This window comes from Convolutriloba macropyga, chromosome 3 (assembly GCF_964194025.1).
Source record: "Convolutriloba macropyga chromosome 3, txConMacr16.3, whole genome shotgun sequence".
NCBI lineage: Eukaryota > Metazoa > Xenacoelomorpha > Acoela > Convolutidae > Convolutriloba > Convolutriloba macropyga.
This window is the reverse complement of record NC_134470.1, coordinates 36,255,770-36,327,858: the sequence shown is the minus strand read 5'-3', so window position 1 is coordinate 36,327,858 and position 72,089 is coordinate 36,255,770. Positions and strand designations below refer to the sequence as shown.

The 72,089-nt window shown below is 33.7% G+C and overlaps 2 protein-coding genes across 2 annotated transcripts; one reads left to right on the top strand and one right to left on the bottom strand.

The window, feature by feature from the left end:
- Nucleotides 1-15,459: 15,459 nt before the first annotated feature.
- On the top strand, nt 15,460-18,153 carry LOC142336624 (uncharacterized). The gene is made up of 2 exons (XM_075385534.1): nt 15,460-16,804; nt 17,144-18,153. Exons 1-2 carry the CDS (start codon nt 15,460-15,462, stop codon nt 18,151-18,153), a joined length of 2,355 nt encoding a protein of 784 aa, XP_075241649.1.
- A 4,240-nt stretch (nt 18,154-22,393) lies between these two features.
- LOC142336623 (melatonin receptor type 1C-like) lies at nt 22,394-51,008 on the bottom strand. The gene is made up of 6 exons (XM_075385533.1): nt 50,920-51,008; nt 43,029-43,232; nt 35,281-35,471; nt 34,862-34,980; nt 22,853-23,043; nt 22,394-22,481 (listed from the first exon to the last, which is right to left on the bottom strand). The coding sequence occupies exons 1-6, from the start codon at nt 50,979-50,981 to the stop codon at nt 22,394-22,396; spliced, it is 855 nt and encodes a 284-aa protein (XP_075241648.1). The 5' UTR covers nt 50,982-51,008.
- Between the last annotated feature and the right edge of the window lie 21,081 nt (nt 51,009-72,089).

Below are 72,089 nucleotides of genomic sequence, written 5' to 3'. Positions count from 1 at the left end.
TGAACTGCAGCGTTGAATTGGTGTTTGAAAAAATTCTCGTTTTGAATTTTGTGTTTGGGATTTTATTCAACTGAAACAATGTGATTTCTGCTCTGCTGCTTTTTGTCTTCATTTGCACGCAATTTCTACCTAAATTTTTATATGTTTTCTGTTTGAGCATATATGTCATTTTTCTTACCTAACATGTGGCCGATATCTATTTTTCAACTTTTTTTGTAAATCTTTAAACTTTTTCCTCTGATTGTTTTTATGATACAGTCTCATAATTGGCAAGTCGCCATAATTTTATTGAAGGTGGATTTGCCTAAGGGGACCTATTCATGTTTTCAGTTGGGGGCTTCTGCTTTTTGTGGCTTTGATTTTGCTTTTTGTTCATAAACATTTTGTGTTCCGGATGTAGCGGATGTTCCTCATTACTTATGTGTTCTCATTACAAGGAGGCCTAAAATAATCAACCAAAGAGTGTTAATTGCCATTTAAGTGTCTATATAGGTTTCAAACTCATTAATAACAGATCATATGGGCCCTATGATGTGTCAATTCAGGTGCTTAAACTCAAGTAGTGTTTTCAGTTTATACCTAATAACCAAAATGACTGGATCAAGTGGTTTTTGTTTTTTTTTAATTTTTTTACTTTGATATTTCTTGTTCTTACAAAACTGCAATTAATCGAGGTTCTCTGTAAATGCTGGATTTTTGTCGTCATTGTAAAAAACAACTTTCACTCTGAGAAACAGCAGCTCATATCAGCCTTTCATTGAAGTTGTTTGAAGTCATTAAGCGTTTTCAGTTTTATTAAGTTGATAACTTGACGGTTTTGTTGTTTCATATGCCTTTATATTTTTGCCATTTTTGCGCTGATTGGAATGAAAAGCAACGAATGCGAGGATGTGGTTATGTAGTTTCTTTCGTATGTTGTCATGCTAAAGATTTTTAAAAATTTCTTGAGTTTTGCAGTTGTCTATTTTGCCGGTGTAAAATTGGTTTTGCAATGTCGGTGTATGTTTCCTGCGAACTTATATCAAATATTTTATTAACATGTTTTGATTGTCTTTCGATAACTGTAACACCACTAGTTGTTAAGCAAAAAGCGTATGTAGCGTCTTTTGTTTTGTTGACAATCAAATTCTGCTGATATCTTAAAGGTCCTGGTGTTTTGTGGGTTGGATTGGATACAATTAGAATTCAGAATCCCATTTCTGTTGTTTGATAAAATCAAGTGCTGAATTGATAAAATTGATTTTTTTTCTTGAAAAATTGCATTTGCTTTATTTCATTCCTGCAACCAAATATTTTGCTCAATTCAAATTTTGTCCATGCTAGTGAACTGAAAAATGAAAACTATTCTGCTTTATACAGCAGTAGTATAGTAAGTTGCCTAGTGCTTGTAGGGGGGGGGGGGGGTCCGGACCCCCCCCCTACAAGAAATTTTATCTCTGAAAAAGTGAAATCTTGTAATTTTTTCAGAGTGTAAGGCAAATTACTATACTTTTCAGCTATTTCCATTTCATTTTGAAGGTTCATATAAATTGAAACTTGGGAATTGGGTTTTGGTGGTTTTCAATTCATGTTTTGTGCGCGATTGAGAAAAATTTTCAAAAATTTTTTCGAAAATGTTTCAAAGTTTTTCAAAATCCTAAAATTGTCTGAAATGGATTTTGCGCTATGAAAGAGCACTCAAAAGTGATTTTTTGTTGACTTGACTTTTTTCACCTATGCAGTATGGGGGTCAAAACATATAAAAATTTCGAATTTTTTGAAAAAAATTTTCAAAATTTTTAAAAGTCCTAAAATGGTCTGAAATGGATTTTGCGCTATGAAAGAGCACTCAAAAGTGATTTTTTGTTGACTTGACTTTTTTCACCTAAGTAGTATAGGGGTCGAAACATATAAAAATTTCGAATTTTTTGAAAAAAATTTTCAAAATTTTTTGGAGTCCTAAAATGGTCTGAAATGGATTTTGCGCTATGAAAGGGCACTCAAAAATGGTTTTTTGTTGACTTTTATTTTCTTTGAATTAGTCTACATAAAAATAGAAGTCAAAAACTTTCTAAAAAAAAACAATTTTTTTAAATTGATTTTTTTCTTATATGAAAAAGCAACGAACTTAAGTTCATTATTTCATTTTATCATTTGTAAATCAGCATGACAACAATTGCAACGGTAGATTTGAAAAATATTCATGAAATTTATGATCAAATAAAACTAGACTATCCGGAATACAGTGAGCGGTTTGTATATTTTTTGGCAACATGTCGTTAATTGGGCCCAGACATCAACCTTGAAATTGTTCTCAAGTTGAGACCATATGGTGGTCTTATAGGTATAGACAACTCTTCACTAGACAAATACCTTAAGTCATATAAATTCCTTCGATTACATGCAATACTTCATGACGCCTCGGGTTTTATTGCAGAGCACAGTCAGAAAGGTCCTGGTTATTCTTACGTTTTACCGTGTCCAATCACAAACGCCTACATTGGTCACATGACTGGATTAATTTTTTGCCTCTTCGTGAAAACATTTAAACGAAACCTATTTAGTTTGCTGGAATGTTAAAGCCAGAAGTTGTTGTCTTAGATTTTGAAGGTTTTCGTCATAAGTAATTGGGTTTTATAATTAAGGAGTTATCGATTTGCTCAAACAACTACACAGACACAATCTTGTTCCTTCCACCAGTTTCTTACAACTCACTATCCGCTAGTGAGAGAAAATCTCATCAGTGGGTTAGTAGGTTCTTACACGGTTTGTCGTGGAATAGTGGCAATTATCCTTACTGGTTTATATCTCAAATTTTTATTGCAATTAAACTTCGATTTCCTTCAGGAAAGTTTTATGCTAAAGGGAAAGAGAAAACTGAATCACTGCAAACACTTTTACAGAAAGAATTGATAGATTTGGATACCCTTTCATGCCCTAAAGTTGAGGAAATTAATACCCCAATTAAACATTTTACTTGTGTTCTACACTCTCTTTACTTGCCTGAGAAACAAAAAAAAGACATTGCGCTAAGAAAAAAGCACAGTTGTATTTCTATTGGCTAACATTCCCCGCCAATGAGCCGTCGAGTGGAGAAGGTAGCTCCTTCAGTTCTTCAAGTGAATTTATCTCCAAGTTTGACAGTATGCAGTTGCATAACAAATGATAATCAAATAAATCTATCTTTGGTCAGAGAAGATAAAGTAGAATCACGTGGGCAATCCATTCTGAGGAAACAACAGTTTATTTGCAACTTATCGGAGATTGAGACACTGAAGAAATATCTTTCACTGCTTGAATACTTTCAAATGTACCATGTCTTTACAAGAGAAAATGAAAAGACTGAAACTAACCCGTTTACCTATGCACAAGTCGCCAACCCCAGTTCAAGTGAGCCTGGACGACTAAAGTCTCCCTGATGAAATCAAGCAGGTAGTCAGCAAAGGAAACGTGGAGTCAATTGTCTACTACGCAAAGGATTGTGGCATGCAATCAAACTACAAAGTGACGTACAAGAAAGAAGACAAAGACTCTAGATATACTACATATGAATTTTTTATGGTTGAGAGAGTTACTAACAAAATAATGAGCTAACACAAAAAAACTGATGTTTTAATTCATTTTTGATCAAAACGCCTTTTAAAATGAGTGTTAAAGAAGATCAGATAGATTCCCCTGCTGGAATAGGTTTGAATGATTTAGTTTTCAATGAAGAAAATCAAGAGAGACGCTCATGGAAATTTTGTAATTCTAGACTACCACGATCAGAAGTAGTGTATTTTACTCAAATCGTAATAATACTGTTTCTTATTGGTGTGTCCTTGATCAAACTTGTGTTTTTCCATCTTGATTGTGAAGAGTCAACATTTTGGTTTTCGTTGCTTTCATGCACAGTTGGCTACGCGCTTCCTAATCCGAAGCTATGAACAAGATAATTTCAACAAGCGATAGATTATTCATGGCTGTTTGTGGACCATCATGCTGTGGTAAAACTGAGCTTATATTCCAAATGCTACTGAGAAACACTTTTTACCCAAAATATAAATCTATTTACTACTTCTATCAACATGAGCAACCAAAGTTCAGCTCTATAGAGCGTAACTTGAACATTTTTTTCACAAAGTTTTCTGGATTTGAGTTCATTTCACAGCTGGAAAACTGTCTGCTTGTTTTTGACGATTCTTGCGAGGAAATTTTCAATGACAAAGAGTTTTCTAAACTCGCAACTGCTGGACGTCATAGAAATATTAGCGTCATTTACGTTAAACATAACTTATTCCAACAGAGTAAATGGTCAAGAACAATTGATCTCAACACAACCCATATCATTTTGTTCAAATCACCTAAAGACATACAGCAGATCACCTATATTGGCAAACAGTTAAACAACACAAGTTTTTTAAAAGAAAGCTACGAGTTAGCAACAAAATTACCCTTTGGACACTTACTCATCGACTTGGATCCAAAAACTTCAGACTCCTTGCGTTATTGTTCAAATATTGTACAACCAGGTCCAACCATTTTTTATCTACCTTCCTCCAAAGCGGTCATCACTAATTTAACAGATGAGAGAGAAAGAGTTATGTATGCTAAAGCAAATGCTCGAGCTGTCTGATAGTAATTTCAGAAAGTTCCTCATAGAAGCACCAAATAGTTTTATAAATTTTCTGTGCGAGTGTTTGCTCAATGTAATCAATGGCAATGTTCCAGTCAACAAACAGTTACTAAAAAATCAAGAGGACTCATTTCAGCAGTTATTATCAAAGGAAACAGGTCTGAAGAGAAAGCGATTTATTTTGACCAAAAAATCATAACTTATCAAGGCAATAGCATTCTCGTGCTATCTTTACTTAAAAGTCAAATAATGCATACAGAAGAATTTGTTTTGATCCCCAAGAGGATGTTCATATCAAAAAAACCCACCAAGGAAGAAATTTTTGATAATCCAATATATCAACAAAAAGCCACTCAGTTATCACTACTACAAAGATCTAATGCAAATTTTGAGCAGAGCAGTGGAAAAAAAGATGCTGACACAAGCACTGATAGACGTATCACAAGAACAAGGAGAACCGGTGATGGAACAAGTGATCCAGATGATGTAAAATCAGAATTATTTGTGAGTGATGACAGTGAAATCGAGCTAAAAGTAATGGATGAAAATAAAACAAAAAGAGCTGCTATTATCCTGAAAAAAATTTTTGATTCCAATACTGTTTCTATTAGTGAAGAGAATAATGTTGTCCATATTGAAGATGAACCTCAAGGAGTGAAGGTGATAAATTTCTTGTACAATTTACAACAACCTACCAAAAAAATTGACGTGCAAAAGTATTCCAAAATATTGAGTGAACTTGATATAGCGGCTCACTTGGTTTACAATACACATGCAAAAAAAGTTCTCGATGAGTTTTACAGCGAAGAAGAGGAAGAACAACCGACTCGAAAACAAAAGAAACAGCAACAAAAACAACCAAGAGGAAGATCTGAGACAAAAGAAAAAAGTGCAAAACCAAAAGTCGATGAGAGCAAAAAGAAGACAGACGAAGACACGAGTAGAAAAGACTGGGCTTTCTATAGATGATGTGAAGAAACTTGATAACCTTTATTTAAAAGGACTTGCGTCATTTGGAAACGCAAAACGACTGCAAAATTTGAGTAAACTATCAATGAAAAAAGTAAAAATGTATCTGGAAACGAAACCATCCTTCACCAAATATCGTTCACGTCGCCTCAGATTTCCAAGGCTTAAAGTAATTGTTAACGACCTAAATGAGATCTGGTCCGTAGATCTAGCATTTGTTGATAAACTTGCAAAGTACAACAGTGATGTAAAATACCTTCTTGTTGCAGTTGACTGTCTGTCAAGATATCTCAGAGTTGAACCACTAAAAACAAAATATGCTACAGAAACTGCAGAGGCTTTCAAAAAGATGATCAAACATAAGCAACCTAAAAAAGTTTGGGTCGATGACGGTACAGAGTTCCTCGGTGCTTTTAAAGCCCTCTGCAATAAACGCGGAATTCATTTATACAGTACGTTCAGTGAGAAAAAGTCTGCTTTTTGCTGAAAGAAATATACGTTCCCTCAAAAATATAATATACAGATACTTAGAAGAAAAGTGGACCTATTCATATCTAGATAAACTGGATTCATTTGTTAAAACTATCAATTCTAGAGTTAATCGAACAATCAATCTTGCTCCAAACAAGGTCACGAAAAAAGACGTTCCGCGACTGGTATCGTTGATTGCGAATACAACATATTGTCAAAAACCAAAATTCTTTGTCGGTGATTTTGTACGAGTACTGAAAAAAGAAAAGACGTTTGGAAAGGGCTACAAACAGTCATTTACAGACGAGGTTTTTGAAATTTCGTCTATCCCAACATTGAACCCTCCAACGTATTCTCTTATCGATACCGATAAGGAAATTATTCAGGGAAAATTCTATCAAACCGAACTCCAATTATTGCGAGAGTCGCCTGTGCAAAATGGCAAGTAACCGTTTTGAAGACGAATTTACGTTACATGTAATCTCCTCCGCTTCGATGGAGATCTTCGATCAAAACACATTGGCTTCATTCAGGAATTTCTTCAATGATGAAATACAACTGTCGGGAGACTGGAGAGTAGCTTTGAGTGAAATTATTTTTCCAACAAAAATAGAGCACATCACAAAAATAGAGTCCTAATTTCTTACAGTTTAAGTGGTTTAGAAGATCACCAACGGAATAGCTCTGGAGCTAATGTCATATCACGTCCATACAACGGTGAGCGATTAGTTTTCATGCCAGGAACTTTTGATACTGTGCCACAGTTGCTAGCTACCATTAAAAGAACTGTTGGTTTACCAAATTTTTCTTTCAGAGAAATTAAAAGTTCCGGTAATTTTGAAATTGTCTTTGGAAAATACGAGGGAATTACGTTTCCAAGCGATGAAATTTCTAGCATTATTGGTTTCAAGGGCACTCCTGATGGACGAGGAACACACATTGGTTGTAAAATGGACACAATTGCAAATAAACTGATGAAAAAAGATGATACTAAGGCTTTTATGGGTGACTTTCCAGCTGATCTGTGCGCCGGGAAACATTTGATATTCATTTATACAAACATTATTGAGTATCAATACGTGGGCGATGCGAAAGCACCTTTATTACGAGTCATTGATTCAAAACAACGATTGAAAAACGGTAGCGTCTGCAAGCTTGAACCAACACACAGAATAGTTTTTTCGAATTTGGACTACAAAAAACTTCTTTCAAACACAATTCAGTCAATTTCTATAGAACTACGCACCGAAACAGGTCAATTAGTCCCTTTTTCAGGGACCGGAAAAGTCATTTTGACGTTACAGTTTAAAAAATTTGGTGAGTAAAAGCAATGGATTCATACTACACCAATCAAGCATCTGCATTGCCTTATTTTTCGGGGCACTATAGGCAAAGAGGTAGCGGCTTTGGAGCTTTAGCAAGTGGTATCGGAAGAATCGCTCTACCTATTGCCAGAAAATTTATTTTACCAGCAGCAAAACGAGTTGGAAAAGAACTTCTGTTACAGAGCGTACCAGAGTTAATGGACGTTGTCAGTAACATGAAATCTCCAAAACAAGCGCTGAAAAACACGATATCAAATACAGTCAAAAAGCAAACAGGAGGCTCATTGGCACTGCGAATGAGACAAAGACGAATGAATCGTAGACGATCTAAACGTTCAGGTTCAAAAGCGAGAAAAGGTAGCAAAAAAAAGAAAGGTAGTCATTTCAAAATACAAACAACCAAAGAGAAGTCGGTCGGATTTCTTTGCCAAAGTTAAAGATGATCGGTAATATGTTACCAACAGAGGCAACACATAGTTCCTTGGATTTATTCGAAAAACCAGCGCTTCTTGTAACTTTTGATGGGAGCTTTTGTCAAAAAGTAGGACCAGTTTACAGTCCTAACGGACCCATGCTTGAGTTTGAGGTTGCCGGAGACAGAAATAATTTTATTGATCTGCAAAAAATTTTCCTGGAAACCAAATGCAAGATAGTTCAGGCCTCTGAAGCTGATTTAAAATATGATGCTGGAGCTGCAGCAGATGTAACCAAAACAGACGCTCCTTACTATTGCAATAATGTTTTACATTCACTCTTTTCTGACTGTACAGTATCTGCCAACGGACTAAAAATTTCAAATGCAAATGGAAATTATGCTCACAAAAGTTTCATTGAAACCGAATTTTCTCACAACAAAGACGCAAAGGCTACTTGGCTGGCTTGCCAAGGTTATTTGTATGAGGAAAATCCTGGAGCGATAGCAACAGCTGAAGTTAACAGACGAAAAGCTTTGGTTAGACAATCTGCTGAATGTACTTTTTATGGAAAAGTGGCAGTAGATTTTTTTACATGTGATCGACATCTTTTGAGTGGAGTCACATTGCGAATTTCTTTTCGAAGATCTATAGATGATTTTGTTGTAATATCTGACGATGCTGGAAAATCATACAAAGTGAAAATTATAGAAGCTAGTTTGTATGTGAGAAAAATGACATTGAACGACGACGTCGTTTCTGCCATTGAAAAAACTTTACTAACAAGCCCAGCGTCCTATCCCTACTTGGAAACTATAACAAAAACATTTCTGGCTTCTACTGGTTTGCAAAGTTGGAAACAGGAAGATGTTTTTAGCAGGGAGCCTATTCGACGTCTTGCCATTTGTCTTAACACAAATGAAGCTTTCTTAGGAAGCAAACAACTCAATCCATTTCACTTTCGTAAATTTAATCTGGAGCAGATATGTATTTATCGAAATGGACTCCCCGTTGCAGACAGCCCCATAAATACAGCTGACGTAAAACGCTTGTACTTCAACACAATGTCAGATTTAGCCTATATTGACAATGGACATGGAATAAGTTTGTCTGAATACCCTAACCATTTTATTATGGTGTTTGATCTCACCAGCACTCAGCAGGCGTCGCATGATTTTATTCACCCTGAACTTACCAATTGTTCAATTTCAAGTGAACTTAAGTTTTCAGCCGCGTTGCCCAGTAATATTGAAATTTTCATAATTGGGGAAAAAGCAAGTACAATTTTTATCGACTCTGCACGAAGAGTTTCGAAAAATCATATTCTTACAAATTGATGGATGAAGATGAAATAAACAACCTCGTTCAAGGATGTAAACGTTTGAAGTACAGATTTCATGGTGTGTTTGCAGCTGACAATTTTCCGCTGCACTTATCTCAGAACAGTTTCATTATTGTGAATGTGTCAACTTCTCAATTAATTGGAACACATTGGATACTTATTTGTCGAAGGAACGGAGATTATATTTTTGCGGATCCTTTGGGACAAAATCTAACTTCATATAAACATTTGCACAAAAGACTTGTTTCCTCTGCTGGTAATATACAAACTGTATATGAATTGCTAAGAAACCAGCCAATTCAAAAACCAAACTCAATATTGTGTGGCTTATTTTGTATTTATATTGCTCATTATCTTTTTGGTGGAAAAGAAATTGTAAAAATGAGTGATGTTGAATTGATACGTTTTGCGCTTCATATGATGCTCTAACACTACTAACGAGATTTGATGAAATAAATTTTTTTTTCAAAACTTTATTTTTTCTTCAAAAACTAAGCATACACACAAAACATCATTGTCAATATCTAACTTTCCATAGCCACTCACAAAAATATCCATTTTTTGACAAAAAGCACCAGAATGAGGACCATACAAAATGTTTTCAAATCTCTTTAGAGTTTCAGTTGATATCCGGTCAGTTTGTAATTGCTGATTCAATGTTTTCTCAGCATTATCCAGAGATTTGTAACCAACTATTCCACTTGGGCGGTAATTTTTGCTCAAGGCACTGCTCAAATTTGGTAAGCGCTTCTGAATGCTGGCTGCTTCTCCTTTTGTCGGCGGCGCTGAACCATTGTAAACCACAGCTAGTTGGAGTTTTTCGAAAATCTCTCCAGTTGTCTCCACTGTGGCTCCGTTTAAAAAAAAGTTTTGAAGGTTGTGTACAAGCAAGGAACTGCATAAAGCTTATTTCGATTTAATATTTCCGTAGAAAGGTCAGACACATCAAACAACACATGATAATGGTTAGAGGGTAACAATTCACAATAGCCGTTTTCAAAATGCATGCAAACAGCGTAAATCCGGGCAAACAATGAAGATGGTTTTTCTTCTGAAACGAAAAACCTGAAGTTTTTTGAAATGGTTTAAAGTAAGCAGGTGAGCGCTCGTACATAGCTTCCACCATTTTCTTTACAATTTACTCTTGATCAGATAATTCGTGTTCGTCGTCTTTTTGCTTTAACTTTGGTCGTTTTGCCGGGGTTGGTTTAGTTGTTGAATCAATGTCATTTGAGTTTTGAGCAGCCGCTCGAATTTTTGCAGTTTTCTTTGACAACTTTTCAAACTCTTCCAAAGTCAGGGTTATTCTTTGTTGAAATTCATAGTCATGTTGAATTTTGAATAATTTTAGAATGAATAATTTTTTGAATAATTTTAGAAAGATATCAGTTACTGTTCTTTCATATGTTTTGAGCGTGACTCGAATCAAGCGTTTTTCATTCTTAGAAACGTCAAAATGAGCGTCTCCAAACTCGGCGTCTTTTTCAGCTGTAAATGGCATTCTGATTTTGTTGAAATTTGAAATTTGTTCAACTGTTCTTCTTCAAGAAATAGTGTATAATGTCTCCCCTGGTGAAAGTAAAACTCAACAATTTTTACATGGTGCTAAAAATAGAATGGTTCAACTGATAAGAGTTTTGTAAAGAGCGAATATTAAGGAGAAAAATTGTTTCATGGTACTGATTAGCGTTTTAGAACCACATGTGCTCTTTCACACACATTGTAAGTAGAGCAGTCCGCTTAAGGTCATAAAACAGGGTCAGACGGATTACATGTATGTTCATTTCACCATTCAGCGCTAATGTTTAATGAAAGACACTTGTAACCTTAGGTTTTGAACAGTAAACCATGGAGCAAAACTCTTATTTAATAGCTCTAACTAAAATAATTTCATGTGTTTACTTTATTATCAGTCATAAAACCCATGCCAAGACCACCACGACTAAGACAAATAAAATTTCTGTAGTTTTAAGCTTTTCCAGTTTACCTACTAAGTTAATCACATGAGTACAAACTTCCAACTCTTTAAGTTGTGAACCGAATTCTGGTAACCCACTCATTCACTTTTTTAATTGCGATTGAATAACAGCAAACCAACTGCTCCATTTATTTCTTGAATTCTTTGAACTGATTTTTTCAATTTCTGATTTTGCAAAAAATACAAAATTCACCAAAACTGAAATATCTAGAAATGTCTTATTATATTCTGTGTGAAAGCGAAGGCTCCTGGGAACGGACAATTGCGTATCAAACTTTTTACGAAAATTTTATTGTTCTCATACAACAGAAGAAATTCAATGAGAAGGATGTTTGGAATACCCAACAATATTGCATGATTCCAAAAATCTTTCTAAACTTTCTATCTCAACTTCCTGGTAAACCGTCATCAGATTCGATCGAAGGATCGTACATCACGTCAGGTGGTATTATTCCTCCCTCGAAACTGGAGGATCCTCTTGTGGCTTACGATATAGTTAATTTACCTGCTCCGGTCAAGAAAATTTTGTACAAATACGACTGTGATACAGTTCCATTCTTTGAGAACCAACTAGGTGTTACCCAAGCTTGCGATGATCTTGCTGACTTATGGGGACTACCTCGATCACCTGAGTCGCCCTCAGCACCAAAACCAGCAGTTACTCCAGCGATTGATCCGAGTCCAGCTGTATCCCCAGCAACCAGCCCATCTCTCTTTGAAAATATGAAAAATTGCATTAGCAGCTCTCAAGAAAATTTCAGTGGTCTCTGGAGCAACTTGTCAGGTACTAACTTTGAAACTCCAATAAAAACTCAACACAACCAAGAAAATCAGGATACAGCCAACACTATTGAAATTACACCGGTGAACACAGAGAACCCGGAGACCATCAATGCTCCAAAGAAAAGAAAATCATCGACCCGTGTGAGAGAGCTGTTTGAAAACTCAGACTAACAGAAAACTTTCTTAAAACTGGAACAATTTCAGTTAACACAGTTATCTCCTGCTCTTTGGCAAAAACATTAGAAAGTTATGTACAACACTGTATGCACTACTGGACTTTGTGGGTCAAAAAAATTGATTTTTATACAAAGTGAAAAGCAATAATTCCACATGTGAGCGGGTAATTGTTTTTAATATTGGAAGTATTTCATAAAGAATTTGTCAATATATTGAAACTAAAAGGTTCAGTAGTTTCCAAATCTAATGTGTGTTGTGTTAAAGTTTCCCAAAAACTGATTTACTTGATCTCAGATAAATTTAAATTTCTTGTTTTTGGTTTTATAACCACAGAGTTTTAACCAAATTTGGCTGAATGCAAGAAATCTTCAAAACAGAAAACTTAAACGTACAGGTTATGAAATAAAGTAGAATTGTTTATAACTAGAGTCAATCGGCTCACTGTGAGCTAGGTTCAAACAAACCATTTTAATATAAAAAATTTGAAGAAAGAAGAATGAACAACAATAAATTTTCATTATTTTGGAAAAAAAATATCAAAACCCACAGAAAATATGTAAGTTATTCCATTTTTGAAATACCAATTAATTCTCGCTTAAAGCCTTCTACTAAAACACTTTGATTTCAATCAAATGACTCACAACAGACCAACTAATATTATAATAATTTTTGGGGAAATTTTAGTATTTTCGAACATTTTTTTTCTGAAAAAAAGTCAATTTTTTGTATATTTATGGTAAAATCTCAAAAACTTGATTAACGATTTTGGAAATTTTCTCTGAGCGCTCATGACATTGTGTTGGAAGTCGATTGGAAGCAATTATTTGTTCCTAAGAAAAAATTTTTTCATAACAGATCATCAGCTGAAAATTGTTTTAACTTTTTTTCGTTGTATACAATTCATTGAAGACAAATCAACTTATTTGGAAACTTTGTTGACCATTTCGGTTCCCCCTAATAAGATACGGTTCATATTTTGTTCTTGATCACACCTTCTTTAATACTTGGGCAAATTTTGATAATCTTGTCAAGTAGCGCAGAGTTTTATTCAATATTTGGGATATAAAACATTATCAAATCTGGGAAATAAACAAATTGTTCATTGCAAAGTGGGCGTTGGAGAGGTCAGGCACAATTTCAATTGTATACTTGATCAATAGGAGTGTTCAAAATGTTTGGTAATTATACATAGGTTGAATATTCAATAAAACATGCAGAAATTCAACTTTGGTTAAATGCTTAGGGAAACTAAACTATAAAAATGCTCAAGTTTATCATGTTTTGCGCCAACCCATACTTATAACTGAACCAGATAAGATATATAAGAATCTGATTTCAATGTTTGATACCGAAATGCAATAAAACGAAATTCACTGGTACAATTTTGGGCTAATGTATTAGTAATTTCACTATTATTGACCTTTCAACGGAAGATAATGTTTGACATTTGATCTGTTTAGGCGTTACTGGGAGCAGCGTGTAAATTTGTATTTCTCTAACTTTCACTTTGCTCCGTTGACTGTCTCTAAACGTGTGTGCGAACACTTTCTCAAAATACTTATCAAATTCTTGCAAAATAAACCTCAAACTACGAGTCTTGAATACATTGGATCTTTGACAATTCCTATTGCTTCTGAAACAACCTTTCCCTAAACATTTTCTTTATCAAATTCAAACCAACTTTTATAAAACAATTTTCTATCATTATTTCAACTTTTATAAAGCAGTTTTTAGTTTAATTACCATTTCTTACAATCTTGATCAATTAGCTTTAAAAAACAACATAATCCCAAAATACAATCAATTCTGTCAGAATGCCTCTGCAATGCACAAACTGTCCGGCTCAGTTGTCTGATAGACGAGCACTGAACAAGCATTTGCTAAGGAAGCATGACATTCATCCAAACGTGCCCACGTTCAGCTGTTTCAGTTGTTCAGAACAAGTGAAAAGTTTGCCCTCCCTACGCAAACATTCACAGGTTTCTCATCACCAACCTATTCTGAAAGTGTGTTATGCATGTCGTATGGGCTTTCAGTCAAAGTTTGACTTTGCCCGTCACATAAACAACGAACACGGTCTTCCAGTCTACGAAATGGATCCAGTTGAATCGAGCCCCGCAACGCCAGTTGTCAGCTCAATCAAGGGGGGCATCAACTATTATGAACTTCATCCTACCAGTAACGATCTAGACATCATGGAATATTTGTTCAGAAAACGAAACGAGATTGAAGAAATCATCAGAAAACACACCAATCAGTACCCTCAAAAAATGCAACTGATGGTTGAGATGACCCTTCAAAAACCCGGAGAAGAAGAACCAGAAAAAATCAGCGTCTACTTCAACACGAATACAACAACGGTATACTACACAGGTATAACTGATACCGTTTTTGAGGAAATAGTGGACAACATAGTTTCGAAGCTGGTTTCTTTTTCAAGCTATGGAAGCGGATGGCAGCTGCAGACAATTGACAAAATCACGGTCAAACTGGTGCGTTATTTTCCAGTGAGGGGGAGCAGCATCATACCTTTTCTGGATAACCATCCATTGAGGAGAGACTCCAATCTCCTTAACATACACAACGCAAATGATGACAAGTGCTTTCTGTACTAATTCACTGCTGGGTATCATCTTGTCTACTTGAAAGAGAAGTTGGAACCGCCTAGACCCTGCTTCAGACCCAGGACAAATATTTTGACACATAGCAGCGAGAACCCTTCAGCAAAGCAACCGATTGGTGAATTTGATATGCCGATGAGCCTGTTGGACATTTCGAAGTTCGAGGATTTAAACGAAGTTCAGGTCAACGTTTTCAGGTAACCCCACTTCTTTGCAAAAGTTATCCAAAAATCCACACAAAAAAATTTCTTAAAAAAAGAACCAGCTAATGAAATTAATTGATGTAAAAAACATAAAAAACCGTGTTCACTAACTAAAGCTCTCCAAAAAAATGTTTTTAGGTATGAGTCAGTACAACTGCTGCCTTTGAGACTCTCAGCTGGAAAAAATTATCCGTTCCTTCTTGAATTACTTCTACTCAGCAATGGAGAAACTTACCATTACGTTTTGATAGTAAACTTACACAAACTCATCTCAAAAATTAGTGGAAAAGAATATCGTGAAAGAAGTTATCTGTGTCGAAACTGTTTCCACATTTGTTCTTCTATTGAATACTTCAACACACATCAGCAAAAATGTCTCGAACAAGATTCGCTACAAATAACTATGCCTAGTTTAACGAAAAACAAAGTGACATTCAAAAATTTTGCTGCGAGGTGGTTTTCACCCTTTGTGATTTACTTGGACCTTGAATCATTGATAGTTCCAATAGCAACAGTGAAAAATCATCCAAATGTCTCCAGTACTCGTGCTTTAGAGAAACATCTACCATGCAGTTATTGCTTAATGGTCATAGAGCGAGGAAACCCTGAACCCATACACTTTGACATCTATACAGGTCCTGACTGCATGGAGAGATTTTTGTCCAAGATCGAGAAGCTAGCAAAATTCTTTTATCATCAGAAGAGGAAGTATCCCATCTTCATTGGAAAACCACCTTCAAAAATATTTCAAACATGTTGTTGGATTTGCGATGTTCCCTTTGAAACTGATGATGAAAAAGTTCTGGATCATTGCCACTTTCGGGGACAATTTCTAGGTTATGCTCACAATGAGTGTAACTTGAAGCGCAGAACACTTGATTATACGCCAGTTATTGCTCATAATATGATGAACTATGATCTTCATCACATTGTTAAAACCCTGCACTCCGCAACAGCAAATGTAAAGATTGAAGTGATACCCACGAACGATGAAAAGTTCATTGCTTTGAACTATGGTGTATACATTGAGACTAGAAGGAGAAAACGAGATGAGGTTGCTATCTATGAGTACTTACGATTCATTGATAGTTTCAAATTCATGCCCCGCAGCCTGATTAAATTAGTACAGACTCTGCCACATGACAAATTCACAATCTTGGATAACTTTTATCATGGATATAGTCATGAACAACGTGAGCTGCTAAAACACAAAGGAAACTTTTCCTACTCTTATGTAGATAGTTTTGACAAACTAAACGACCTCGAACTTCCTGGTATACGACACTGGAAAAACAGCCTGAAGGATAACAGCATCGACATAACGTATGCGGAACTTGATCAGCTGAAAAAAGTTTTCAGAGAATTCAATTGTGAGAACCTAAAGCAATTTCTAGAGCTGTACCTCACTGGAGACGTTCTGCAACTGGCATGTTGGTTTGAGGAGTTGAGGTCTGTGTGCTATAAAACATACTCGCTTGACTGCGCGCAATTTTACACCGCCTCAAATCTCTCAGGCAGCGCATGTCTTAAAGTGTGCCAACCACAACTTGAGCTTTTGACTGACCGCGAGCTCCTTGATATGACTGAAAGAATGATCCGTGGAGGGGTGGCACCAGTATTCAGCTCAAGGCTAGAAAGGGCTAACAGTCCTTCACTGCCCAACTATGATCAGTCAAAAGAACTGGCATCGATCATTTATATCGATGCAAATAACCTTTATGGCGGGGTTATGTTCAACTATCCACTACCTGAGAAAGCGTTCGAGTTGGTGACCAAAATAACTCTTGAGGAAATTCTCCGAACCGACGATAATGGAGAGATTGGGTTTGTTGTTGAAGTGGACCTGGAATATCCGGATGCGATTCATGAGAAGCATTCGGATTTCCCAATCATTTGTGACAAACAACCAATTGACCCGTTGGAGCTCAGTGAGTACCAGACCCAAATGAAAAACGCACTGAAGGTTTCAGCAACAAAAAAAACAAATAAACTCAGACAAACATTTCATCCTAAGTCTCATTACGTTACCCATTTCAGAAACCTGAAATTCTTTGTTGAACAAGGAATTATTGTAACAAAGATTCATAAAGCTATCAAGTTCCAACAATCAAATTGGTTATCAAAATATGTTGAATTAAATACCCAAAGGCGACAAGAAGCAACATCAAAACTTGACCAAGATTTCTTCAAGCTAATGACGAATTCGACATTTGGTAACCTTTGTGAAAGTTTAAGGAATCGAGTTACTGTAACTTTTGTCCGCACAGAAGACGAACTTTTAAAAATTACATCTGAAGGTGTCATTAGCACTATAAAAGTTATTGACGCAAATCTGTCGCTCATTACCAAAAAGAAACAGAACATAATGTGGAACAATCCAACCATAGTGGGCGCATGTATTTTGGAACTGTCCAAACTTTTCATGATGGACTTCCATTATAATGTGATGAAAAAAGAAACTTCATGCCATCTTTTATACTCTGACACGGACAGTTTTATCTACAAAGTACAAACGGGTAACTTTTACGATGATCTATCAAAAAACCCAAACCTAATTGCACACTTTGATCTCTCTAATCTCCCAAAAAACCACCCCCTATATGATCAGTCTAATGAAAAAGTGGTGCTAAAGTTTAAAGATGAATTAGCTGGAGCACCAATTGAAGAGTTCTGCGCACTCAAACCAAAACTTTATTCTTTAATTGCTGGCGGTTTCGAAAAAATGTCTGCTAAAGGCACCAAGAAATTTGCCCAGTCAAAACTCCACCATGAGCTGTTCAAAAAAACCCTCGAAACCGGTGAACTTGTCGGACTCGAAAATGTAAAGATTGCTTCGACAAAACATCAACTAGAAACTGTATGTGTGAACAAAATTGCCTTGAGTGCGTACGACGATAAGAGAAACATAAAGGCTGACCGGAAAACAACGTTGCCTTTTGGACATTTCTCTTTTCGAGATGAGTACATTTCAATGAAGATATGTGATGAGCCCGATTGGGGAATCGAATCAGAAGAAGATATTAACGTCTTCAATTTACCCGAGGGTGGGGAAGCGTCTGGATGGGGAACCCCTGATCCCGGTTTCAATCAGCGCACTTATTCAAAAGAGGAACTTGAAGACGTTGTTGACTTAACTAACCTCTCTGAAATGAGCGATGAGTCTGACCATGAGACTCCCCATAACCCCTTTATTTTGACAGAAGCTGAAGAAAGCGAGAGAGCTGACACCAGTCCCTCTACCAGCGATGATTACACGCCTTTGTCAGTAATCAAATAGAGAAAAAAGAAAATCAAAAGAAGAGAGGAGAGCAAAAAAAATTTACCCAGCACTAGTCGACCACAAATAATTGAGGAGGAAGAAGTTCAAAGTAATACAGACTCCCCAGTTATTTCTACTAAACGCCAACGTATTGTTATTTATGATTCTGACTCAGATTGAATAATACTGCTGCTTTGTATAGTTTAATTAGTACATCTTTAAAAGAAAGGAAAGTTAAAAATATGCAAAGTAAAGTGTTAAGAAACTGTTTTCTTCAATTCAAAAGTTAAAAAAGGAAACGTACTTTAGAATCTCTGTCCCGTTTTCCTCCTGAAGAGGCTTCGTACCTTGTCACCCAAGCTCTTGTTCTTTAAATGGTGCTCTTCCAATTCAAGTTTATAATAAAAGACCTCCTTACAAAAGGGACAAGTTTGATCGGGAGCTTTTCCAGTTGCAAGAGAACGATAGTCGTATAAAGGGTTGGGCTGGAGGTATGACTTGTGTTTTAAATGGGCTTTCAGTTCTGGGAGGAAAAAAACAGATTTGCAACATAAAGTACAAAATTTTATGTATATATCAGGGTGATGATGGGAAAAATGGGCGTTTTTTTCTTGATTTTTGTCAAAATAAATGTCACAAATTTTGCAAATATGCATTTCATTGAAGCATTGAGCAAATTGTATAGATTGAGCTCGTAGCGCTTTAAGTAGAGACTTTAAAATTGAGATTGAATATTTATAACTTCCAATCTTCAAGTTTCAAACCCTCATTTCTTTACTGTAGGCAAATAGGAATAGTTCCAGACATTCCATAACAAAATATTCCATACCACACTGACTCAGACAAGTTAATTCGGTCCCCAAATAGCCCCCTTGAAGTCTTCCATTCACCGACACAATTTGTCTTTAATCGTAATTAGAACATTTTCCCTCACTACCGCAATATAATTTCAAAGCCCCTAAAAACATTCAGATTTGATTTTGTTTAACCATTAAATTAAATTTCCACAAATTTAATTCCCTTTGATTCCGTTCCTCGTAAATTCCACACCGTAAACAAATCTTTGACAAGTCCAAACATTTCCCCGCTCTCCAAACTAAATAAAATCCCAATTAAAAGTTTTACCCTCAATCGCGCACAAAACATGAATTCAAAACCACCAAAACCCAATTCCCAAGTTTCAATTTACATGAACCTTCAAAATGAAATGGAAATAGCTGAAAAGTATAGTAATTTGCCTTACACTCTGAAAAAATTACAAGATTTCACTTTTTCAGAGATAAAATTTCTTGTAGGGGGGGGGGGGGGGGGGTCCGGACCCCGCCCCCCCCTACAAGCACTAGGCAACTTACTATACTACTTACAGCAGTCCATATTTAAGTGTCAAGTAATATTGAAAATCCATTGCTCCACTATTTTATGCTGAAAGTATCCTAACTCTACTCTTTGTGCAGCCAATTAAGCCAAAAATCTGCATTGGTGAGCTCGGAACTTTATGTGCGAACAAGCCTCCTTGTTTACGATATTCTACTATGTCTATTCAACTCATATAAGCACTATTGGTAAGAAGCATTATGTTGCCTAAGATTAGTGCAAAAAGTAGCGTCTCAGAGTTTGAAGCGCAGGTTGAGAAATCTCGCCCTGTTGGGACATTATATGCTTCTGTTATTGTATGAAATTTTAGATACAATATGAAAGACCATTAATGGCATCTTGGGTACTATGGTAGAGTCAGACAAGAAAATCACGCCTTATGTGGAGTGAATCGGTCGAGTGTTTTATTCTCAAAATATATACCACGGCCTCCAAAAACTGTAAACACAGTAAACACAGCAAACAGCAAAAATATTTTTAACATTTTAACCGATTTTACGATTAGGAATTGCATTCAGTTATTTTTGTCTTGCACTTGAAATGTCAAAAATTTATAGCCAATAAATTTTAAGACAATGCGTGACCATTTAACAGTTTTGATATTCTCAAATAGAAGAACATTCTTTTATCAAAATTTTAACAAACTTTTATCAATATATGAAAAGCTGAATTGAATGTGCAGGTTAACAACCATTTCTTACAGTATTGGCGTTTTGTAAATTACGATGGGTATAATAGATCAGAGTGCAAATTTTTGCTCTTAACACAGCCGGTAGGTTAACGGAAAATAGTCGCAATTGGGATTGAAACAGTAGGAAAAATAAAGAGAAAAATTGACGATAGCATAACATTTTTTTTTTCAAAAAGTGTCATAAAGTGTAGTAGCATTACATTTGATAAATTTCGTAATTTGAGTCTCAAAGTTATAGACCAATAAACTGAATACGAATGCCAATTAGAAGTTCAATCTAGGAAGCTTTGAACACAACCCGGACTTCAGTCTCAGAGCATTTCAGCGCTGAACCAGCACATTTCAAGTATAAAAACTTAATTCAGTTCTGAAACATTGCATCTCCACAATATTTCAAGTTTCTTTATGTGCAGTTCTTCTTCATTATGATTATATCGAGGTCATGGAGTTATCCAAGGTTAAACTTATCCTGTACAGTCTGAAAATTACTCATATACCAAAATTAGGTCTGAGCAGAGTAATGTCATACTTTTGTAGCTTATAACTGGTTATTACTAGAGTAGTATACACCTTATTTTTATATAAGCTAGTTTTTAGGCAAGTAAAACCAAGCCAATTTGGCTTAGTGGTTACAACTTGCTACGCAAATTAATTGTTACAAGAACCCACGCGGAAGTTCGAATCGCATATAAGTCAAACCTTGTTGGCGGGAGTAAAGCTGTGCATATTATTTTTCATGCAGTAAATTTTACTCAAAAATCAAGACTAGCCCGTGTAAATTGGGACATGAACAGAGTACTGGACATCCTAAAAAACAGAATGGCTCCATACTGATTCAGCGTTGATTTACTCTGCCACCAACCTCCGGGAACGCACTAGATCTTTAAGCATCAAATTTTGGTGCCCGGTATTTATTCGTTTGTCCCGTTTCTTTATTCTGCTTTCTGACCTATAATATTTCAGAGCGAATTTGCTGAGAACTCTAAATTCTATACGCCTGAAACAATGGGTGGTGTGACTCAGAAGCCAAATGTGAAAATTGTTTTCTATATAAAACGAAAAACGCGATCCACAGAAAAAAACGTACGAAAATACAGCAAGACAGTCAATTCCTGACCCATAATTCACAGGAGTTTCTTTAACTAAACAGAACGAGATTTCTCACTCAAGTTAAACATAAACGTATGTCTTTGATTCTTTGAAGAGTAAAAAAAATATTCCCGAGCAGCTATCGGGTTGAGAACTATTAGCTTTTGTTTTAGAGTTCGGAAGTTTAATTCGGTTAAAAACTGCTACAATTTGATTTCAATTTGTAAAACTACCAATACTCATTCACATTGTAGTGCTCCCATTAAAAAGTATTCAATGCAATCAAGCCACATGTAATAATTTATTTAAACCAGGCTTCATTTTGTTGATTTTACAGCTTCTATATTAGAAAAGCGGCAAGACTGCGTTTTCAATTCAAGTGAAATAGATTTAAATAAATATAGTACCTTAAACGATAACTGTGTAATTTGCTGGTTTATTTTAGTTTTTTGAACTGTTTGTCTAGAAAACTGTTTTCATCCTTTCAGTGGGAAGAACATTTTCTACGTCTGTTAAGTCTTGTGCTAATTATTAAAAACTTAGGAGCAACTTTAGCGGGAAAGTTTAAAAAGCCAGGAATAATGTTAAAAAGCCAGGTTAATAAATGTTAAGCAGCCCCTTTACATTTATTTCAGTGCCGAACTTTTCACGGATTTTACTCAACTCTGGTCGTCATAGATTCAAGAAAAAGCAAAACTGCAACAAATTTGGATGACGTAAAACAGGCTACTAATTGCCACCCAATTCATTTTTTGGGCCGGTTAGCTGTATGATTGACTAAAACGAGCAAAACACTGCCGATGTGACTAGACAAAGTGCAATGTATGCCAAAAACAATGAGGTATAAGAGATTATTTGCTGTCAATTGTAATAGCCTAAACGCTATGATATGTCAGCGACTAGGGGTAAAAAAATTCAGATTTTTGTTTTCACTGCAGTTACCAAATTCACAATATTAAAAATAACTTCGCTGTATTCAACACCAGCCTTAAGTTATTCTGCAACATTTTATGGTCAAGACAACTGCCCAAGACTCAAAAGAGACATTTGAGTAGAGCAAATAGTAAAGTTGAGACGTTATAAGGATCTGATTGCGCGGATGCGTTATTCAGACCCTATTCGGACACCCGAATGCGTGTTTGTGTGGGTCAGAAATTCATTCATCTCGGAAAGCAGAAATGAGGAGTATCTTCTAAAACAAATTCTAAATCGAACCTTTACCCATCAAAGAACTATGACTACAAAATGGCTCGTTAAATAAACTGTTTATGGTTGATTTTTGGTCTGATTTTTGAATAATGGACTCAAAAAAGCTATGAAAAGCTAAGGATTTTTAGATCTATTCTGTTTCGCCCCCCCCCCCCCGCAGTGTTTTTTATGACCCCCCAGTCACAAATTATATGTTGTTATATAGCACAAACTACTATGTAAGAAAATAGCACGTGCACCTAGGGGTCATAAAAAATTTATGCTCACTAAGCTGGGGAGGGGGGGGGGACAGAATAGATTCCATTTTTTTGCAGTTAATAGTAGTAAAAGCCGGATAGCCTTATCAAAAAGTACATAAAAGGCTGCATTATTAGGAAACAGATCCCTGTGACGTAGTACAGCTCGTGTGGAGCTGTGTCGTGGAAATCGAAAGTGACCAATAGGAACCAGGGGAAATTGGCCACTAGGAAGGAAATGAACATGATGATTAGAGTCTTCAACAGCTGAATGTCACGCTGGGTGAAGGTCTCTTTGTCATCGCCCTTCTAAACAAAACAAAACGAGGATATTGGTAACTTCAAGCTGGACTATATTTCAACTGTTCGCACCATGAGAGCATCTCCCTGTCGACGTGTCAGCTCTACAAATGGCTAGAATGTAAGAATTGTGGTGATTGGTTGTAAGAATTGCGAGTTTTAGCTTTGAATGTTGCGAAAGCGGTGAAAACAAAAATTTTAACATTTTCACCACTTAAAACTGCAAATCTTTGTAAGCTCTGCGGTTTTAGCTGTAACATTTTTTTATCAACGCTAAAAACCTCAAGGAAGTGCTATCGAAGAATTATTGCCTTTCTGGAAAACCTCAAACCGGGCATCACGTTATTATTGGGTATTTGGTTTCCAGAGACAACCTTACACACACGCGCGCACGCAAGCACGCACACACACACGCACAAACACACACACAAACACACGCATAAAAACACACGCACACACACCCTCACGCACACCACAACACACACCCACAGACACACACATATTTATATATATATATATATATATATATATATATATATATATATATATATACGCGCTCACGATACAAATTATATGCTGTTATATAATATATATATATATATATATATATATATATATATGTATATATATATATATATATATATATATATATATATACGCGCTCACGCATACACACACGCACACAAACACATTCGCACACATACACGCAAACAGTAGTTAGTCCCATCAACTTACAACCCAAGCGAAAGGACAAAAAGTGGAGGCAGGCAAGTGCACATCAAAATGCTGGCAAGTGCTGGTTCGAATTTGACTTTTGAAACGACAGTTAGCATTACAACTTTTTGGACCAACTTTTGCAATGGCTGCTCTCTTACCAATGTCACTGAAAGCTTTACAAAGCCCAGTTCGCACCAGTTGCTTGAAATCATTCCGAATGTTACATTTCTGTAGGTAACTTTTGTCAACTACATTATCTCCCATATAGATAATGCAGTACTATTTTTAGTGTCCCATTACCTGGTACTCAATTAGTTCTGAAAGGTAAACAAACAGCTGGCTGTTTAACAAAATTTGCTTTCAATATTCATTTTTTTAATATATATATATATATATATATATATATATATATATATATATATATATATATATAGTTGTTAAAGCGGAGTATTGGAGATAAACAAACGCGTTCAGGAGCCTATTAGAAATTTAGACATATATGTAGACACGACACACACACACAACACACACGCACACACACACACACACACACACACACACACACACACAGAGAGAGAGAGAGAGAGAGAGATAGAGAGAGAGAAACAAATAACTTAATAATGAAGGCAGCGTACAAAGGACACACTAAACACAACCACATACACACAACACACAAGCACAAAACTCCATAAAACATACACAACACAAAGTTCCACATACGCAAAACAGTTACGCAAAAATTGCACACAAGCAGACTACGAAAGACGCCGAACAAAATGACAAATCACATACAAGTAACACTCATAACATACACAAGCTCATCTGAAACGCAAGCAAACCACATGTTGGAAACGTTCAACGTCATCGCAACACAAAACAATTGACAAACTGGACTTAGCGATCCCTCAATACACAGAGACGGTTTGCACTGCTCATACACACATACCAAATACACAAACACACGAACTTTTCAAAACTGACTGAGTTTAAAAAGGTGTTAATTTTTAAACAAACATCTCATGTACTTTCATCGATGATACTATTTTTTAATTCTAAGTTTTGGTCCGACTTAAAAAGCCATTGGTGAATAGTTTCACAAAAGGCATAAGATTGTGTGATTTTTTTTACCCTTATTTTTTTTCCAAACATGTAAATTAATAATATAACCGAAAATTAAAGTTTACATGCCTTCAGAATAATCACCAATATTTATTGAAATAATCAAAGTTATACATCAAACTTCTGGTTATTAATTGATGTTACCCATTAAGCTGTTCGTTCTACTATATAAAAAATAAGACACGAATGATCTTAACTGTCTATCTATTGGAAAATTTTCATGCTGACGTTGCAAAAACTCTGGTATATTTCTTTTGAAAAGAATTGTGTTCTCCGTCGCTCTTACGTTAGATGGTAACTTATTCTATTTTCGTGTGCTCTTCAAAATCAAAGATCTTTTACACTGCTTAGTATAATTTTGCGTCCTTATTATCAGCTGTTTTGTCCGTTTATTCTGTTTTAACTGTAGGTGGTTTGCATATTTTTTAAATGTTTCTGATACTATCCTCTGATTCAAGTCTGCGTGGAGTTTCAATATACTAAACTTTGAAATAATTTATTCAGCTGGTAGGACATGCAATTTGAAAAGGATATCACGACAATGATCAAATTTACGACGCATATAACACACTTTTATGCCTCAAATAATCTGTCGATTTATACGCTGTATACTTTCTGCTGACAATATTTGTAAATAAATTTCACTTAATGACAAATGAGACAGGACTGAAGATTTGAAAACTTGCAACCTTACTTCCAAAGGTATATGGTTTCTTACTAGATATAGTGAGCGAATGGCGGCCGCCATTTTTTTCAAAACTACATTTAGATGTGCTTCAAAAGTCAATTTTAAGTCAAGGTGTATTCCTAGATAACGACAACTCTCAGCAGATTTTTATTAAATTTCCGTTGAAAGTGACTTTTGGTTCTAATTCGTCCCTGGTAGAAAAATGAAGTAGTTCTGTTTTATCAGCATTCAAAGTGAGTTGATTTTCCTTCAAGCAACTGTCCGTCTTCAGTAAAATATTTTCAATTTTTGTTGCGATTTTTTCTACTGGTTCATATCGACATAAAATACAATTATCGTCTGCAAATTGAACAAACTCAAATTCACCTTTGATTTTTTCTGAAAAATCGTTAACTAATAAAAAAAATTAGGGGTCCTAATACTGTGCCTTGCGGTACTCCGTGATTAACGAAAATGTGTTCTGAGACCTCGGTGCCTAATTTGACGCATTGTGATTTTTCTTCGAGAACAGATCTCAATAAATTAACTGCAGGCTCAGAGAATTTGAAGCACTCTGCTTTTTTAGGAAATAGTTTGTGCGAATTTGAATTGAATGCTTTTGCAAGGTCCAAGAAAATTGTTGTAGTGTTTTGCCCATTTTCATGGTTTTCTATTACTGTCTCAGTGAAAAACAATACTGCATCTGTTGAAGGTTTTTTGTTTTTGAATCCAAATTGCTCTTTATTCAATAGATTGTTTTTATTAATGTGGTCCATCATTTGGAAAAGGAGAAGCTTCTCAAAAAACTAAGCACAAGTTTTTGTGACCAAAATTGTTCGATAGTTGCACACTTGTCTTGTTGATCCTTTTTTGTGAATTGGTGTGACATATGCATGTTTTAGAACAGTTGAAAAGACACCGTTTTGAATACATTAATTGAAAATAAATTGCAGATGAGTACCATTTGCGTACTTCGCCGCCTTTAAAGCCTGGACAAATCCTGGACCCGTTGATATACTGTTTTCTAAACTATCAAGGGTTTTGTAGATTTCTTTTAAAGTCAATACTCTAAAATTGAGTTTTTCAGAACAGTGGTCCAACTTATGGATATTTAGAGGAACGAAATCACCAGAATATTTGCGCATTTCCGCAAAAACTTATTATATTCATTGCAGATTGTTTTTTTGTCAACGGTCTTGGCTCCGTCAAGTTCAATTTCAGACACAATAATATCTTGTTTGTGGTTTCCTAAACTTTTATTGATGAAATTCCATTTCTGCCTCGATGGTTCTCATTGCTTAAAAAGCTAACAGAATATTTGTGATATGCATCTCGTAGTTTTCGGTTCACTAGGTTGCGGCATTTTTTGAACTCGTCGAAAACATCATAGTTTTCAGAGAAATTTTATTGATTGTAGAAATGATGTTTTTCTGCTATTAATTTTTTGAGTTCCTTGGATATTCATGGTTTGTCACTTTTTTGTTTTGTTTTATTGAAGAATCACAGATCTGTATAGGTGTACGTTGATCAAGTATACTTTGAAAAATTTCATTAAATTTTGTAAACAATTCAACACAATTTTCTTCATGATACATAAGTCGCCAGTCCGCGAAAGTCAAGTCCCTGTTGAATTTCTCCATCGAGAAAAATTTCATGTTCCTTCTAAAAAAAATTGTATCGTCGTTTCTCCCTATAATTTCTCAATTACTCTGATAAAATTTGATATTGTGGTCAACCCCAATGGGCGGCAAACAAAATTTCCATTCTACAATTTGATTTTTTGTCATGAGGCAGGGGATCGATAAGGGATTGACTAGTTTTGCTGATGCAAGTGGGAATGTCCACATTTGTTGGGTTAGGTGCAGACCAGATGTAAAGTTATCAAGTATTTCTTTCTCTTTTTTTATTGAATTGATCAATGTTGTAGTCGCCAAATAGAAGAAGATTTTCTGTTAAGGAATATGCATTAGATACTTCAGCACTCAACTCGTTCAAGAAAAAATGGGAAAGATTTTTATTTCGGATTGTACGAAATGTTCACCAAACAATTTTCTTTCAAAGGTTCATTAATTTCGAGCCACATTGATTCAAAAAAATTTGCATTAGCTATCTCAAATTCTTTCTTACGTTTAATATTGAAGTGTCTGGGGATTCAAACTCCAACACCCCCACGTCGCTGGACTCCCGTTTGTTTTGATCGAGCTTTTTGCAAGAAAAGATGTTCATTACTAATAGTGAAATTAGTGTCCTGTTGCTCGGAAATCCATGTTTTGGTTACTATAAGTATAGTGTGCGAATCTAGTTGTTCATGCAAATTCGAAAGGCCTTCATACTTATTTTGTATGCTACGCGCATTTATGAAAAAAAATTTCTAAACACTTTGGGATGGATCTAGCATTTTATCAAACGTCAACAAATTCGATGTATTAAAGGGTCCAGGATTTTTTTCAACATCTCCACAAAGGAGTAATGTTTTTTTCAAAACCAAATTACAAAGAAAACGAACAGTTTTGAGGCGAAATTTTTTTTCAATCCAGCTGACCATCAATATGTACACAATGTTGTATAACGAATGTTTTGCTTGAGGTAAACTGCTCCTACTGACTATGAAGTGATTTTTGTGCAAATTTGTCAGAAAAAAAAGTACTACTAATATTAAAAAACAAATTTTCAAATCTTTCACATTATTCAACTCAAGCAATATTGCAATAATTTGGAATTTTTTGAGGTTGGATCACATTCTCTGCTGCAGGTAGAATGTTCTAAACATTATAGTGACGAATATTATTCAAAAGGTTTTTGATTCCATTTATTTTTGGGTGAAACCCGTCATAAGAAAAATCATTATCTGTCAGAGCATTGTCAAGACATTCAACTTTTGACCACGGATACAGACCATCAAGTTTCAGACATATCATTTCAAGTTGTTCATTAAACTTTGTAATTGCCTCATTTTTACTATTTCGACTATAACAGCCGTCCTTGAGAGGTGAAATTTTGCACACAGCTACACGGTGTGGTTTCAACTTTTTCATGCACTTATCAACTGTATCTTTCATTTGCATTGCAGCATCTTGCCCAGATAAACCTTTATCAATTGTATTATGTCCAGCATGTAGTACTAAAGTTTCCGTCTATCCCCAGTAAAAATATGTTTCAACAACATTTCCAATATCTTTAATTCTTGCTGAAGAATATGAATGTATTGCCGTTTGCTGCAAGATGACTTGTTGATTGATTTTGCGGTATGTGCTCTCTGATATTAAAAGCTGCTTTGTAAAACGCGGTATCACTTTCGGGTAATATTTTTTATCTGGCGTTTCAATATTTTTTAGTAAACGCGAATTATCCTGCTTTTCTAGCAAATTATCAATGACTTTGGATGTTTGTTCTTTAAAGTATTCAACATCTTTCTCGAGACGATTTATTGTTCCTTTCTGGAATGTTACTGTCTGTTTCTGTAATTCATACTGTGCCAAATTGTTTTCTAGAGATTTTATGATTCTATCCTTCTCATTTAATTTTTCACTGGTTTCCACAAGTTTCGCAATTAATTCCTCTTTGTTACATTTTTCAAGGATTTTTTAAGAAAATATGATGATCTTGTATTGCTTTTAGTTGAATAATAAACAAAATTACAGCATCATGTTTTTAAAAAAGTTGGGGAAAAATTGTACCTGAAATAGAATTGGAGATTATGTAATGTAAATGGTTTGGTCTCACCCGGTGACGAGATGGAATACAGCCCAATTTATGTGTATAGAATAACTAAATTCAGATAAATTGGCATTCAAAAAAATTGCGATTAAGGGATTAAAAAAAAACAAAACTGTCTCGGGAGATCGTAACGGTGACACCAGTAGTTGGATAGAGACAGCACCCATACACTGATAACTAGAATACCCATTAGTAATATACCGTAGCTTGAAAAAAAATGAATGAAAAGAAGTTCTTCACTCCACATCTTTAATGTTGAGTACGGCTTGTCGTTCAGTATTTTTTAGTGTTCAGAAGGGAGTAGACAAAATTTATCAATTCAGTATCAAAGTTTACACGCAGCTGACTTCTGACTTTTCTGACTTTTTATTGACTGTTGTCTACCTCATTGTTTCCCCAAATTCCTTTTAGTCAAAAACTCGATAATTCAGAACAGACATATATCTATCTGCATTGTCTTGACCAATTTAAAGCCTTATTTTTTGTCTTTTGGAGTTCCCAAGATTCGAATCTCTTCTGTTTGGTACTTTTTTCGAGCATACCTTTCATGCATGCAGATATACTATTTCGTTGAAAATTATACTAACGTTCAATTATATTGGTGCTTTGAGCATTTGATCTTAACGGATATGTGTTAAATTCTTAGCATATAATACGAGCAAACTAGTAACAGGCTACATTTTATTTTTTGCCCTCATCTTTGATACAAATAGATATATTTTGTTTTCTCCGACATCTAAAAACAAGAGTGCATTAACCTATCCCTAAACTGGGCGAATTAAAATACTTACTTACCTAAGTAAATTACAATTAGCAACAAAAGTGACGTTTTTGGGTGGCTGGTGGGAGACAGATTAGTAATCGAGGACGCGGAAATAAACAAAAAATGTGATATTTACATTTATGCGGGAGACAGTCAGTTAATCCATTAGCTCATGTCCTTTTGCAAGTTTACAATTGTCTTTCAATTTAAAAAATCAAATTTTCAAAATCATGTCAAATGGCGACAGTTTAATGAATTCTTATTACATGCAAAATTCAGTCCATTTATTGTTGACTTAGTTTGCATTTCCGTCTCTTTTCAATCGAATGATATATCAATATATACGAAACAAGGCGGCTCGTTAATGTGCGTTCGCACATGATGTTCCAAACCGAGCTCATCTACATTTTTGACTAAAATGTCAACCAAATCAAGAGATAACAAAAATAGATGTTTGAGTTTAAAACAATCGTTACACATTCTATCTACTAATTGAATTACTAATGCCATGCTTCATTACAGCACCAACGTGACCTGACATTGAAGAGACTAGAAAAAAAATAGCACCAACAAAATTTTGGCGGCAAAAAATGAATATCTAAATTTAAAAGCACCTGGTAACAACGTCAAAATGCAGTCAGATAAAACCTTAACTACACAAGTTTACCTTTTACTAACTATACAGCAGATGAAAAGTTTTCTTAACGAGACTAGGTAACAAGCCGACAAAAAGAACGAACAGTGAGGCGAAACTTAAAAATTAATCAACATTTTTTGCACCAAGAAAATTCAAAAATCTTAAACATTGGTTTTTAATAAAAAAAATCCTTGATAAATTAATAAAAAGTCATTACAAAACCAAAAGCACCCGTCTGTGGTCAGACTATGCCATAGAAACAAACTAAAGAGAAACTCAAAAAATTACAAACGATTTGCGAAAACACAAACCTTTGCTACCATTAAAATCAATAGCTATCATCTGAATATGTATTTTTAATTCAGTTGTTATTTCTGCTATTTCAGTTGAAGGATTTATACTGAAAGATTAAATAAGTTTACTTGGGCCACATTTAAAAACCATTGGGATCTGTTATTACGCGATTGTTCTGAAGGAAGAGAAAAAGAAACGCAAAAAATGGCCATTCAATAAACGTTCAGAAAAACGAAACAACAGTGGCACATAATATCAATATATATGTTATTTCTTGAAATACACGAAATTCGATGGGACATCTGATTGATGAATAGAAGTTAAATTTGACGAAAGGAACCTATTCGCTATATACTGAATGTTTCGAGCAACATCATTCATTCAGTCCTCAATTACAAGCCTATGAGATCTGTGAGCAATTTACGGCTACCTAAAGAACAAAAACAGCGAATTCAGGAAAAAAAATTGAGCGACAAAAGGGTCGAAGGCATTAAAAAATTGAACTTTTCACTAAACACTCTTCAATTTTAAATTAATTTTTCAGGAGCAATGGGAAAACCTTTTTTATCAATATAATTTCAAAAAATCAACAAATATAAACAAATACATTAGACGCACGAAAATTGCGGGAAAACACGTATTATCAACGCCATTAAATTCATTAGCCTTCAACGGAAGCCAGTATATACAATGAATGATGCCTCGAGGGGACAATAAGTTTTTTTGCCAATCGTATTTCATCAATAAGACCTTACAACAAGTTAATGACTATGAAAACAACAACAGAGAGAGGCAAAAACCACAAATTCAGTAGAAAAGTGCCTGAAGAAAATGTCGAAGCAACTCAAATCAAAGCTCTTCCCTGAAAACTTTATTTATGATCCGTTGAACTTCTTCCCTAAACCAATAGGGACTCTCAGCAGTAAGATGATGTGATAAGATTTCAAAAGGATCGAAAAACAAAATAAAGTACCCAAAAAAAATATGAAATCTCGTGGCATTGATGTTTTAAAACTAATAGGTAGAAGATAAAACCGCTAACCAGATTAATTTTGGCTATAGTAGAACGGAAATGGATTCTGTTAGAACCAACAATGACCAAGAGTATTCACGAAAAAAAATTAGGAATGGTTGAATTTCAAAAAAGTTTCGAAAAAATATTTTTAAACCCTTAACAGCCAGTAAACTCAATCTTTCATCGGAGCTCAATGACGATGCTCAGATATAACCCATAGGGAGGAAAATGATGTCTGTCATGCATAGATAGTTAAAAAGACATCACAATAAGTCTTATGACAGAAAACAATAACAAAAACAGCAAAAACTAAAATTCAGTAGAAAAATGCGAGAAGAAAGTGTCGAAGACAATTAAACCATTAGCTATTCTCTGAAAACTTTCTCTGTGATCCACTGAACGTCCTCTCTAAGCCAATTGGATTACAATAATCTTTGGATAATGAGATAAATAGTTCAAAAGTGACCAATAATTCAAAAAATCCAAAAAAAAATTTAAAAAAATTGAAATCTTTGTCATTGAAGTCATATAACCAATAGCTAGAAGATAAAACAGCTAAACAGAATATTTTTAGTCGCAGTAAAAAGCAATTGGGTCCAGTCAATACTGAAACTCACTAACAGTTCAAGAAAAATTTAGGAATTGTTATTGTTCAAATAAAATTTTCGAAAAATGATTTTTATTTTAACAGACATTAAATTCAATAGCTTTCAACGGAAGTCAATAAAAACGCTCAAAGATGCCCCGGTGGCAGTACATTTTTGTTTGTCATGCATAGGTATTCATTATGAGATCACAGTAAGTATAATGACTATTAAAACAACAAAAAAAAACAGGAGAAAACCAAAAAATCAGTAGAAAAGTGCAAGAAGAACGTGTCGAAGCCATTTAAACCATAAATTTTTGTTTAAAATTTTTATTGGTCATCCACAGAACATCGTTTTTAAGCTAATGGGAACTGTCAATATTTGGATAATGTGATAAGATTTCAAAAGTAACCAATAATACGTAAAAATCCAAAAAAAATTTTAAAAAATTGAAATTTTTTGTCATTGAAGTCATATAACCAATAGATAGAAGATAAAACCGCTAACCAGTTTAATTTTGGTTGCAGTAGGAAGGAAGAGGGTGCTCTCACCCCTGGACTGACTTACAATTCACTATAATAAGATTATGATTCTTTAATATTCAAAAAAAAATTCGAAAAATTATTTTTTAAGTCTTAACAGCCATTAGCCGCCCCCTCAATGAAATAGACATGTTCACTTAATGCTCATTATGGAACATATTGCACTGTTAGTCAATGAATCCCTACCATAGGACTCCAAAAAAAAATAGTAAAACTTCAAAAAGAAATTCAAAATTTCATTCAAAATTACGAAAACTCAGAATCGAAGCCAAAAAAAAACATGAGCAATTCCTTGAAAACGACGTTTTTTGTTCATTGCGCTTCATTCGACTATAAAGGAGCTTTGTCATTAATAGAACGTCGATATAAAATGTGACTTGTCTCTAGGTGACTTAAAAAAGCAAAAAAGAGAAAAGTTTTATTAAAAAAAGGGCTCTCAATTAGAGTTCGATTTTTTTTTGATAGTGAACTTCCCTATGAGACCAGAACTAGTCTTTCTATCGCCTTGCATTCAACTTTTACGAACTCAAAATTTATTCTTTTTATAGAAATTTGAATTAATGTTTTCGTAAAAAAGATCTTAGTTTGAAGAAAATTGTACTAAAAGTGAACAATCATGCTAAAGATCCCATTGTTCACACAAAACTTCAATCCTCGATAACTCCTCGAAAAAAACGAAATTCAAAAAAATCTTTTTACTTTTGAATTCTACGCTGGACCAGCTTTTTAATGATACCACTCACATTTCTCTACGACGAATATATCGATCGGCCAAAATTCACTGAACAAAAAAAAAACCCATTTGAGTATATAGTTCCTTCCCCCACAAGTGGGGTCGGAACAATAAAGTTTTATTTCATGTTTTATTTAGAGACATTGAAAATCTCGTAGGTTCTCAAAGAAACCAATTTTCTTGAATACCTAACATATTATACAATCCTGATACCGCATAGCAAATTTGCTAACACTGCTTTGATTTGACAACAAATCTTTTTAAATTGCGTGGTTTTATTTTAATCAACATCACGAACTGATTAATGGCTGTTGCATTTACTAACCAAATGCGAGTATTGGTTTTTTCTATGTCTTAAATCGATATTTAGTTTTTACAAATTAACTTTTAATCAATTCTACCTAAAAGAGAAAAACTAAGACGGTCAAGGAAACAGTTCTTCTTTTGGAGTAAGTTAGAAAACTTTGTTTATCTAGTTTAAACACTTATAATTTCAGAGGTTTTGCAGAAACGCGTAGCAAAAGTTTTTTCTGAAGTCTGTTTGGGTAAATGTTACTTTGAATGTCCTGATTTAAGAAAACAAATCGTTTCGGTGGCATAATTATTTATGAAATTGTTTCACACGGATGTATGTGATTACATTTTTGTGAGAACGGATCTCTGCCTGCAGTTTTTCATATTTTTTCTATCAAGTCTTTATTTGACCGCTTGAGCATGCTTCAAAGACTTATAACATCAACTTTTGATTGACAACTGATAATTTTTTCTTCTTTTAATTGACTTAATTCACTAAAAAAATAACCCATTTCAGCAAGAAAGTATAAACTTTTCTTAAGTTTCATTCAATATCTTGTCACGGCAGCAAAGATGACGACAAAACGTATGCCTGACCTTGCCCAGAAGACAGAACAAAAAACTTAAAAAAGGAAAGATACAAAAATTTTCGAATAATATTTTGAATTTTTGGTTTTAAACAAAAGAAAGCGTCACAATGTTTGGTTTTTGAAACTTAAGAAATGCGCAGTGGGTTTCCAACCTGTAGGTTTTTGCTGCTTTGCCTCACTCGAGTGAAGATTCGTGTGTAAGTGAAGGTCATGATTGCCAGAGAGGTCGGGATTAGCAAAGCCAGTTCCCACCATTGCACCCAGTCATAGCCTGGACAGAATATATCAAATTCAAGGTACGAGTAAGAAACACCCCAAGATAGAGACCAAATCTAGTAAGAGTGTAATAAATATGACCTTGAGCTAGCCCCCCCCCCCCCCCCCCCCCCCACTACAACAACCCAAGCAACTTAATCATATAAGCAGGTTAAAGAAGAAGGTACTTGTGAGTCAAGAACAAGAATAAGACATAGATTGAATTTGTTTTTGTAAAAAACTGGAAAACAGCTCATCAGTTAGAAGTCTAGCAAGCTGACAACTGAGCTATTTGACCCATCTTACGCAAACTCACCTGTTTCGGTGACATTTGAACGTGCACAGAACAGCTGTCGTCTGTCCCATCTGTGGTCAACATCTCTGAATCCAATGAACACTGGTCCAGTGATCACAATTCCAGCTATCCAGGTGCTGGCCAGGTGGAGAATGACTGTCTTCGCATTGTAGATTGTAGAGTACACTGAGTTATGACATATCGCCACGTATCTGAACGGAGCCATGCAAGCACAGACCAAAAATTTCTATTGTTGGATCAGTTTAATTCTGCATATTAGCAAAATATTGGCGGACACAAACCTGTGTCAAAACCAGTCAAACTGCGGAAAAAGATTGTTGATTGTTTCTAACCCGTATTTTTGGATGTGGCGAGAAGTGTGGTTTTTGTTTTATGTGCAGTTGAAGATTTGAGCAATCTACCAAAAATGGATATGGGTATTCAGTTCTTACTGTTGGTATTGAGAACTTTTTTACGGACTCGGAAACAATTGCGAAAGTTTTGAAAAGAACAGAGCTGCAGACAATAAGAATTTCCAGCCTGTGAGAGTCTTGGTAGCCTTCAACAAGCTAGCTCAAATGGTGTCAATTTATTAGATGTGTGGCTCAGCGACATTGATAATAATTCTTCGACAGATTATAGGAACTGAATATAAAACTTGCGTGAAGCCAAAAAGAGCACTTGCCCAAAGATAGGGTTGCTCCACTATTTTTGTTGTTTGTCGCCCAACAAGAGTGGACAGATATCAGCAATAATTAATCTACTCACCCAATGCGTGTTGAGCTAAACAACGTTGATTATGAACGACAATGTATAATAGGTCATGTCTTTTTTAATCTCACAAATGAGAGGTGAGTACGATCAAATTTTATTTCTGAGTGACGTACCAAAAGAAAGAAATAGATCCAAGCACTACTAATTTTGGTATCTGGCCGAGGATTGGCACTTTCCTTTAAGAACATTTTTACTCAACCATTATTGCAACAAAATAGGTTTTGTTCAATTTAATCATCATAAATTTAACAAAACTAAGTGATTTCTCAACGTCTCTGATCAGGATTGGTAGCTTCAGAAAAGTTGTACTGACCATTTTTATGATATGAAAGTATGCTTATGCCAACAATTAATCATATGATGTTTTTCATTAAGTTCAGAAAATGAAACAAAAGTGTCAAACTAAGAACAACACTCCTTAACTTTGATTGAATATTTGTGGTTCCTTGCTACTCTACTTTTCCATAAAACACAGTATTTCTCTTCGAATCTATTAAAAAACTATAGAACAAACTACAACAAGCTAAAGATTTAGAAATGTACACGATGAACAACAAAGATAAATCGAAAGTACAAGCTGATGAGTTTAACCAAAATCCTCCCTTGTTCAACTCTATCCTTAGAATATGAACATTTTTGTGCGTCTATAATGTCAATGAGCTATGGAAGAAGAATATGGATTTTTTTGAGATTTAAATTATTTTAAGGTGCTGAAATGATCCTCAATGTCTCATTCTTTGGCTCCATATATTATTCCAAATTTCAGATCTCTTTTTGTTCCGATCCCTCTTGAGGGGTCGGAACAATATACTCAACTGGTTTTTTTGTTCAGTCAATTTTGACCGATAGATATATACATAGTAGAAAGTTGTGAGTGGTATCATTAAAAAAACCCGTCCGGCGTAGAATATGGAATTAAAAAGGTTTTTTTGAATTTCATCTTCTAGAGTGAGTTATCGTGGTTTAAGTTTTTGTGAATATTAGACCAATTTCCGCTATTTTTATTCAAATTTCCCAAAAATTTTGACTTAAAATTGTTATAATACTACTCTAAATATTTCAAAATTTAGCCTTTTTAAAAGAAAATAGCACGAAATAAGCTTCTTTGGTCCACTTTGATTAAATTTGCCAGAAGTACACACCCAAAAACCACTAACACAATCTTTGTAAACTACAAACCACAAAAGAAGTTGGTCCTACTTCCACTTCCACTGAGAGTAGTCTTAAAATAAATGTTTGCCGTTTTTAGCTAACTTTACTCCATGATTATCTAAAACGCATTTATTTTCGATCTATTAACAAACAAATCATCGAGATCTATAGATTTCAGAATTCGAAACAATTGAGTGTTCTTAATAGACAAACAGCAATAGCATTTTTTGAACCTGTATAAATCAATGAGCCTGTATTCTGATTTGAGTAGACAGCAGATGGCTTTGATGACTTCAAAAACAATGTTTTTTTTTAAAAAAAAACAGTTACTTTCGCATCTTTGTTCTTTTTGTCTATTTGTTATCTAGTTTCGTTAAGTTCCTTTCCAAAATTATATTTTTGTCGTCGAGGGAAGGTGCAAGTGTACAAACTCTAATGTTTTCAAGGAATTGGTTATGAATTTAATGGCTCCGACAAAAAATGTAAGCAATTTTTGATTTTTGTCTGTATTTGAAGTTCTTTTTGAAGACGAAAGACATGTTCTGAACAATTACAGATCTCAAGTAACCGCAAAAAAAATTGAAGAAAGACAGGTCTTAATGCTTTCCTGTTGAGACGTATGTGATCTTAAACATGTTGGATGTTTTCAATTGCTATCTAATGGTATTCATTACTTTGAAATTCATTGTTTTTAAAAATATAAGCCAATTTTTTAAACTGGTTGACCTATGGCCAAAAATGTGGCCTAGCGGGGTAGAGAATTTATGTGCGAACGCACATTACCGAGCCTCCTTGTTTAGTTCTCACATGAAAATTTTTATAAAAAATTGTTTGCCGTCGTTGTTCATTAACGTAATATTGCTGCAAATACCTCTCGATGCCATAAACCTTAGGAATATACTACTATGTTTAGAAAAGCCTCATTTTCATCAGTTAGTGAAATAGAGCAGACATGAAACCAGTTATCGCACTTGAGACATTGAATAGGGTATTCGGTACAATTTCCGAAGCTTCGGTCACAAGGGACATTTCAGGTCACTTTTTCTCAATAGGAGCAATTCGGAGTGTACTTGCGATTTAGAAGATTGAGCAAGTTGTGAAAAACAAAATAAAATATGTTTACTTAGTGGGGATTCCAAACAGGCAAAGTAGCTTAAAGAGTCTTTTATGGCAGAAAGCGTTATGGAGAAAATGAGAGAACTATTGGAAACTATAGGAAAACTATGGGAAAATGAACATTACAGAGCTGAGAGACGCTAACATCAGCTGACCTCAAACGTTATCAGTTGCTTTTCATTTTGGAATATCTATAATCTTGGTGCTTTCCTGTTATTTTACTAATTATTAAATTGGAACAAAAAATCTGAAGCTTTGAAACAACGTGTTTTTTTTTTAAATTAATTTATTCAACTTAATATTTTTAATTATATGAAGTCCCGATCAGCAGTTCTACACATAGAACATAGATAGAACATAGATAATTGCATTTGGTCTTAGTGTTACCACCTCTATGCCAAAGAATTGATCAGAGCTTAAAATCATGAATTCTAGATGAAGTTATTTGAAAAGTTAAACTTAGATGAATATCAGAAGTTATTTGAAAAGATTTTTCCACCTACTACAGTTCGAGTTTGACAGCCACAAAAGGCAGAATATTGAACCTAATACATTCTTGAAAATCTTTTTGACTTTTTTTCGTTCTCCAAGTATCAGGGGTTTCTACCTGACATTCAGTATTTAGTCAGTCTGATGTTTTTATCGGAGCAACTCCATATAGTTGACCTATCTAAAATAGCCAACAAAAAAAATCACAATCACAGCCCCACAGTGTCATCAAGCGTTTCAATTTGTTGAACAATTTTCTTAAGGATAGACTATCAAAAAAACGCAGCATCTAACTTAGAAGGTATTACCCTCGATACCTAAACCTCAAATTTATAAAATGACAGCCTCAAAGCGTCAAGCTGAAAATTAAAGCCTCAAGGTTTTATAATTTTTTCCAATGAAGACAACAGATTTTGTTAGAGCAGACACCTACAAAGAAATCAGCTTGTGAATTAGAGGGTGTTGGCTTTAATTGTATAACAATTTCTCTGCTAAACTTTTGCAACTTTACGCAATATGATTCGCAAGTTTAAAGTTTACGAATCCTCTATCTTAAACTTGGTTTTTTGACCTTGTCCGTTTTCGCTGTTGCGTGAAAAGATTCAATTGATTTTACAATTCATTCAATAGAAGCAGTGAATGAAATGATGTAAAAGTCAAGCTTAAAAATGGTGAATTTCGTAAACAGGCAACATGAACAAAATGTATCACAAATAACAAAAACGAAGCAGGTTGTTCCTCAATTACAACTTAAAAAATCAAAGCAATGATTTTAATTAGATGGAAAAAATTTGGTAGTTAACGAAGTTTATAAACAATAAATACACAAAAATAGAACAAAAGACCGAAATCAAAAGTTCTAACAAACACTTGTCAAAGTACAGCGATACAAATTTTTAAGACAAAAAAAGAACTATTGGAAAACGCAATCGATGAAAAGGCAAAAAAGGCTTCGCTTATTTCTTTACAAAAAACTTTTTTAAAATCAATGAAAAACATAACCATAGTATTATCAATTTAACAACTGCACTCAACTATTTTCCATAGGAACGAACCTAACGAGCAATTCGGAGTGTACTTGAGATTTAGAAGACTGTGCAAGTTGTGAAAAACAAAAAAAAATGTTTACTTTGTGGGGATTCTAAACAGGCAAAGTAGCGTAAAGAGTCTTTTATGGCAGAAAGCGTTATGGAGAAAATGAGAGAACTGTTGGAAACTATAGGAAAACTATGGGAAAATGAACATTACAGAGCTGAGAGACGCTAACTTTGCATCAGCTGACCTCAAACGTTACCAGTTGCTTTTCATTTTGGAATATCTATAATCTTGGTGCTTTCCTGTTATTTTACTAGTTATCAAATTGGAACAAAGAATCAAGCTTTTAAATAACGTTTTTTTTAAAATAATTTATTCAACTTAATATTTTTAAAGATATGAAGTCCGAATCAGCAGTTCTACACATAGAACATAGATAGAACGTAGATAATTGAATTTGTTCTTAGTGTTACCAGCTCTCGTATGCCAAAGAATTGATCAGAGCTTAAAATCATGAATTCTAGATGCAATTATTTGAAAAGTTAAATTTAGATGAATATCAGAAGTTAATTGAAAAGGTTTTTCCACCTACTACAGTTCGAGTTTGACAGCCACAAAAGGCAGAATATTGAACCTAATACATTCTTGAAAATCTTTTTGACTTTTTTTCGTTCTCCAAGTATCAGGGGTTTCTACCTGACATTCAGTATTTAGTCAGTCTGATGTTTTTATCGAAACAACTCCATATAGTTGACTTATCTAAAATAGCTGACAAAAATCAAATCACAGCCCCACAGTGTCATCAAGCGTTTCAATGTGTTGAACAATTTTCTTAAGGATAGACTATCAAAAAAACGCAGCATCTAAATTAGAAGGTATCACCCTCGATACAAAAACCTCAAATTTATAAAATGACAGCCTCAAAGCATCAAGCTGAAAATAAAAGCCTCAAGGTTTTTTTTTAATTTTTTCCAATGTGGACAACAGATTTTGTTAGAGCAGACAACTACACCAAAATCAGTTTGTAAATTAGAGGGTGTTAGTTTTAATTATATAGCGTATTCCCTGATAAACTCTTGTAACTTTACGAAATACGATTCACAAGTTTAAAATTTATGAATCTTCTTTCTTAAACTTGCTTTTTGACGTTGTCCGTTTTTGCTATATTGCGTGAAAATGTTCAATTAATTTTAAATTTCTTTCAATTGAAGCAGTGAATGAAAAGATATACAAGTAAAGCTTAAAAATGGTGAATTTTGTAAACAGGCAACATGAACGAAATGTAGTACAAATAACAAAAACAAAGCAGGTTGTTCCTCAATTACAACTTAAAAATTCAACGCAATGAATTTTATTAGATGGAAGAAATTTGGTAGGGAACGAAGTGTAAAAACAGTAAATACACAAAAATAGAACAAAACACAGAAATCACAAGTACTAATAAACACTTGTCAAAGTACAGCGATACAAATTTTCAAGAGAAAAACACCACTATTGGAAAAAGCAATCGAGGAAAAGACCGAAAATCTTCGCTCATTTCTTTACAATAAACCTTTTTGAAATCAACGAAAAACATAACCATAGTATTATCAAATCATCAACTGCACACACCTATTTTCCAGAGGAACGAACATAACAAATAATGCATTAACATTAAAAAACAAAGTGGAAAGGAACAACAAATACAGGCAAAGTTTGAAACGTCAAATTGAATTTTTGATTGAAAACGAGGTTACAATTGTAGCAACCTTTCACTTTCAATTGATACCTTTAAGCAAATTTATATGTCAACCAGATAGATAATGAGAATTGTCATTATTGAGACTACGCGACAAGGAAAATGAACAAAAAAACAGGGCACTAAACAAAAAATTTTACTGGGAGATATTTGTCAATTTCAAATTAGTATTTAGCAGTAAAATGAAGTGGTCAATAGAATTAAATCTGTCTGTCGTTACTGAGGCTAAAAGAAAAAACTATAAAAGGAAAAGATATAGGGCTAATCTTACAAGTTTCAAAATTAAGGAATCTAATTACCCTTAGTAATCAAATGGAGTTTTATTTGACTCATTAGGTAGCCGATGAGATCTCTCAAAAATAAAACCAAATAGCAAGACAGTGGAAACAACAACATTAATGCAAAACAAAAAAATTCAAACAATTCTTAGAAAAAACTACCATTTTTAAAATACCCTTGCTGCCATTGAACGACTCAAACCGCTGCGTAGCAAAAATCAAGAAAAATATTTTAAACCGAAAGTAAATAGCCGCATCAAATTCTCTGATTTAAAGATTATTTCAAAAAATTGCACATCCTAAAACTACTATCTTTCTGTTTTTTCTCAACATCGTTACGACTGCAATTGCGATTCGACTTAAATTTCCAATTGTCATATAAATTGAATAATTGTTTAAACAAATTTCAACAATAAGGCAGTGCGAACATACGATCCAAATGCTTTGAATGAATAAAACTGAAATCGGCAGAAATACTTTTTTAGTTGCTGAAAGGTGCACTGCTGATGACTGAAGAGAACACAATTTTCAGAGACTTTATGTATTGCGCATTTGAAACATGATAAGTGGGAAAGTAAAAATTTTAAAAGTGATCATATCCTCGAGAAATCAAAAAGTTTGAAAATTCTTCGCAAAAATTGATTCATGTTTTAAAGCTTTTCAAAGTTACCAAATTTATATCTCTCCAAAAAAGATACCCATCGGCCAGAATTAGCTTGTACAATGTTCCTAACAACAAGTGCTCTTAATTAGCTTTGTTTTTTCTTTTAAAAAAATTGCTAATTTAATGTATTTGTTTTCCTATCGAAGCTACCTGTTCAAAAAATACTTCTATTCTATACTCTTCTATACAGAGGATTTGGTAATTCTTGCGTTTCTTACCATTTGCTATTGTGTATCATCAAGAAATTAAACTCTGAGTTGTGGATGTGTGTTCAATTTTCGTATTTGTGTTTTGCTTGCTGGGCTTTTTTCATTGTAATTTGGTTTTAAAAATTCCAAAATGTAGAACAATTTGAACACAGGGGCTTCTTGTTGAATCACATATAATCACTATATGGGGTTGAGTTATGTTGAATAAGTAAAATTGAGTTTTTTAAGTCTCCGAATCTTTCCTCTTTTTCTTTTCTTTGTCTTTCCTTTTGAAAATATAAGCTCAATTTCAAATTCTAATTGTTACAATTGACCTGTTGATTGCGATGTTGCAAATGGACGCCATGGAGCATACACAGCCCAGTCCACATATGTTGGATGTGAGGATACAGAGACCTCTGTTGTCCAGGAGAACCCGTCTGTCGTAGAGGATGGTGAGCCAGGTGGTGGCCACGTTGGCAGATGCCACGAAGGTATCCGACATTGCCAGGTTGGTGGCCAGTGCCATTGGGATTGTGCTGCATTGGAAAAAAAACAATGTTATGTATGTGCAAGAAATAATAATGCAACATCAAAAGATTTTCATGTCAACGTAATTGCTGAGAATTTTTTTAATTGAACGAGTTTTTAAATTAATAATGTCTTGTTTAACTTAGCCTTACTCACTAATTAAATCAATCACATGGATAGTTCAGTTCAACGACAGAGATAATCATTATGATCTCCCTCGTTGCTGAGAAAACAGCATTAAGCGTATTAAAACTGTTTTTAACAGGCCTTCTACAAAAATTGTTCGAAAAAGTCAATTATTACGGCACGAATGTTTTACCAAACTGCGTTTTAGCGTTTTATTTCTAAGCGTAAGGTTTTCTAAGTGCAAGGACTTTTTTGCGAACGGTTATTATTAATATTCTTGCAAAACAAATGGTTATCTTGAAAGATGTTGCAAGATTCTGGCAGAAATTCTTGCAAGGCGATTTATCGTCTTGCAAGATCCTGCCAGATTCTTGCAAGATCTTGCAAGATAACCATTTGTTTCCGCCATGGTTTCTGCTTTCCTTACTTCCTCACCCCACCAGGAATACTACAACACACCACAGTACCTACAACGCATTGTGATCGCAACCCAATGATGACTTTACTGGATCTCCGAATATAAAACAGTTATTGTTGCTCACAATACTCGATAATTACTCTTGTTTTCTTCTTAATCATCTTCTGCTTTCTCTGCATCGTTTTCTTTCTCTACTTTTTACTGTTAATCTTCTTCTTCATCCTATTCTTCTTTTTCTTCTTTTTTTCCCTCTTTTTCTTCTTCTTAGCTGATGTTCTTGCAACTAAGTCTTGATTACCGAGACAAGTTCTATTAAACATCCTGATTTTTGGATCTCATCGAAGTAGAGCATCAATTGAATCAGTATATACAACAAGACGTTCACGCCTGTTAAGGAAATGACCGTAAATGAAAAGCTATTATCACATAATCACGCCATTAGTTTACAAATTGTGGTTGAAAACGGGAAAACTGTAACTATAAATAAATTTTAATAAATCAATTATTACGTGAATTTAGTTGACGGAATTTGCTATACTTCTTCAGGTGGTTGAAAATGAAATATAGAGGAACTTGATTCCTTTACATTCTTCTTCTTCTTCTTCTTCTATTTTTTTTTCTTTTTTGTCGTCTTTTTCTTCTTCTTCCACTACTACTCCTACTACTGGTACTTCTTCATCTATTTTTCGCCGTCGTCTTGTTCTGCTTCTTCTTCTTCTTCTTCTTCTTCTTCTTCTTCTTCTTCTTCTTTTCTTAATCTTCTTCTTCTTACATAACTGGAACAATAAGCATTCAAAATGAGGGACGGATCGGGGTGATAAAAAAGCAGAACTGTAGATTTTAATATCTTCGTAATAGTTGAAGACACCTTTTCATAGATTAGGTTTGGTTGACACTGTCATAATATTGTAGGTTAAAAATTTAGTCGTAATCAAATGTTAGTAAGATTAAATTAGTATTAATTCTTATACTCACGCTTATTAAAAAACAAACTTACGCGATCTCCTCTAATTCGCGATCAGAGTCAGCATATTTCACACACAAAAAACTCACAAAATAACATACCTCTGGAGTTATTTCTGTTACGAATTTCAGAACCCGAGTCGAGGCTTCGCCAGGGAAAAAAGAAATGTGTAAAATGTATTGAAAAAAGTTGAAAATGTCGGTTAATGGGAACGCAGAGACAAATCTTGTAATCGAATAGTTAAATTAGAAATAATGGTTGACAACTGTGGCGATTAACACGAAATTCAGTCCATATTTATTACCCCAAATTACCGCACTTTTACATTCATGGTGATCACCTTTAATTTATAACTTCCTTGACTTCTTATGACATCCGATCTTAACTAGCTATTTACTCTGATAATTTACTTCTCTAAAAGATCAAGGGTCATCATATCACACATAACAATACGAAAAGTTGGGGACAAATCTAGTATAAATAGCACGTGTTAGCTCCTTGTTGCATTCACTCATTTCATAAATAACCAAGATGTAAATCAGCACGTGGATGAGGTACGTATATCTTTCCATACTTTAAACAATTAACATTATACTTTCAACACTCCTCCTATCATGTTAAGTGTTTGTTCCGAGAAGGACATCACGAAAAAGTGATACTTTGGTCCTCCCCAATGCTTTTGTAAGTGTGTCTGCCGGCATGCGATCGGTAGGTAAGTAGTTTAGCTCTAATAGTCGACTTTGGACTAAATTCCGAACGAAGTGCACTTTTAATGAAAAGTGCTTTGTCTTTCCGTGATTCATCGAGTTTTTACTTAGAGCAATACAAGCTTGGTTGTCTACAAAGACGTTTACTGGCTGCTGGATTTCTAAATCTAATTCTCGTAATAGGTTAACTAAATGTACTGCTTCTTTACTGGCCTCTACTACGGCGTTAAGCTCAGCCTCAGCTGTTGAAGTAGAGACACACTTTTGTAACTTGCTAGCCCAACTGATTGCACCTGAACTATTATTAAGCTTAAAACAAAAACCACTTGTACTTTTTCTATTGTCTATGTTGCCTGCCCAATCTGAGTCTGAAAATCCTGTTAACTCCAGTTTCTCACTTTTTCTAAAAACCATCTTCTCTGATTTTGTACCTTTTAGGTAACGTAAACACCCTTTTGCCGCATTCCAATGTCGTCTTCCAGGATTTTCAACAAACGAACTCAATAAATTGGCTGCGTGCGCAATATCTGGTCTACTTGTTAATGCCAAATAGTTCAAACATCCCACTATACCCCTATAATCACATGATTGCATTTCTCTATACTCATTGCTGCCTATTTCTGGTGAATCTAATTTTGATAGTTTCAGGCTAACATCTAAAGGTGTTTCCAGTGTCTTTGATTCGCTCATGTTAAACTTCTCTAGTAATTTTTCTACATATGCTTCTTGGCTTAGCATAATTTCGTTTTGTGGTCGCTCAATTTTTATATTTAAGAACCAGCTAAGATCTCCATAACTGCTAATTTGAAATTGCTCACTAACTTTATTTTTAAAGTTTTCACAAAAGTCTTCCTGCAATCCTAATATCACCATATCATCTACCCAAAGACACACTAATCCCTCTATACCATTTTCTCCTTTCTTTATGAAAAGACACTCATCTTGAATAGCCGGCGTGAAACCTAATTGGTTGAGAAAAGTTTTGATTGTTAAGTACCAATTTCTACTTGACTGTTTCAATCCATATAAACTTTTCCTCAGCTTACAAATTAATGGATTTCCTTGCTTGTCAAACTTTTCAAACCCTTCGGGCTGTTGCATAAAGATTTCTTCTTCGATGTCAGCGTTTAAGTATGATGTTTTGATATCCATTTGTTTTAACTCGGTGTTTTTATATACTGCGTAGCTTATCAGTACTCGAATTGTTGAGAGGCGTGTTGTTGGTGAGTAGGTTTCGTTGTAATCCCGACCTGGAACTTGGCTAAATCCTTTTGCTACGAATCTTGCCTTATACCTTGTTATCTCCCCACTAGGACCAAACTTAAGAGCAAAGTGCCAGCGGCTACCAATGGGTTTATTTCCTTTGTTCTCTACCAGTTCCCAAACTTTATTTTCCACTAATGAGTTGTATTCCAACTTCATTGCCTCGTACCAGTTTTTATCCCTAATTGCTTCATCAATAGACTTAGGTAGCAATTCATTGTTAACAATTTCACCAAGGAAAGCTACCGGGTTTAAATCTCTATCATCATCTGATTGATGCTTGTTGACTGTCTCCTCTTTCTTTTCTTTGACTTCAATAAACATTTCGTTTTCGTTGAAAGTTACATTGCGAGATTTTCTAACCTTAAAGACGCCTTTGTCATTTGGAATACCTACCAGATAAGTCTTACTATTGTCTGAAGACCCTAAGAATATTCCTTTTTGAGAAGTTCTATCAATCTTACCACGAAAATTTTTTTTCAACATGAACGAAAGCTGAACAACCAAACACTTTGATTGATTCTAAGTTAGGTTTCTTCTTGTACATTGCCTCAAAAGGTGTCTTCTGAATACTTGAATGGAAACAGAAATTTTTAATCTCACTTGCCATGTTAAGTGCATATGGCCACTACTCTTTTTCTAAACCTGACTGCTCTAAAAGACATCTAGCCATTGGGGTGATTGTCCCCCAATTCCTCTCAACCTTTCCGTTTTCTTGTGGTGTATACGGTGCCGAGAACTCAAGCCTAACGCCTTTTCGTCTACATAATTGTTTTATGTCATTTGACACATATTCCCCTGCACCGTCACAAACTAAGGTTCCTGGTTGTCCTATGTCTGCAAAGAACTGTTCAACTTTTTCAAAGGCCTCGTCCCTTGTCCTCAAAAAATATAGTTTCTGATATCTGCTAAAACTATCCACGAACCCTATTGCATACCTATGACCATCAACCGCTTCCGGTTGGATGGGCCCTAATATGTCGGTATGAACAATTTCTAAGACTTCACTTGCTCTTGTTCCTGAGTCTCTTGGTACTGGAAGTTTCTTTGATTTATTTAGCTGACATATTTCACAGTTTGCTAAATCATGCTCGTTTACTTTTAGCCCCACTGCGTGATCTTTTAATTTGTATATGTCCTCAACATTGTTATGACCCAAACGCTTATGCCACAAACTAAGGGGATCTCCATTTGCTAAGTTGCACTGCTCGCCGTAATCAATGTTGTGCCAGATAAATAAACTATCTCTTTCCTCGAAAGGGAAAACTGTTCCGTTCTTAGTTCGTATTTCTAAAGTCCCACCAAAGACGACCTCATTGCCTGCTGCTCTAAGTTTTGACACTGATATCAGATTCCTTGTGTTGTTGGGAACAAGCAACGCATTATTTAATCTTATTTTTCGCGTTAAACCATTGGAATCCAAAACTCTAATTTCAACTGTTCCTTTCCCACTAATTGAACTTTTACTGCTGTTTGCATTAGTGATGGTACCAGAATACTCCTTGTCTATATCTATGAATAAACTTTCATCTCTAATCATATGACTGGTAGCACCTGAGTCTAAAACTAGCTCATTTGCAAGGTTGTTTTCCGACGTTTGAAAGAAGGAATAGAATTCTTCTTCTAAATTCTGCTCCTCAACTAAATTTTGCGAGCCTCTCTGATTGGTTCTCCTGCTTTGACTTACAAACTTTTTCTCAGGTTTCTGTTGCTTTCTACAAAATTTAGCTATATGTCTGTGCTCACCACACTTAAAACATTTCATTTGAGAAGCTTTGGTTTGTTCAGGAATCGTTTTCTTAAACCTACATTCTTTTGCGATATGTCCCATTTTCAGGCAGTTGAAACATTTCCGTTCCTTATTAAAGAATACGCTCTCTGTTTTGGTTTTTACATTTTCATTATCGAAGTTTATCAGGTCTCGTTCAATTTCCTCTAGAGTTTTCTCATCTTTGCTGTATTTCACAAGTGTTGCGAAATTTTCATATTCCTTCGGGAGCCCTTTTAGAATTATTGAGACAAACATTTTTTCACTAATTCCTTCATTCACTAGTGTTAAGTTGTATTGCATATCATCTGCTCTGGTGAGATAATCTACTATACTCTCACTTGAAGTCTTCCTAAGGCTAGTTAATTGCGCTATCAATTTGTGTAGCTGGGGTCTCTCAAAACTTTTGAAGCGTTTACACAGTACATCCCAAGCTCTAGTGCCATCACTCTTATGTGGTCTAAGAAAAAGAACTGATGTTTTGTCTAAAGCCTGAACTAACTCGTACCACAATGTCTTCTTTTTCTCTTCTAATTCTTCCCTCCCTTTTTCTATAGCTTGCCTACGTTGCTCCTCCGAAGAATTATTTCTAACAGCTGGCACATAATCTAGATAGGTGGCTTCTCCACTAAGAACTTTACCAAGTTTTAAAGAGTGCATACGAGCCTCAAATTGTTCAGCAAAATACAAGAAATCATCCTCACGCCCGCTGAATACCAATCTTTCTAATTTTGAGCTCATTGTTAGGCCTGTCTTACTTTCGTTTAATTTCCGTTCGTCTCAAATGAACTCTTTAGCTTTAATTGTTCCCTACTGAACCAAAGACTTATGATGCCCCAACTATGTTCTTTGTTTTTCTAAGCTAGTACTGCTCTAGGTAAATATTCTTTTGTAAAAAGGGTCGGGCTCTTAAAAAAAATCTTGTTCGGACTTAGATCAAAACTGCTTTCCTTTCTACGCGTGTTTGAATCTGTTGCCTGTTGGTGGCTGTGTTATAGGGCGACGAAGCGGTGAGTCGTAATGTTTGTGTATCCAAAAAATGATTTTTGGCACCAGGTTAGCACTTGTTGTAATATGGTAGCACTTGTTAGAAAAAAAACACTAAGCAAAAAGAGTTTGGTCGACTAAATTAATCTAGAAGTTGGTGTTCTGTTCGAGTTCTGTAGTATCCTTGACAAAATCGAAAGCAGGACATTGACATTGAGCCAGGGTTTTTCTGCCGCGATTAAGCACGATGAGGATACCAAAACCCTCCGAGGATAATGTACTCGAACCCTAATCCTAGTCCTAATTAAGAATTGTTTTACCACCAACTTTTGTGTCTTTCGACCAAACTTGTATCTTACAGAAGCACAGCACAAACAATTGAAAATGAAACAGTTGTTTAAGCTGAGCTGTTCTCAGCTATACTAAGCAATCCTGGTTCCCCGACAGCTCTGTTATACAATTGAACCTCCGCGCTTCTTTTTGATCCCCCACAACAGCTCCACTCACTCTTGACTTCACAAGCAGAATCCACTGCTTAGCTACACACACTTAGCACTCCACGATTGAAGTCCCCCGACCAGGTACACAAGCTCTCGACTCAACAGATGAAGTCCCCCAACCAGCTTCACAAACTGCTCACTTCTCAAGTGAAGTCCCCCAACCACTTACAAAAGCTTTCAACTCCACAATTGAAGTCCCCCAACCAGTCACACAAGCTTTCAACTCCACAACTGAAGTCCCTCAACCAGTTACACAAGCTTCTTACTCTTGCTTCTTCTGGTCTCACTTGGCCACTTCTTGACTACAAGGCTTGTCTCTCCTTGTCTTCTCTGTCTTCCTCCCCCAGTGATTTCAGCGATCATCTTATGTAGCAAAGAGGCGCAGCAACAACGTTTTTCTATTTACGATGGGGGTTGATTACTTAACTTAGAAAAGCTCTGGGCCCATAACCTGTCGGTTAATGGGAACGCAGAGACAAATCTTGTAATCGAATAGTTAAATTAGAAATAATGGTTGACAACTGTGGCGATTAACACGAAATTCAGTCCATATTTATTACCCCAAATTACCGCACTTTTACATTCATGGTGATCACCTTTAATTTATAACTTCCTTGACTTCTTATGACATCCGATCTTAACTAGCTATTTACTCTGATAATTTACTTCTCTAAAAGATCAAGGGTCATCATATCACACATAACAATACGAAAAGTTGGGGACAAATCTAGTATAAATAGCACGTGTTAGCTCCTTGTTGCATTCACTCATTTCATAAATAACCAAGATGTAAATCAGCACGTGGATGAGGTACGTATATCTTTCCATACTTTAAACAATTAACATTATACTTTCAACAGAAAAATCTTGCGTTTCTGGGCTGTGATTGCTTTGAATATGTTAAATTTTCTTAAGAGACGGGCTAAATTTTTCTAATATACGTTTTTTATTGATGCACTTACTGCATATCTTTGAAGATGATGCATGACACGATGACCATCAGGTTGCCAGGCACTCCAATCATCAGCCAAAGCCCTGCTATGGCCGCGTAGGCGTAGTCCCACGCCTCATTCAAGTCATTGAACACTATCTCTTTGTCCTCCTCCATCACAACTATCTCCTCGGATGAGTTCAGAATGTTGACACCATCCATTATTCCAGATCTACTATGCCAATTAATAATTGTACTTTAGAAAGTTAAGGTGTGATTTATTTTCTTGTACAATTAGGAAGTAGGCAAATTAGGAAGCTCTGATCGCGGGCCGAATCACTGCTTCAATATTCTTCCCAAGCCATTCGCCCTTAAATTTTTTTTTATTTTTCAAAAATAAATTGTAAATGATTGTATAGATTGTTTTGGCATTTGGACTGGCCGGCCGTGTGTTTCCTGGTGAATCGTAAGCCCTAGCATTTGTTTTAAAAAGTTTTTGAAATAAATAAACGTGGTTAGAGTTGGAACAAAAACTTGTTAGCTAGCCTGGCGTTTAGCTTAAAAATGGTGCACAATAAAGAAGCAAACAGAATTTTCAGAGAGCTTATTTGGTCAAATCTTGCAGTGATGTTCATAGACTTCATCTAGTATTTCAGAAAATAATCAACAATATTCAATGCGAACAGGTCGAGCGTGTTGCTGCAAAACACAGACCGACTTTAAATACCAGTTTTTTTAAGAATTGCCAGCACCTCCGAAGAAAACCTTCGGGTCGTGAAAGCCACCTATTCTAATTAAAAATATCTTTGCAAAAATGGTTTGTTAGTTACATAGAAAAAGTCTGGGAACGACCTGTTTTTTTTCGATGCCTAAAAAACTATAATATAGTTCACGTAGCCCGTGAGATAGATCTTCGTTTGAATGTCAGAAAAAAATACAATTCTTGGATAAGACGGTCAAAATGGAGGTCAAGCAGGCATGACATTGCTCTATGCTGTAACTGTCAAACAACATTGTATCGAGACCTCGGGATTCTTATAGCATAGCCTTAGTCAGCATTCCGCTATCAGAGGTTTAAAAATGAATCAAATGTGAATACCTATTGTGAAAAATGTTTAACCTCCATCCTCAATTTTGATAGGCCTATTAAGGTTTCAGTTCTCTCGTGCATACAAAATTGGCTATATGTGACTCGTGGCACAGGCATGTTTTTGGATTTTGTTACACTCATATTTTTCATCATTAATAGTTGAAAATTTGATTGATGAATCTATTTTATTCATTGCCATTTTAACTGCAGAGATTGTTCTTATATGTCTTCAAAATGGATATTTTTGACTCTTATTTTGACTCCGAATAGTTTTGACTCCTAATAAATCAGAGTAAAACTTCTGCGGTGAGCGCGCCCAGATTATATGTGAGACAATATGAGTTAATTTTTCCGTATTGATAGCATTTGTACGAGCTGTGCGTATACAAATTCATATAGTTTTTTATGTATGGCTGCAACACGCAAAAAGAGAAAATGCAGCGTTTTGACAATCAGGAAAAAAATTGATATTTGATCTAACTCCTGAATACTGCTCCCAATTTTGAAATATTTTTGTCGATAAAAATTGTTAGTGATCCCATTATAACACAGGACCAAATGTTTCGGTTATTGGGTTTTGAAAACAGGGGCAAATAGTTATCAATTCATTCTTTGATGGCTTTGGCTGGAAAAGGTAACAAAGAGGATCAGTAATGTGCGCTTGAAGATAATGTTTCGGACCCGCCCATTCATATTCTTCACTATCAAGCAGAGATATCAAAAAGTCAAAATAATAAGGTTATATCGCGTTTTGCCGTATTCTTAAAGAAGGATACACACACACACACACACACACACACACACACACACACACACACACACATAGATATATATGTATATATATATATATATATATATATCATTGAAGTTACTACCAGTCTAGCTACTATTCCTTCCATTGGAACGAACAAAAAATGAACTGAGTAACATGTTTCACTTTAAATTGAAACAAATCAACCTTAACAGGATTTGTTGAGCACAAAGTACTCAACAAATCCTGTTGAGACCAAAAACTCATATTGAAGAGCGCTGTGAATGACCACAGGGCCGCAAATTGAGCAGCAGATTGTTAGAGCTCAGCAAAGAATTGTTCTTTTAATTCCTAAGGCTTGATCCTGTGGTCAGAACTGTAACTGAGGAACACATTAATTAGAAAAAGACATGTTTTTAATTGAAGAACCAGAAAAATGACCCATTCATCAACATGTTTACTGTAATTTCAGCTATTTATGGTAAGCAAAATAAGTGATCTTGACAGTGGAATTTTCCATCTTAAAAAAATTAATAATGTGGAACGTCTCCAGACAGATCGAGTCATGGTGAAGAAATTCACACTGTTTTTTTAACCAAAATTGAACTTCTGCGCAAAACAAGCAAGCAAAATCATGAAAAAGACAAAATCGGCTATTTTTTGAGAAAAGCCAACTTTTTTTTACTAAAAAAGCCTTTAAAATTGATTGCATCAATGTTGAAGAACAATTACATTCGAAATAAAACCATTAACATCAATTTAAGATAAAAACCACGCCGTTTTTTCCCTAATTAACGCTAGCGACAAATTGGCAAAAAATAACAACAAATAAAAGCAAGGTTCAAAGAATATATTTATTTTTTAAGTAAGTGGGTGTTTTCCCAGTCTGTATTTTGAGCTAAAAATTGACAGGAGTTAGTCCAAAATACTTCATTTGAACTTGATGCAATCTCGTATTTACAAAAATAATAGAAAATACAACAATAAACTATTTATTTAAACAAACATTTAAGTCAAAAATTTTCGATATTTAAATCAACAAATGGAATTGCTTGTTTTTTTAACAGAGAACATTTAGGAACTATCATTAATCTTTAATGAGGCTTGTCTACCATCGAACGTAAAGTATAAAAATTCAAAATTCAATTAACATTTTTGCAAACAAAGAAGTCAATGAATCTTTGGGCCCAATCATCAAGAAATTCCTTGATGACCTTTATGAATTCCAATTGTAAGTTTTATTAAAAAAATTTGATGACCAGAAAACTAAAAGGACAATAACCATCGGCAAAATTCAAAAAATTCAAAGTTTTAAGAAAACACATAAAGCGAAAGCCACAGAAACCATAAACTGATGAAGAAAAAGCTATGAAAATTCACTTTAACATCTTTAGAGAACCCACTTGTCCTATTTCAATAATCAGCTTGAGTGGCCAGGCCTCTAAAAAGAATGAAAAAAGGCAGATCTCAAAATGTACAACATTATTTCCGAGACCCTTTTCTTAAAATCACAAAAAAAAACAATTCAACTCATAAAAAACATAAAAGGGTTCATTTATGACTATCACACAATCAATGGGTTTTCTTTCAGGTGATGCAAACAGGTGGCATGAAAACAAAAAATTACGAATAAGATATTACAACTATTTTATGAAAGCCGAAAATATTTTATGTAAACATATATGAGTCAAAGACATAAAAAAATTAATCGCTGTCCAGATATCAATTGAATTATTAGCATCTACGTACCATTAGAAAATATGTATCATTTTTCAAAGCAATTATAGAAAATCAAAAGAAATGATATCAGTGAAATTGTAAATCGTAAAAGAAGCTATTCCTAAAGGAGAAAAAAATTACTCAAAACTGCCAAACGTTCGCAAAAAGTTTAAACCTAAATAACTACTCTAAGACGCCGAAAATTTAAGTTGTTTTCAATTTACAATTCTTGACTCGATGGGCTTTTTAATGATAGCACTCATGTCTTTCTAACTCAAATAGAATGATCATACAAACCCGAAAAATTTACCGACGAAATTAAGCCCAGTTGAACATATAGTTCCACCCCCTTCAAGTTGCCCGAGACAGTATTTTAAGTAGACTTCATTTTTTCCGAGTGTCATCCTAATGAAACGGTTTTTGGCATCTTTGACAGGAGAGTTGAGAAAACATTGGCCCTATTGCCAAGATTTTGACTTGTCATAAGAGCAAGAAATTGTTGTGATAAGTACAAATTTTCAAAATCTTGCAATGGTGTCAAGAAACGTGAAACTGACAAGAAACCCAAGAAAATTCAAGAATGGCTTTTCAAGACATACCACCTTCCAAAGTTTTATGTAGCTTTTTTAAACAATATGTAGCCCAGTATTACAATATGAAACAAAACCTCTAATAGATGGCTATATATTGTTCAATAGAGCAATTAAAAATATACAACTTGGTTTTTTTTACAAAAGGGTTTATAGAATAAGCGATAATTATCAAGAACCTGGTAAAATTCAAGTTCCCATTTGTTTTTTAAGCAGTAATTGATCGAGCCAATCATATCCAGAGAAAAAAATACCATTTAAATAGAGGCATGCTCAGGATTTTTGACTATCAAGATCTTGGTAAAGTATTTCAAAGTTTGCAAACATTATCAAAATCGGGTTCAATATGGCAAGATGTATCAGTTTTCAATTGTATCAATTTTTTTATGATGAGACTATCGAAGTGCGGTTATTTTACACAATTTGTACGTTATTACCTCACAATTTTGATTTTTTTTCCAAGAAGGTTTTTTGGTACTTACCTTTTCAGGTATTCCTTACAGTGAAAATATTCTTTTTACAACATGAACTGCTTTCGAGAATTATCAGCGAAAAATGTGATAATATAATCATCTAGAATTGAAAATATATTTGCAGAAGTAAAATAAACAATTTCAAAATGACCATCTTTATTTAGAATTGAAGCAACTGAACCTGAAATGTTTGAACTTTCAAATTAAATTTGAACAAGCCAACTCATTCAATACATTGTGAAACAAAAAATAAATTACAAAAACACATGTTTCACAATTTAACATAGCAATTCAATTTTGATCTAAGCTATTTAACATGAAATGAGACAGAGATTATCGCCTATTAAAACCTTTTACAAAAATGACAATTTAAAGGTGTTTCATTATTCAGATTGGATTCCCTTTCCGCTTTTGAGTTCAATGCTGAAATGGAGAGAAATCAGTAAATGGAAGAGCTATTTAAAAGGATAAGCTATGAATGTAATTACTTTACCTTGATAATGATTTATGAGGTCAGAAATTTTAATTATCTTAACAGCAGATAAGGTTCGGTGTATTTTTTTAAGATGAAAAAAGGTGAATTATCTTCAGTTTTCTCACAATCTGATGGTGATAATTTATTGAGATGGAAAGCATTTAAAATATTCTAATGATTTTTATATAAAATTCTCAGCAACAGATTGAAGTGGTGAACTATCTGTTGAAGAGCAAGACTTGAGACTTCTGAGAGATAATTCGGCTGATTCGAATTTTTGTCACATTTTTTTTTGTCGAAACTACGACTGGCGTCAGGACAAAATACCCGATGTGACAAATTCCCAAACACTATGCAACAATTTACCTTATTGTTAAAAACACCAGAAAGAATAATTATAATAATAATACCATGTGATCTAATTTATACTGTAATAAGGTCTATTTAACAAGTTTTCAAAAACGGAAGCGGCCATAAAATTGGTAACTGCAAAAAAGTTAATTTGTGGATACACTTTCTCCTGTGTTTCGGTACAATATCTTAAAACAGTGTCCGCTCCCAATGAAAAAAACTTTTGATGTCAAAAAAATGTGCGCATAAAAGAGATTTGTATTTTTATATTTATAATAGTTTATGAAGCCTAATAAGATGTATGGACATGCCCATTACAATCTGATGGGAAAAGAGAACAAATCCCTTCTTGTTAAAAAAATTCACGTGGGTCTAAGATATATAAGAAAATGTGTAACTGGGTCGACCGTGAACGGGTGCCAGCAAAAAAATGTTTTTAGGCGCTACATCTGCTCAATAAAAGTATTCAGCGCTCGTCAACGCATTTCTAACAGAAAATTAACACATTTTAAAAAGCGCGTCGCGTCGAATTTCAAATCCAAAAGATTTTTTTTTGAAATTCGATTTCTCCAAGGAGTTACGGGGGTTTAAATTGTTGTGAACGTTAGCCTAACTTCGGTTGTTTAGTTCTGATCTTTCAAAATGTTTGACAACTTTGATAAATTCCTTCTGAAAAATAGGATTGAATTGTTAACGATCGTCTCATTGGATTCACATTTAATGATAAAAGAGAGTTGCGGAACTGCTGCAACCAACTGTTTCCTTTACTGTTGGTTAAAGTTTTGGAAATTTGGCATTTTTTTCTTTCTCATGAAAAACGGCATTCCATTCTCTCTTTGGTCGATTTATCCAGTTTCACATGTGGAGCAAACATAAAAACTGCTGACGCAATCACCATTTATTCAAATAAAGGCCGTTTTCAACTCACGCATGAAAATGATTGGGAATTTTAGCGGTCTTTCGTTAATTAAGATTGATATTTAAAGGAGTTGCATCATTTATTTTTGATATATTAAGATTTCGTTTGCTAATTGAACTATGACGCATTTATTCGGAAAATTTCTATTTTAGCAGCCACGCAGTGACATCAAGGACAATTTTGGTCTGATGGTTGAGTTTTGCGATAAAAAGGGATTCGGATTTGAAATTGGATGTCCTTTTTAAAATATTTCTTGCAATTGTTTTATCCGGATAGGAAGTTCCATTTGTGTTCAACTATGCGTTAAACATAGATATTATATTTTTTGGGTAGTTACTTGAACTGAATGGCTCCCGCAAATTGTTTTGTAAATTTTCAAATGTTTCTTGAGTTTTGCCAGCATTTGATGTTGTTTTTGCAGTCATATGGCTGAGTGTAACTAATCTATAGTCCAACTTAATATCGCAGGATTGATTATAGAAAAGATCTAATGCATTCAGTGGATGCAAAAGTGTTTTCCGCTAACATAAATCAATAAATAACAAAAATTCATCTTTCATTTTTGATACTTTAACTTTGGGCAAAAAAATTTTCAGTTGTTACATTTGCGGCGTTTTTTTGTTTGAATACAGAAGCAGCGAGAGCCAGAGCAGTAGCGGAAAGAGCAGCTTTTTATGTTAATTACAGATTAAAATCATTTCAAAGCAGACCTCAATTACTGATGAGCCAAAATCAATTGCAAACGAAGAACAATGAGCATACATGATAGTTTCAGCAGGAAAAGCATGCGGTTTCTCGGCTTCCCTAACGCTGGCGTAAATTGTTTTTAGAATTTTGAGCTCAATTTGTGTTCGCTGCTAATTTGTAGTCTCTTAACTCAGTCACACTCACGACATTCCATATTTATTTCCTAAGCATTAATCAGTTAATCTATTTACCGTTTTGTGTCTGAAAACTTACGGTTGTCCTAAAGTATTAAAAATTTGTTTTTTTAAAAAAAATAATGTTCATTTAAGGTTTGCCACTTTTAATCTTATATCGACCACAATTTAGCCTATTGTCAGCAAAAAAAAGAGATTACATATATTCTAAAGTGAGTAACAATGTAGTCTTCATTGCTGATTTAATATTTAAATAATGGTTAATTGAAATCACCAGTTTTACCATTTTTTTGAAATATTGAGGTTTCGAGGTTTTTGCTGTTTTGTCCGATGGTCACCTTGACGGCACACTGGCGCGCTTGTTGTTGTCACTTTAATGGTGTTGAAAAAAGCAAAATTGATTATTTTCAGTACTTTTAGTGTATAAGTTGTGATTTTTTTCGCATATTGGAGCTTGGTTGTTTTTGGTGTTTGTTTTTTTTTGTGGCACATTATGGAAAATGGCAGATCTAACTGTTTTTGAATTGAGGATTATATAGTGCTATTAATTGATTTCATTTGATAACTAATGGCAGTCATGACTTTGATCTCAATTGTTTTCAAAAATGTAGACGTATTTTGTAAGTTTTTTATTTTTGTTTTCTGTCTGTTTAACAACTTTTCTAATTAAAGACAGTTCCCCTTTCTTTTCTGGTGATATTTTCATTAATTCTCTTTTTTAAAGTAATTGCTTTCATCTGATTTTCCTGTTGTCTTGTCTCTTACTCGCCTGAAAGGCAAGAATCATCGGCCTTCAAATGTGTTATTGTGTAATTTGTATAGTGGTTTAGTTTAAAGCGATATTTTTAAAATGGATATATTAATTATTTTTGAACAAATCAGTAATTTTTAAAAGTTTTCTGTCTCTACCTCGTTTGGCGGACAATTAATTCAAAAAATCGGTTGAGCGGAGTTGGAACAAGATGAGCCTTCTTTTTGTCCACTTCAATTAGCTAATCTGCGTCATTTAGTTAATCTTATAAAAGTCTATATCTGTTTGTTGTTATATACTGTCACTGTCAGAATGTTGCAAAAAAATTTATTGATATGAAATTGAGAACTCGTATATAGGCATACCCATGTTTGTAATTTTCTTTTTTCAGAAAATCAATTCAATTCAAAATCAATTCAATCAAGTCAAAAGTTACAGAAATTTTTCACAGAACTAGCGAATCAGTTTAAGACCGATTGCAGGTCAAAAACCAGTTGAAGTAATGAGGTTAAGAAGCGAAACAATTCATAAGATGGGCGCATCAATAATTCATAAAGTGACCAAACACCTTTTTCAACAATGAACAAACATGTACTATCTACGGAACGGCCCGGGGGAGGATTTTCCCCGAAAATATCGGGGAAAAGAGTTTAAAGAGAGTAAAAATAAAAAAATTACCCCCTATTTCTCCGCCTAATTAGCGATGTAAGAGTGTAGTTTTAAGGTGTAATTTTAAATTATTAGAGTGTAAACTTAAATGATAATTCCACTTTTAATTTTCTTTTAAACTCTTTATATTACATCTTTAAATTATTTTTACACTCTTCATAATCCACCTTTAAATTATTTTTACATTCTTCCACTCTTAATTATAAAATTACACGTTTCATAATTACACTTTTACACCGCTAATTAAGCGGAGAAATAGGGGTGTATTTTTTTTTATTTTTACACTCTTTACACTCTTATCCCCGGTTATTATAAATGGAATAAAAATTTATTTTTTTTTATTTTTACAGTCTTCCACTCTCAATTTTACAATTACACTCTTCATAATTACACTCTTACACCACTAAGTATGCGGAGAAATAGGGATGTAAATTTTTTATATTTACACTCTTTACACTCTTTTCCCCGGTTCCAAAAAACGGAAAAAAGTGGACTTATTTTATTTTTACAGCTTCTACACACTTTCTACACCTGAAAATTAACCTACATAGTAAACGTATGCCGGAAAATTATCTCAAGTCGAGTAAAAAAACTGACTTATTTGAGATGTTTCCAGTATGTTCTGGATGTGTTTCCCTCCTCCGCTGGGGACCGGCTATGGCGGAGTTACAAACAACTATAAGAGATTTTGAGCAGATCACAATTTAAAAAACCGGGCTCAAACTCTATATCCAAATGAAACTAAACAAAACTAAACAAAGCACAGCAAAAATATGTATAAAATGGCAATATAATTGTCGGAAGTTTTCAATTTGAACTAAGGAACAACTTTTTGATATTTTCTGGTATTTTTTGGTGGTGTTTACCTCCTCTTTCTCTCAACCGGGCTGGGTATTCGCTACGGCAGAATTAAAAACAAACAACTATAGGAGATTTTGAGCAGAGCACAAGTTAAATTCAGAAGCTCAAACTCTATCTCCAAAAATTAATAATATTAAAAAGAATAATAATAATAATAATAATAATAATAATAATAATAATAATAATAATAATAATAATACTAATAATAATAATAATAATAATAATAATAAAAATAATAATAATAATAATAATAATAATAATAACAATAATAATAATAGTAATAATAATAAACTAATAATAATAATAATAATAATAATAATAATAATAATAATAATAATAAAAACAATAATAATAATAATAATATTAAATATAATAATAATAATAATAATAATAATAATAATAACAATAATATTAATAAGCGAAAAAGTTCAAATTTCCGTGTGAAATATCTACATTTTTGGTAGGGCAGTTAGGCGAACCATTCCTTTTGCACTACAATTTACATACTAGTGATAGTCTGGGATATCAATTTGGTTCACTTTCAACAACTCTAAGATCCGATAAAATTTAACTATTTTTTAAAATATAATAAGCGAAAAAGTCGAAATTTCCGTGTGAAAAATCAATTTTTGTAGGACAGCTAGGAAAACCATTCTTTTCTACAAACCAACACACTACTGCTGGTCTGGGATATCAATTTGAATCACTTTCAACAACTCTAAGATCCGATAAAATTTAACTATTTTTTAAAATATATTAAGTAAAAAAGCCGAAATTTCAATCTGGAATATCTACTTTTTTGTAGGACAATTAGGCGAACCATTCTTTTTGCACTACAATCTACATATTATTGGTAGTCTGGGATACCATTTTGGTTCACTTTCAACAACTCTAAGATCCGATAAAATTTAACTATTTTTTAAAATATAATAAGCGAAAAAGTCGAAATTTCCGTGTGAAAAATCAATTTTTGTAGGACAGCTAGGAAAACCATTCTTTTCTACAAACCAACACACTACTGCTGGTCTGGGATATCAATTTGAATCACTTTCAACAACTCTAAGATCCGATAAAACTTAACTATTTTTTAAAATATATTAAGTAAAAAAGCCGAAATTTCAATCTGCAATATCTACTTTTTTTTAGGACAATTAGGCGAACCATTCTTTTTGCACTACAATCTACATATTATTGGTAGTCTGGGATATCAGTTTGGTTCACTTTCAACAACTCTAAGATCCGATAAAATTTTACTATTTTTTAAAATATAATAAGCGAAGAAGTCGAAATTTCCGTGTGAAAAATCAATTTTTGTAGGACAGTTAGAAAAACCATTCTTTTCTACAACCAACACACTACTGCTGGTCTGGGATATCAATTTGAATCACTTTCAACATCTCTAAGATCCGATAAAGTTTAACTTTTTTTTAAAATATATTAAATAAAAAAGCCGAAATTTCAATCTGCAATATCTACTTTTTGTAGGACAATTAGGCGAACCATTCTTTTTGCACTACAATCTATATACTATTGGTAGTCTGGGATATCAATTTGGTTCACTTTCAACAACTCTAAGGTCCGATAAAATTTAACTATTTTTTAAAATATAATAAGCGAAAAAGTCGAAATTTCCGTGTGAAAAATCAATTTTTGTAGGACAGCTAGGAAAACCATTCTTTTCTACAAACCAACACACTACTGCTGGTCTGGGATATCAATTTGAATCACTTTCAACAACTCTAAGATCCAATAAAATTTAACTATTTTTTAAAATATATTAAGTAAAAAAGCCGAAATTTCAATCTGCAATATCTACTTTTTTTAGGACAATTAGGCAAACCATTCTTTTTGCACTACAATCTACATATTATTGGTAGTCTGGGATATCAGTTTGGTTCACTTTCAACAACTCTAAGATCCGATAAAATTTAACTATTTTTTAAAATATAATAAGCGAAAAAGCCGAAATTTCCATCTGAAATATCTACTTTTTTGTGGGACAATAAGGCGAACCATTCTTTTTGCACTACAATCTACATACTATTGGTAGTCTGGGATATCAATTTGGTTCACTTTCAACAACTCTAAGATCCGATAAAATTTAACTATTTTTCAAAATATAATAAGCGAAAAAGTCGAAATTTCCGTGTGGAAAATCAATTTATGTAGGACAGTTAGAAAACCAATCCTTTTCTACAACCAACACACTACTGCTGATCTGGGATATCAACTTGAATCACTTTCAACAAATCTAAAATCCGATAAAATTTAACTATTTTTTAAAATATAATAAGCGAAAAAGCCGAAATTTCCATCTGAAATATCTACTTTTTTGTGGGACAATAAGGCGAACCATTCTTTTTGCACTACAATCTACATACTATTGGTAGTCTGGGATATGAATTTGGTTCACTTTCAACAACTCTAAGATCCGATAAAATTTAACTATTTTTTAAAATATAATAAGAAAAAAAGTCGAAATTTCCATCTGAAACATCTACTTTTTTGTAGGACAACAAGGCGAACCATTCTTTTTGCACTACAATCTACATACTATTGGTAGTCTGGGATATCAATTTGGTTCACTTTCAACAACTCTAAGATCCGATAAAATTTAACTATTTTTTAAAATATAATAAGCGAAAAAGCCGAAAATTCCATCTGAATTATCTACTTTTTTTAGGACAATTAGGCGAACCATTCTTTTTGCACTACAATCTACCTATTCTTGGTAGTCTGGGATATCAATTTGGTTCACTTTCAACAACTCTAAGATCCGATAAAATTTAACTATTTTTTAAAATATAATAAGCGAAAAAGCCGAAATTTCCATCTGAAATATTTACTTTTTTGTAGGACAATAAGGCGAACCATTATTTTTGCACTACAATCTACATACTATTGTTAGTCTGGGATATCAATTTGGTTCACTTTCAACTATTCTAAGATCCGATAAAATTTAACTATTTTTTAAAATATATTAAGTAAAAAAGCCGAAATTTCAATCTGCAATATCTACTTATTTGTAGGACAATTAGGCGAACCATTCTTTTTGCACTACAATCTACATACTATTGGTAGTCTGGGATATCAATTTGGTTCACTTTCAACAACTCTAAGATCCGATAAAATTTAACTATTTTTTAAAATATAATAAGCGAAAAAGCCGAAAATTCCATCTGAAATATCTACTTTTTTGTGGGACAATTAGGCGAACCATTCTTTTTGCACTACAATCTACATATTATTGGTAGTCTGGGATACCAATTTGGTTCACTTTCAACAACTCTAAGATCCGATAAAATTTAACTATTTTTTAAAATATAATAAGCAAAAAAGTCGAAATTTCCGTTATGAAAAATCAATTTTTGTAGGACAGTTAGGAAACCCATTCTTTTCTACAACCAACACACTACTGCTGGTCTGGGATATCAACTTGAATCACTTTCAACAACTCTAAAATCCGATAAAATTTAACTATTTTTTAAAATATAATAAGCGAAAAAGCCGAAATTTCCATCTGAAATATCTACTTTTTTGTGGGACAATAAGGCGAACCACTCTTTTTGCACTACAATCTACATACTATTGGTAGTCTGGGATATCAATTTGGTTCATTTTCAACAATTCTAAGATCCGATAAAATTTAACTATTTTTCAAAATATAGTAGGCGAATAAGTCGAAATTTCCGTGTGGAAAATCAATTTTTGTAGGACAGTTAGGAAAACCATTCTTTTCTACAAACCAACACACTACTGCTGGTCTGGGATATCAATTTGGTTCACTTTCAACAACTCTAAGATCCGATAAAATTTAACTATTTTTTAAAATATATTAAGTAAAAAAGCCGAAATTTCAATCTGCAATATCTACTTTTTTGTAGGACAATTAGGCGAACCATTCTTTTTGCACTGTAATCTACATATTATCGGTAGTCTGGGATATGAATTTGGTTCACTTTCAACAACTCTAAGATCCGATAAAATTTAACTATTTTTTAAAATTTAATAAGCGAAAAAGTCGAAATTTCCATCTGAAACATCTACTTTTTTGTAGGACAACAAGGCGAACCATTCTTTTTGCACTACAATCTACATACTATTGGTAGTCTGGGATATCAATTTGGTTCACTTTCGACAACTCTAAGATCCGATAAAATTTAACTATTTTTTAAAATATAATAAGCGAAAAAGCCGAAATTTCCATCTGAAATATCCACTTTTTTGAAGGACAATAAGGCTAACCATTCTTTTTGCACTACAATTAACATACTATTGGTAGTCTGGGATATCAATTTGATTCACTTTCAACAACTCTAAGATCCGATAAAATTTAACTATTTTTTAAAATATAATCAGCAAAAAAGTCGAAACTTCCGTGTGAAAAATCAATTTTTGTAGGACAGTTAGGAAAACCATTCTTTTCTACAAACCAACACACTACTGCTGGTCTGGGATATCAATTTGGTTCATTTTCAACAACTCTAAGATCCGATAAAATTTAACTATTTTTTAAAATATAATAAGTGAAAAAGCCGAAATTTCAATCTGCATTATCTACTTTTTTGAAGGACAATAAGGCTAACCATTCTTTTTGCAGTACAATTAACATACTATTGGTAGTCTGGGATATCAATTTGATTCACTTTCAACAACTCTAAGATCCGATAAAATTTAACTATTTTTTAAAATATAATCAGCAAAAAAGTCGAAACTTCCGTGTGAAAAATCAATTTTTGTAGGACAGTTAGGAAAACCATTCTTTTCTACAAACCAACACACTACTGCTGGTCTGGGATATCAATTTGGTTCATTTTCAACAACTCTAAGATCCGATAAAATTTAACTATTTTTTAAAATATAATAAGCGAAAAAGCCGAAATTTCCATCTGAAATATCCACTTTTTTGAAGGACAATAAGGCTAACCATACTTTTTGCACTACAATTAACATACTATTGGTAGTCTGGGATATCAATTTGATTCACTTTCAACAACTCTAAGATCCGATAAAATTTAACTATTTTTTAAAATATAATCAGCAAAAAAGTCGAAACTTCCGTGTGAAAAATCAATTTTTGTAGGACAGTTAGGATAACCATTCTTTTCTACAAACCAACACACTACTGCTGGTCTGGGATATCAATTTGGTTCATTTTCAACAACTCTAAGATCCGATAAAATTTAACTATTTTTTAAAATATAATAAGTGAAAAAGCCGAAATTTCAATCTGCATTATCTACTTTTTTGTAGGACAATTAGGCGAACCATTCTTTTTGCACTACAATCCACATATTATTGGTAGTCTGGGATATCAATTTGGTTCACTTTCAACAACTCTAAGATCCGATAAAATTTAACTATTTTTAAAAATATAATAAGCGAAAAAGTCGAAATTTCCGTGTGAATAATCAATTTTTGTAGGACAGTTAGGAAAACCATTCTTTTCAACAACCAACACACTACTGCTGGTCTGGGATCTCAATTTGAATCACTTTCAACAACTCTAAGATCCGATAAAATTTAACTATTTTTTAAAATATAATAAGCGAAAAAGCCGAAATTTCCATCTGAAATACCTACTTTTTTGTAGGACAATAAGGCGAACCATTCTTTTTGCACTACAATCTACATACTATTGGTAATCTGGGATATCAATTTGGTTCACTTTCAACAACTCTAAGATCCGATAAAATTTAACTATTTTTAAAAATATAATAAGCGAAAAAGTCGAAATTTCCGTGTGAAGAATCAATTTTTGTAGAACAGTTAGGAAAACCATTCTTTTCTACAAACCAACACACTACTGCTGGTCTGGGATATCAATTTGGTTCACTTTCAACAACTCTAAGATCCGATAAGTTTAACTATTTTTTAAAATATATTAAGCGAAAAATTCGAAATTTCCGTGTGAAAAATCAATTTTTGTAGGACAGTTAGGAAAACCATTCTTTTCTACAACCAACACACTACTGCTGGTCTGGGATATCAATTTGAATCACTTTCAACAACTCTAAGTTCCGATAAAATTTAACTATTTTTTAAAATATCATAAGCGAAAAAGCCGAAATTTCCATCTGAAATATCTACTTTTTTGTAGGACAATAAGGCGAACCATTCTTTTTGAACTACAATCTACATACTATTGGTAGTCTGGGATATCAATTTGGTTCACTTTCAACAACTCTAAGATCTCATAAAATTTAACTATTTTTAAAAATATAATAAGCGAAAAAGTCGAAATTTCCGTGTGAAAAATCAATTTTTGTAGGACAGTTAGGAAAACCATTCTTTTCTACAAACCAACACACTACTGCTGGTCTGGGATATCAATTTGGTTCACTTTCAACAACTCTAAGATCCGATAAAATTTAACTATTTTTTAAAATATAATAAGTGAAAAAGCCGAAATTTCAATCTGCAATATCTACTTTTGTAGGACAATTAGGCGAACCATTCTTTCTGCACTACAATCTACATATTATTGGTAGTCTGGGATATCAATTTGCAATTTGGTTGCCTTTCAACAACTCTAAGATCCGATAAAATTTAACTATTTTATTAAAATATAATAAGCGAAAAAGTCGAAATTTCCGTGTGAAAAATCAATTTTTGTAGGACAGTTAGGAGAACCATTCTTTTCTACAACCAACACACTACTGCTGCTCTGGGATATCAATTTGAATCACTTTCAACAACTCTAAGATCCGATAAAATTTAACTATTTTTTAAAATATATTAAGTGAAAACGCCGAAATTTCAATCTGAAATATCTACTTTTTTGTAGGACAATTAGGCGAACCGTTCTTTTTGCACTACAATCTACATATTATTGGTAGTCTGGGATATCAATTTGGTTCACTTTCAACAACTCTAAGATCCGATAAAATTTAACTATTTTTTAAAATATAATAAGCTAAAAAGTCGAAATTTCCGTGTGAAAAATCAATTTTTGTAGGACAGTTAGGAAAACCATTCTTTTCTACAACCAACACACTACTGCTGGTCTGGGATATCAATTTGAATCACTTTCAACAACTCTAAGATCCGATAAAATTTAACTATTTTTAAAAAATAATAAGCGAAAAAGTCGAAATTTCCGTGTGAAAAATCAATTTTTGTAGGACAGTTAGGAAAACCATTCTTTTCTACAACCAACACACTACTGCTGGTCTGGGATATCAATTTGAATCACTTTCAACAACTTAAGATCCGATAAAAATTAACTATTTTTTAAAATATATTAAGTGAAAACGCCGAAATTTCAATCTGAAATATCTACTTTTTTGTAGGACAATTAGGCGAACCATTCTTTTTGCACTACAATCTACATATTTTTGGTAGTCTGGGATATCAATTTGGTTCACTTTCAACAACTCTAAGATCCGATAAAATTTAACTATTTTTTAAAATATAATAAGCGAAAAAGTCGAAATTTCCGTGTGAAAAATCAATTTTTGTAGGACAGTTAGGAAAACCATTCTTTTCTACAACCAACACACTACTGCTGGTCTGGGATACCAATTTGAATCACTTTCAACAACTCTAAGATCCGATAAAACTTAACTATTTTTCAAAATATAATAAGCGAAAAAGCCGAAATTTCAATCTGCAATATCTACTTTTTTGTAGGACAATTAGGCGAACCATTCTTTTTGTACTACAATCTACATATTATTGGTAGTCTGGGATATCAATTTGCAATTTGGTTGCCTTTCAACAACTCTAAGATCCGATAAAATTTAACTATTTTTTAAAATATAATAAGCGAAAAATACGAAATTTCCGTGTGAAAAATCAATTTTTGTAGGACAGTTAGGAAAACCATTCTTTTCTACAACCAACACACTACTGCTGGTCTGGGACATCAATTTGAATCACATTCAACAACTCTAAGATCCGATAAAATTTAACTATTTTTAAAAAATAATAAGCGAAGTGGTCGAAATTTCAGTGTGAAAAGTCAATTTTTGTAGGACAGTTAGGAAAACCATTCTTTTCTACAACCAACACACTACTGCTGGTCTGGGATATCAATTTGAATCACTTTCAACAACTCTAAGATCCGATAAAATTTAACTATTTTTTAAAATATATTAAGTGAAAACGCCGAAATTTCAATCTGAAATATCTACTTTTTTGTAGGACAATTAGGCGAACCATTCTTTTTGCACTACAATCTACATATTATTGGTAGTCTGGGATATCAATTTGGTTCACTTTCAACAACTCTAAGATCCGATAAAATTTAACTATTTTTTAAAATATAATAAGCGAAAAAGTCGAAATTTTCGTGTGAAAAATCAATTTTTGTAGGACAGTTAGGAAAACCATTCTTTTCTACAACCAACACACTACTGCTGGTCTGGGATATCAATTTGAATCACTTTCAACAACTCTAAGATCTGATAAAATTTAACTATTTTTAAAAAATAATAAGCGAAAAAGTCGAAATTTCCGTGTGAAAAATCAATTTTTGTAGGACAGTTAGGAAAACCATTCTTTTCTACAACCAACACACTACTGCTGGTCTGGGATATCAATTTGAATCACTTTCAACAACTCTAAGATCCGATAAAATTTAACTATTTTTTAAAATATATTAAGTGAAAACGCCGAAATTTCAATTTGAAATATCTACTTTTTTGTAGGACAATTAGGCGAACCATTCTTTTTGCACTACAATCTACATATTATTGGTAGTCTGGGATATCAATTTGGTTCACTTTCAACAACTCTAAGATCCGATAAAATTTAACTATTTTTTAAAATATAATAAGCGAAAAAATTCGAAATTTCCGTGCGAAAAATCAATTTTTGTAGGACAATTAGGAAAACCATTCTTTTCTACAACCAACACACTACTGCTGGTCTGGGATATCAATTTGAATCACTTTCAACAACTCTAAGATCCGATAAAACTTACTATTTTTCAAAATATAATAAGCGAAAAAGCCGAAATTTCAATCTGCAATATCTACTTTTTTGTAGGACAATTAGGCGAACCATTCTTTTTGCACTACAATCTACATATTATTGGTAGTCTGGGATATCAATTTGGTTCACTTTCAACAACTCTAAGATCCGATAAAATTTAACTATTTTTTAAAATATAATAAGCTAAAAAGTCGAAATTTCGGTGTGAAAAATTAATTTTTGTAGGACAGTTAGGAAAACCATTCTTTTCTACAACCAACACACTACTGCTGGTCTGGGATATCAATTTGAATCACTTTCAACAACTCTAAGATCCGATAAAATTTAACTATTTTTTAAAAAATATTAAGTGAAAACGCCGAAATTTCAATCTGAAATATCTACTTTTTTGTAGGACAATTAGGCGAACCATTCTTTTTGCACTACAATCTACATATTTTTGGTAGTCTGGGATATCAATTTGGTTCACTTTCAACAACTCTAAGATCCGATAAAATTTAACTATTTTTTAAAATATAATAAGCGAAAAAGTCGAAATTTCCGTGTGAAAAATCAATTTTTGTAGGACAGTTAGGAAAACCATTCTTTTCTACAACCAACACACTACTGCTGGTCTGGGATACCAATTTGAATCACTTTCAACAACTCTAAGATCCGATAAAACTTAACTATTTTTCAAAATATAATAAGCGAAAAAGCCGAAATTTCAATCTGCAATATCTACTTTTTTGTAGGACAATTAGGCGAACCATTCTTTTTGCACTACAATCTACATATTATTGGTAGTCTGGGATATCAATTTGTAATTTGGTTGCCTTTCAACAACTCTAAGATCCGATAAAATTTAACTATTTTTTAAAATATAATAAGCGAAAAATACGAAATTTCCGTGTGAAAAATCAATTTTTGTAGGACAGTTAGGAAAACCATTCTTTTCTACAACCAACACACTACTGCTGGTCTGGGATATCAATTTGAATCACATTCAACAACTCTAAGATCCGATAAAATTTAACTATTTTTAAAAAATAACAAGCGAAAAAGTCGAAACTTCAGTGTGAAAAGTCAATTTTTGTAGGACAGTTAGGAAAACCATTCTTTTCTACAACCAACACACTACTGCTGGTCTGGGATATCAATTTGAATCACTTTCAACAACTCTAAGATCCGATAAAATTTAACTATTTTTTAAAATATATTAAGTGAAAACGCCGAAATTTAAATCTGAAATATCTACTTTTTTGTAGGACAATTAGGCGAACCATTTTTTTTGCACTACAATCTACATATTATTGGTAGTCTGGGATATCAATTTGGTTCACTTTCAACAACTCTAAGATCCGATAAAATTTAACTATTTTTTAAAATATAATAAGCGAAAAAGTCGAAATTTTCGTGTGAAAAATCAATTTTTGTAGGACAGTTAGGAAAACCATTCTTTTCTACAACCAACACACTACTGCTGGTCTGGGATATCAATTTGAATCACTTTCAACAACTCTAAGATCTGATAAAATTTAACTATTTTTAAAAAATAATAAGCGAAAAAGTCGAAATTTCCGTGTGAAAAATCAATTTTTGTAGGACAGTTAGGAAAACCATTGTTTTCTACAACCAACACACTACTGCTGGTCTGGGATATCAATTTGAATCAATTTCAACAACTCTAAGATCCGATAAGATTTAACTATTTTTTAAAATATATTAAGTGAAAACGCCGAAATTTCAATTTGAAATATCTACTTTTTTGTAGGACAATTAGGCGAACCATTCTTTTTGCACTACAATCTACATATTATTGGTAGTCTGGGATATCAATTTGGTTCACTTTCAACAACTCTAAGATCCGATAAAATTTAACTATTTTTTAAAATATAATAAGCGAAAAAATTCGAAATTTCCGTGCGAAAAATCAATTTTTGTAGGACAATTAGGAAAACCATTCTTTTCTACAACCAACACACTACTGCTGGTCTGGGATATCAATTTGAATCACTTTCAACAACTCTAAGATCCGATAAAATTTAACTATTTTTTAAAATATATTAAGTGAAAACGCCGAAATTTCAATCTGAATTATATACTTTTTTGTAGGACACTTAGGCGAACCATTCTTTTTGCACTACAATCTACATATTATTGGTAGTCTGGGATATCAATTTGGTTCACTTTCAACAACTCTAAGATCCGATAAAATTTAACTATTTTTTAAAATATAATAAGCGAAAAAGTCGAAATTTCCGTGTGAAAAATCAATTTTTGTAGGACAGTTAGGAAAACTATTCTTTTCTACAACCAACACACTACTGCTGGTCTGGGATATCAATTTGAATCACTTTCAACAACTCTAAGATCCGATAAAATTTAACTATTTTTTAAAATATATTAAGTGAAAACGCCGAAATTTCAATTTGAAATATCTACTTTTTTGTAGGACAATTAGGCGAACCATTCTTTTTGCACTACAATCTACATATTATTGGTAGTCTGGGATATCAATTTGGTTCACTTTCAACAACTCTAAGATCCGATAAAATTTAACTATTTTTTAAAATATAATAAGCGAAAAAATTCGAAATTTCCGTGCGAAAAATCAATTTTTGTAGGACAATTAGGAAAACCATTCTTTTCTACAACCAACACACTACTGCTGGTCTGGGATATCAATTTGAATCACTTTCAACATCTCTAAGATCCGATAAAACTTACTATTTTTCAAAATATAATAAGCGAA

What these genes read in the sequence shown, in the direction of transcription:
- LOC142336624 (XM_075385534.1), top strand. Translation starts at nt 15,460, where the DNA reads ATGGTCATAGAGCGAGGAAACCCTGAACCCATACACTTTGACATCTAT. An exon ending in AATTGACCCGTTGGAGCTCA is followed by an intron (nt 16,805 to 17,143) that starts GTGAGTACCAGA and finishes TTGTCCGCACAG; the next exon opens with AAGACGAACTTTTAAAAATT.
- LOC142336623 (XM_075385533.1), bottom strand. Translation starts at nt 50,981, where the DNA reads ATGATTGGAGTGCCTGGCAACCTGATGGTCATCGTGTCATGCATCATC. An exon ending in TGCAACATCGCAATCAACAG is followed by an intron (nt 35,472 to 43,028) that starts GTCAATTGTAAC and finishes GGCTCCGTTCAG; the next exon opens with ATACGTGGCGATATGTCATA. An exon ending in TTCAAATGTCACCGAAACAG is followed by an intron (nt 34,981 to 35,280) that starts GTGAGTTTGCGT and finishes TATTCTGTCCAG; the next exon opens with GCTATGACTGGGTGCAATGG.